Here is a 72089-nt window from a genome sequence, read left to right on the forward strand (position 1 = left end):
ATGTTTATAACTTTGAAACAAAGAGCAAGACAACAAAAATTACTATAATTCAAACATTTAGGGATGTTTGGATTGATCAAAGATTTTTTTAAAAAAAAGTTAGACCACATTTATTTAAATTCTTTTGATAAAAGCGATTTAAAATAAATTTTGAAAGTGTTTCAAAAACTATTTTGAGGGGTTACTAAACATTTTTATTTTTTTTTCTAAAAGGACTTATTTTCAAAATTAAACACTTGAAAAGTTAAATTAAATACATCCATAATATCAATATCATATTATCTACGTTATCAATATAATAAGCAAAATATATAATAATCTCTCTTAATTAAAGTAATTAAGCTCTAACAACAAATAAACATAAAATTATTAAACACCAAGTGAAGTTTTTGGATTCGTGAAAGTGAGGAATGAAGAACCCTGTAAAGGGACCATAAAACAGAAGTGGATCATCCCAATTTTTCCAAATTTTACCGAATGTAAAATTTTACAGAGACAAAAAGAAAATATGCATTTAACCCAGAAATTACAGCATGCATTAAACAAATTACAGAATAATAAAATGGGTTCGAAACACTTATCTTTGAAGAACGATTCTTCACTGAAAAAATCCCTCGAACAATTGGACAGCACCACAATGGCTTCCATGGTATTTTCTAGGTGAGAATCCAAGAGGGTGTGGGGGCTCTAGCTATTTTGGATTTGTAAGAGGGAAAGGAGATTGAGAGAGGAGGGGAAGATGGATAAAAATTATAGAGAGACCTTCGACCTTCTATTTGATTTTCTCAAGAAAAAGAATAACTCCCTCCCTAAACTGTTAATTAATTTTTTTTATTAAAATAAAATTACTAAAATTAATTTTAATAAAAAAAAACTTTAATATATATATATATATATTAAACTAAATGTTATAGACCTAAAGTTTGATATTGTATGTCATATAATATAATCTATAGTTTAATTCTCTCAACAACGATATTTAATATAAATCCCATTTATATTAAATTTAACTATATGAATTCAATTCACATAAATTAACATATGAATCATATTCAAATATGTAATTTCTCTCAAATAAATACTTAATATTATATGTATCAAATACATTATAGTAATTATATCATATATAATTAAAAATTAATTATTTATATCATATATATAATTATTTTGAACAATTCAAATTAATCCAAAAACTGTTTCTCATTAAATCATGTTAAGCTACCAAGGGACCTCATGGGCCTATAGCTTGAAACTCCAACTGTACGTGAATAATTAACTAAACTCTTTAATTAAATTATTCACCATCTGTTAACTGTCAGACACTCCATTAAAGACCGATAGTTGCACTCTTCGAACTACAAATATATTTTTGTGTCCATTGAATATAACCAATCAACAATACAACAACCCTTCACAAATCGCTCGTCAGTACAGTTGGGCCAAAATGATCGTTTTGCCCTTGTAGTTACATCTAACTCCTTAAGTATCACTAATCTCTCTAATGAACAATAAATCATGGTTTAACTATGACCAAACCCCTCTTGGGTCAGGAGAGGGTGTTGTGCTACATTGTTCAAGTCTCTACATACATGTTTAACCTTCAAGATAACCTCGGATGATAGTTTATCGATTTGTGGTTAATGCAACTAATTTTAAAATAAAACATCAAATATTTTAGTATATAAACAAAATGTTTGTATAATACAATGATAAACTATAGGACCCTACAAGATTTAGAGCATCAACCACAACAATCTACCACTTGACATAAAGCCAATGGGGTGTACAATGTAAAAGTCAAAATGAAATACAAAGTACACAAATCAATAAACTAGGGCATAACACATGCCCAGTACAAATTTCCCACTTGCCCTAGTCTAAATGTGGCCTATCCCGTAGATCCATACTGTGTAGGTGACAGTTAAACACCTTAGTCGTGAGGCTCTTTATAAATGGATTGGCAACGTTGTGCTCCGAATCTATCTGCGTGACGATCACGTCCCCTCGATGCATAATCTCTGGGATGAGATGATACTTCCGCTCTATGTGTTTCCTACACTTGTGACTCCTAGGCTCTCGAGAATTGGCCATAACACTACTATTATCACAATAAAGTGTGATGGGTTTTGACATGTTTGAAATCGCTTCCAGATTATTCAAGAATTTCCTGAGCCAAACAACTTCCTTAGCAACTTCACAAGCTGCTACATACTCAGCCTCCATGGTGAAGTCAACAATGCACCCTTTCTTTGTGCTCCTCCAGACTACTGCTCCTTCATTAAGAGTGAACAATGATCATGATGTGGATTTCCTATAATACTTATCATTCTGAAAATTAAAGTCTGTATATCCTATAAGGATCATATCCTTAGAACAATACACGAGCATGTAGTTCCTCGTTCTTCGTAGATACTTGAGGACATTCCTAACCACGGTCTAGTGATCAATTTCTAGATTAGACTGATATCTACTGACTATCCCCACTGCATAGCAGATGTCAGGTCGAGTACATAACATTGCATACATTAAAATTATAAAAATTAAATAAAAATTTTATATTTAAAAAATTAGTTGTTAATTAAAATTTATTAGTCAAATTATATTTACTAAAATAGAATTAAATATTTCAAAGTGGAAAAATCCAAAACTTGGATTTTCACACTCAAAATACACCTCATGCCACTTCAATTTCAAGCATCAATTATATTAATCCATAATGCATGGTCCTCCTGTATACATTAAAGTTTTGAACTTCAATTATGGGTTCATGCATGCTATTTAATAACAAAAACTCTGCTGAAATTTTAACCCTTCGAACCCTTTTCCCTCTCCTTCAAATTCAGCTTCAATTAAGAGATTCTACCTCTCAATCTGAGTTAAAGAATAGTAGAAAGGTCTTCGTGGTGGTCCTTAGCTGATTTGAAGATCTAATTCATGGAGAAAACTGGTATTGAAGAGATTCATCAAAGGTAGTACTTCTTGAAACCCTTCTCTTTGAAATTTTGTTTCAATGTATGTTTTAAACTCAAATTAAGTGTAACCAGAGTACTTATTGATTCTGATTTTTTTCGTTGCATGTTAGTTTACTCTATCACAAGGGACCCTCACCGTCGACACATTTTTACTGAAGCAGTAGACAATAGAGCCGAAGGGAGCAAGGATTTGCATACCATGGCTTGACTTTCTATCTCTATCTTTTTCCTTCTATAGTAGTTATTTGTATTGTGTAAACATTGAAAGACTGCTTTTTCTCAATATGAATGCATTTTCAGCTTATCTCTTATCCATCTCCTTAACTTTTACCATGAGCAACTAATTTCTTTCAGAGTTGAGAAACATTGCAACTAACAACTAAGTAAGGCTTAATCATGCGTTCAACTTGTTTTATGTATGCCTCATAAACTAATTGAATAAGTCGAGCTAAGTAGATTAAATCTAGGTTTGAAAAGACCAAGGATTTAGACCTCATAAAACAAAAGAAGAGCACCTTTAGAAATAAAGAAATAACTTTTGCATTAAATACTCATCACATGCATCCTAGCGATAGGATATTGTGGCTAAATACACTGAGAAGTGTGCATAACTTTTGAGTGTACATGATCGTTTAATAAAAGGCATACGATCGTGTAGTAAACTGGGGCTGATCGTTTAGGTAATTTGCTACGCGCGCACGATCGTTTATCAAATACTTAGTGATCGTTTAGGTAAAACATGCGTGTACATGATCGTTTAGTAAACTTTGACCTACCGTGTATGCTCTTGGTTTGCTAGGCGATTGGCAGTGTACTAATCGTGAAGCGATTATCTGATTGCTTTGCAAAATGAAAACCATTTTCATTTTATCCTTCAGTTATGAAAACTGATTGCAACCTCCCACTATCTCATTCGGTTATAGAGAAAAAACCACTAACAATTATCTTACAATTATTTAATTAAAAATAAATATAATCATATTATATTTATAATCTATGGTTTAATATCACATCAAATGCAATATATAAACCATGGTCATTTTCTCCTCCACTAGATATAAATCATATTTATATCCTTTTCCTCCAATTAATGTATCTCATACATCATGTCAAATATATCATATATAATTGACCCGTTTAATATTATCATATATAGTCAAACTCCCTCTTGTCAATCTAAACACTTCAAACTGACTCAAAAACTAATTCTCAACTTAAATCCATTGAGCTACCAAGGGGACCTTATGGACCCATAGCTCAAAGCTCCAACGGTACCTGAATAGCTGACTAAACTCTTTAGCCATGAGATCCACAATCTGTTAACTGCCAGGCATTCCACTAAAGACTGACAGTTGCACTCTTTTCACCACTGACATATTTTTGTATCCATCGGATATAACCAATCAACAGTACGATAACCCTTCACAGATGCTCGTCAGTATAGTTGGGCCAATTTACCATTTTGCCCCTATAGGTACATCTAACTACTTAAGTACCAATGATCCCTCTAAGGAACAATACTATATAGTCCTACTATGTGTGGACATCTCTCGAGCCATGAGAAGATGTGTGGCACTACATCGTTCAAGCCCCGAAATCAGGCCTTAAGGGAGCAATCTATCTACTTACCCTTGCTTAGGGAAAGAAGTGAATTCCATCTTGTGTAGCTGAGTTCGTAGCTCCAAAATCAGATGAATCCTCAAAGTGGTAGGTTTGAGTTGGCAATATGGCCACTCACACCGTGCAAATCAAAGAACTTCCCTCAAAGGCAGGAGTTACCAACTCACTCAGGATTAAGGTCATGTTACCTATGGTCATCTTAGTGAAGTGAAGTCTCTGTCATGAACGGCGTTATATAATGAGACTATAACACTTCGTAGTCCAGTCTTATACAAACTCCTTTGTATAGGATGCCCCAGCTCCTATGTCTCCACATGAATGATCAGGATCAAACTATCCGTAGCAAGTCACAACACTTGTAACTATTTTACAAAGTGGGCTGCATCTATAGCGTTACCAAGATAAGGTTTCCCTCCTATATCCATATACTACAGACTATTTTGGTTATCACTTAAGGCATGATCCACCTGTATGTCTCCACATTCATGCTTAAGTTACAATGACAACCAGGGATCTTAGTTTATTAGTTTGTGTTAAAGCAATTAAAACATTAATGTTTCATAGACAATAATGAAGAAAAATATCATATATTATTACATCACAAGCGTTTGTTCAATACAGTGTTTACAAACTACAAGACCCAACGAGAGTTTAGGGCATCAACCCCAATACTTACAACCCTTGTTGTCGAAACCACCCAAATTTTTTGTCGGGGGTAAATCAGCAAGCACAAGCCAACCATCACAGTACCTCTAGTGATGGACCACGTAGATTCCATCAAACATAGAATGGGCATCAACAAGCATCAAGCTCATTGAAACATCTATTTCAAATCTTGAAATTAAAATAGGGCAGATCGTTGGAGAGTTGAAAAACATACCATAAGGCTCATTACCAAGCAACACTAAAGTTCCTCACAATGCGAGATGTTTAAGCAAATAACAATGTCACACAGTGACATTAAGAAGTGGTAGCATCATGAAAGAACATCTGAAGGAAAAATCAAGCAAGCCCACTAATGAGGTACAAAAGTATTCTTTTGATGAAAACACTAACAAACAATCAATACAAGAACCAAAACTACCATCACATGAAAACCAAAAGGAATGCAGAGACTCATCTTCGATAGCCTCTACTTCAAAGGCATCAAATGAGGTGCAACTACCTCTAAACCAGAAAGATTGTAAAAGAAGAATGATGAAGGCCAATTCCAACACTTCCTCGGAGTGTTAAAGAAGTTGCAGATTAAAATTCAACTCATCAAGGCGTTGGAGTAGATGTCGTCTTATGCTAAATTCTTAAAAGATATCATATCAAAGAAAAGAAAGATGGGAAATTTCGTGATTGTCCCATTAACACAATTGTAGCACCATTATTCCACAAAAATGCGAGATCCAGGGAGTTTCACCATTCCCTGTTCCATTTGAGGAGTTTATATAGGGCAAGCCCTATTCCTTGGAGGCATCATTAACCTGTTGGAGTTAATGTCCTAAATCAAGTGGATCTTCTAGTTTATGAAGACAAATTATATATCTAATAAAGTAAAAGGTATTTTATTAATGTTTAGATTGCATTAATTCAATCTAATAAACTAAGATATAAGGTTATTTTAAACTTAAAAATGTATGTAGAGACATACAGGTGGATCATGTTTAAGTAATAACCTAAATGATTTGTAGTAGATGGATAAGATTGGGTACCTTATCCTGGTGAAATTATGGATATGGCTTGCTTTCCAGATGTTACAATTGTTATAAAGTACTACAAATGATCTGATCCTAATCGTTCATGTGGAGACATACGAGTGGGGGTATTCTATATAAAAAGTTTGTATAAGACAAGACCGTGAAATGAATAGTCTCTCTATATAACACCATTGCTAGAAGAGACATACATTCACTAGGATGACCATTGGTGACTAGACCTTAATCCTGAGTGAGTTGTGAACTATTGTCTGTGAGGGCAATCCTTTGATTTGTATGGATGAGAGTGACCTTGTTAGTCGACTTAACAAGCCTACAATTTTGGTGACTTGTCCGAGTTGGGAGCTGGGAACACAATTACACAAGATGGAATTCACTTGTTTCCCAACCTTAGAGAAAGTAGATAAATTACTCCCTTAATAGTTGATTTTAGGTCTTGAACATTGAGGCCTCAACCTCTCACTGGCCAAAGAGGTGTTAGTTTATAGTTGAACTATAAATTATTTTTTTAAATAGAGGAATTAGTGGTATTTAAGGAGTTAGATGTAACTATAAGGGTAAAATGGTATTTTGACCTAGCTATAGTTATGAGCAATTTGTGAATGGTTTCCTCACCATTCCTCATTATAAATAGCTCTTCATGGCCCATCTTTGTAACACTGTTGAATTGGGAATTTTAAATCCTAGTCTCCTACTACTTCTCTCAAAATCTCTCTTCTTTTCTCTACTACTTATTCTTTCTCTTCCAAGTCTTGGAGACCATACTTCCAATTCTTGGGATCCTATAGAATAATAAGGTTCACTTATGGTGGTATCCCTTGATCATTGAAGAGATATTCTGGAGAAGATGTGGAGGGAATCGTGAAGAATTTCATAATCTACAAAGGTAAGGTTTAGCTCTTCCCTCTTTTCTTCTCTTAAATATATACTAATCCTGATTGTTTATCCACTATGTCATTATTTTTATTCCATTTTTTTAATGTAAAATCGAAAATTAAATTGCAAGGTGATAACATGTTTCTACTTGGGATTCGATCCCTTCAATTGGTATCAAAGCCCAATTTGTGCAATTTTGATTTTTGATTTTTTAGAAACAAAATTATGATAGAATGATGGGTTTCTTTTAAAATATATGCATGAGATGTATGTGATTTTAATTTTGGTTTGCAGATTGACTGTTTAGGCTTTGGACATTTAGATTTAAAGTTTTAATTGATGATCAATGTAAAATCCAATGTTTATGGGTATTCTTTTTACTGTAAATCGAGTTTGTATGTTCGTGTCTTTTGTGGCAAAAAGTTTCTATGAAAAGAACCCGGAAAAACAAAGGCAAAACAAGAATTGTGTATAAAGTATGCCATTTAAATTCAAAGTCTCACCTTAAAATAAACATGCTCATGTATCATGTCAAAATGTAAGTGTTATATTTTTGGGATACATGATTAAATTAGCATGCTCGTGCATCTTAGTATAGTACATTAAGCATGTTCATGCATCATACTAGGTTATAATTGTTATAATGTATGATGAGATGATGGATATGTGTACTTAATAATTGTTAGATATAAGTGTTATATTTTTCAATTAAAATAAAATTTGCATTGAGCATGACATTACTTAGATAAATATAAATGTTATATTTAACAAATGTCTTTGAATTAAATTACAGAATTTATTTTTCATTAGTTTATAATGGTTATAAGTATAATGAACTTAGAATTTAAAATTTATAATAAAGAGTTGCATGCAAAAATAAGTCAGATTTAATTTTAATGGTTTGAAATTAATTCACCTAGACTTATGTTAAACACGTTTCTAATGAGATTAGAAATAGGTTAATCTTTTAATTCGTTGTAATTGGATTAAAATGAATTTCAATAAGAGATTAAATTTATAAAACAATTGCCTATAAGGGACCTTTATCTAAGAAAAGTTCTATCTAGGCTGAGGTATTTAAGCTAATGGAAACAGAACACCTTTACTTGGCAATCGACCTCGAAGGTGAATTGGGAATATAGTTTATAAGCATGCAATAAGTGATTGACTTCGTGAAAAATTTTAACAAATGAAGTCACATATTGTTGAAATATTCAATATAAGTGTTATATTAAGCAAATTAATAAAGACTTAGCTAAAATTAATTAGCCGATTTTTACTAAGTTAATAAACCCATTTTTGTAAAATACTCGGTGGGATGAAAAATAATATACGTTATGTCAATTTTTTTTCCACTCATGTTCTCCCTAAAAGTTCATACCGTGAGACTCATATTTGGCCTCGAGGAACCCTGGAAACGTCGTCCTTCAGATGGTGTTTGCATGGGTCAATATCAAGGTGAATGGAGAAAGTGTTTATAGTTAGTGGGAGAAGGATATGTGTCAACATGTCCTACAACCTCCTTCATTGGTTTGCATCGTGAGACCTTCTTGCACGACCTTGAGGCATACTGAGAGCGTCTCCCTTTGGATGGTTTGTGCATTAGGTCAATACTCGGGGAAAACTTCAGAAATAGTTTCTGAATAGGGTCATTCTATTTTTTGTCCCAATCGGTTTTTCCTTTTGGTTGGCTCATTGGGACGGAACTCTAGGTCTAAAATGATTAGTCACACTTACAATAAATTGTTAAGTAAGTTAATGATTTCTTGACCAAATCAATGGTGATTAATCGTTATATGAATAAGAGTTATTCTAGTGTAATAATTGATTGAGAAGTGTCTCAATTCAAGGAAGGGGTGACTGACAGCTTTCAGTGGCTTTTACCCTAAATCATTGAAGCATCATTGAAAATTTGAATAATGTTGGGTTCATTATTAGTTTTGCTAAAGTGATTGGATTAAAATGAATTTTTGCATAAGTGTCTAAAATAAGTAATTTGTTTTGTATCAGCAAAAATGACTAGCAGTTCAATAAACCTTTTTAATACTGAAATATTAACCGAATTCAATTACACAACTTGGAAAGAATCGAGTAAAACTATGTTCGTGGTTAACGACCTTAACTTCGTCTTCACTAAGGAATGATCTCTAGTTTCAAGCCTTGATGCAACATGAAATGTTTGTGATGCATACAAAAGGTGGACGAAGGTCAATCTTGAGACTTGAGTACACATTTTGGCGAGCATATCTGATGCCTTAGCCAAAGGATTCGAGAGCATGGTCACTGCACTTTAGATAATGCAATCAATGCAAGAGTTATTTGAGCGAGTGTCCTCACAATTCAAGCAAGATGGGGTTGATATAGACGAAACAAGTAATGTCAGCTCCCTATTTGAACTTTGGTCCATATTGAATGTAAAGGGACAAATAGAGGAGGCAAAAGTTACTAACTCTAGCGAAGTTTATCAAAGAGGTTTGACCTCAGAGGAAAAACTTGGAGTTCATAATAAGGGTTTCGAAGCTGATCCCACTATTGTCCAGAATAGGAAGAGATCCAATGATAGTAAATATGATTTACTTGTCCTAGAGTCGTGCTTAGTAGAGAATAATAATTCTGATTAGATAGTTGTTTCAGGGGTTACTAATCACATATGTTCTTCCTATCAGGGATTTAATTCCTGGAGAGAATTGGAAGTTAGGGAGATGACTCTTCAAGTTAGTACCGATGAGGCCGTTTCAGTTGTTGCCATAGGCAGGCTTAAGTTACTTTTGGACAAGAAACTATATATATTATTAGGTGAGTATATGTAGTTCCTAATATGAAAAGGAATTTAATTTATGTTTCTTGTTTGATTGAGCAAAAATTATTCTATTTCTGTTTCTTGTTTGATTGAGCAAAAATTATTCTATCTCCTTCTCTGGAAGTAAAGCGTTTATTTTAAAAAACTGAATGAAGAAATGATTTGGTTAAAAAGAAAGTAACTTATATGTATTAAGATCAAAAGCAAAAATTTTGCGAGCTCAATCGGTCCATCCATAGATTGAAACAAACATCTAGATCTTGGAACATGATATTTGACGCTGTGGTCAAAACCTATGGCTTTAATCAAAATGTTGATGAACCTTGTGTCTATAGGAGGATCATTAATGGTTTAGTAGCTTTCTTGGTGTTGTATGTGGATGATATCCTACTCATTAGAAATGATGTAGGTTTTCTGACCAAAATTAAGGAATCGTTAGCTATTCATTTCCAAATGAAAGATTTGGGTGAAGCTTAGTAATGATAAAGTCTGTAGGGAAGACATATTTATCTACTTTTACAAATGCATCCTCCTTTTTTTTCTGTTGGCTTTTGTCAGTGGTAGAGTTACTATAGTGAGACCTACTTTACTTATCCCTAGCTTGTTAAAGACTAAAAATGGTATTAGGTCAATGGTTGGACTTAAATCACATAAGGCGCATCCAATATTTGTTCTTCCAATCATGTAAGAAATTGTGAAACTTCTAGGATTTTGCAACTTTTGTGTTATCTTGCTTGTTAACTATGCACTTCACTCCTCTATCAGGGTCATTATTTTAAATTCTCCCAACCTACTTTTCTTGGTTAAGATGCTACAGTGCTTTAAAAAAATTGCATCATTTTTGCAATGTATTGCTTGATGAAATTCTTTATTGAGGAACTTGAGCTGCATTTTGTGTTTGTGTTTTTGGAGTATTCCTTTGTGTATAAGGCTACTGTGGTTGGGAATACAATCATCATGGGAATAGTTTTTCTTTGCTTGTTGATTTGTGTAGCAAAAGCCAACAATAGTTTTAAAAGGTTGCCAATAATGATGTAAATTTAGAAGGCTATAACTAATTAGAAAGAATGGACAAGTAACCAAAGATATGATTGAAAGGGAAGCCCTGATATGAACTATCCAGACAACAAGTTACTTATTATATTTTATTTAATAATTTTTATGTAATTTTTAAAATTTTCAATTTGATCCTTTCTAAAACATAATAAATAAGAGTATTTTAGCCATTTACTAAGATTTATGATAATATACATTAAAATTTTGGGAGGCCATATAAAGTCTAGTCATAAGATTATACAACACAACTTTTAGCCTTTGAATTTTGGATTGATAATATTTCCTCTGTGTTGATGACGAAGATTCATCACCATCCTTTTTGCAATTCTTGATCCAAGATTGCATGTTTGAACATTTAGCTTCCTTCAATTTCGATTTCAAGGATATATAATCGTCCAAACAAAAATTGATTGATTATTTTTTAATATATATTTACATAGAAAGTAGTTATTTTTGTTCATGATCATATATATATATAAGTTGGGACTAAAATTTAGATTCTCTCTCTTAAAAGTTTCATCTTCTTAAAAAAAATCGTGGGGTTTGAAAGAAATTTCAAGGAATAGACATATTAGAAAACAAAGAAAATTAACGATGTTTCAATGAAATTTTAGGTCAATATTTAAATATAGTAAATAGAAATCAAGATTTTATTTTTTCATGTGGAGAAAAAAATTACATAAGTTGTTAACATATCCTACATAACGCCATCAAATTTCCACCTAAATAAGGGAACATCACTACCATATTCTTACATTACTGAATTCATGTAAACCCTCCACATTTTTCAGGTAAGTTAGCTAATGTTTGTGATTGAGATGATTTTTTAGGTAGGTAAAGCTAAGACTACGAAAATTTCAAGTTTTTCAATAAGGGACTTCTACACAAGTGTTAAGTTCATAATATTGAAAATTTAATGTTTTTTCTTTTAGATTGTTGAAATAAGTTTGAAAGACCCAAATTTTATCTTTTATATTTTTCTAAAGATTTATTTAATCTAAATCTATATTGTTTTTGAATTAAAGATTTAGTTGCGATATTTTTGAATTGGAGAAAAATAAAGATTTAAAAGAACCGGTTTATAAGGTTATAAAGGAAAAAACAAAATAAATGAAAAGGAAAGAAGAAACCCTAAGGCTTCATCTTTTTCTATTTTTCCCCTACAACCACAAGTTACCCCATTTCCATCATGTTCCTCGTTTTTTCTCTCCTCCCTCTCATTCTACTATATAATGTATTCCTCTAAATTCATGGGGAAGGGAGAGAGAAAATTTTAGATTACAGATCAAGAGGGGTCTCAAAGGTTAAAGAGTTCATATAACATACTCCTCTAAACTCAAGAGCCAAAAGCGAGATTCCTATACTTGGTCATTTGGAGTGCTAGATATATGATTCAAGGCATTCGAACAGTATTGATTTTCCCTTCCTATATTTTCATACAATCTTACACATATTTAGTTCAATTCGTTTACCCAACATCGTATATCTAATGTTATTATTTGAACAAAGAAAAAGAAAAAGAATTGACTGAATCGTATTTCAATAATTATAGGTTGCTTGTTTATTGTATGCCTCTGGAAGAACATTAAATTTTAAAAGAGGTAAGACATTCCTCAATTTTTTTTTTTAGGTACAATTTCTTTCATTTTTTTAAAATTCAACTCATACTGGTAGAGATGGGATTGAGTCCTTCTTTCCTATTATATTAATTATTTTTATTATTAAAATCATTTTTATTGAAGAGCAATGCATGACACTGCATACATCAAAATAGAGGTTAAAAAGAAATAATGACATGAAATCAGCAATAGCAATGACAAACATGGCCACTCCCAACTTGTTTGCAAAAGCCTCCTTTTTCACAACAAGAAATGCAATAAATCCAACACTTTCCATCTCCTTAATCATCTACTCCAGGCTTGCAGGGCCCTAGTTTAGCATGGTTGTTGCAGCACAATTGAGCACTTATATTCAAACTCCCTATAATTTGACCCATTAAATTTCAATAAGAAATGAAACTCTTCAAGCAACTTTAAAACTACTATTAACATGAGTTTAAAACGAGTGTAATATTTAAAGTTTAATAAATTTTTATGGGGTTTGATTAGTTAGATAGGAATGTTGTTTTAGACTCGTGAAATGCATTTCTAGAGTAATGTGGAAAGAAATTATCATAATGCTCATGTTCTTTTTCTCATATATTACCTGCTTTCAATTTATAGTTACATACTTTTACATTACTTCTAAACATAATGATTTTGAATTGAATCATGACAAATATAACTCCCAAAACATGCATGGACTATTTTTATAATTTTTCAGGAAAAAAATATATTGCTTCATCTAAGGTAACTATTTTAAAATAATTATAAACTAAATCTATAAAAGAAGATATACCTGAATATAAGATGAAGAAGGTTATTAGGATCCAAGTAGAAGCTATTCCTAACTTTGCCATTGTTTTTGACTTTGTTGTACAAAATGGTTGGAATGTATAATGTAGTTGCAAAGGAAGATGTTTTTATAGGAAAAATTCGTACAATGAAGTGCATATTTTGTAATAAATGAGAACAGTTTCCTTTAAAGGTTTTCATGCATTAAAATTTAATGTTAAGAATTTCACCTAAATTTCATTTCAAAATTCAATGAAATAGTTAATATTTTGTTAGCGGTTATACCTTCATTTCAAATTAGTGTCATTTTTATTGCAAGTTTATATTTATGGATATCACAGCAATTATTTAAAATTTAAAATTAGATTTGACCTATATTAGATGTATTATTCTTAATTAGTTAATGTTGTGAATAGGTTATAATTTCATTTGCATTCCTATTTTGGCTAAATTCTTATTGCAAGTTATAAATGGTCATATTCATGAATCTTAAGAAAACTAAAAATTTTATAAACCTGAATATAATCTCGACTAAAAGATCGGCGATTGTAATCCTTCAACACACACATTTTATTGGATTACTGGGTAAAACCTTATTTAAATTTTAAATTTAACTTGTGGATTCTTAAATTTCACAATGATGTCTAATTTTCAAACAATTGCACCAATGGTAGAGTCAACTACAATAGCATCTGGAAAGTATGTAAAATATAAAGTAACAATACTAGTAATAACAATAATAATAATAATAGAAATTTAAATATGAGTAATCCTACAAATTAATTAAAATTGTGAATAATCTAAAACTAAAATTGAAAATTTGAATTTTATACTAAATATTAAATTATCATTAATAAATTGGGTTTGATAAAGATGGTAAGAAATTTATAATTTAATAATTTTTGTTCTTAGGGTAGAAAATTGAAAATTTATCAATTTATCAATTTACTTTTAGATAATTTATTTGCTTCTTATTTGATTCGTTTTTAAAATGTTCATTGTTTACATTGGTTACAAAGTTTGGAACTTCTATTCAAAGTGAGAAGATTTTTTTTTCTTGAAAAAAATCAGTATATTTTTTCTTATATCTTACCTCAACTGACCCTTTTATGTAACCATATTTCCTAATTTTTTCCCAATTTAGCATCAAAGTATCCAATTGGCCTACACAGTTTGAGATCTCCCATTACTCTCTTGCATGTTACAAATCATTTTATATTCAAAATTTAAGTGACTCGTATGACTTTTAACAATTATGTTGCATTCTTATGATTTTTATATGTGTGTAACACAGGCCAAGGTATGTGTGTAACACAAGCTAAGGTATGTCGTGTAACCATTACAAAAGCTTTATTTCTGATTTTGATATATGTTTCCTAGAGGAAGACTATGTGAGAATGAGTTCTTGTGTAAATGAGTGGTAATGGAACTTAATTTGATGTTACAAAATACACATTTGATACCGAAGGACGTTTGAAAAGGTATCTAACCAATTTGGTACTGGAGGACATTTGAGAAGGTACCTGGCCAATTTGATACCGAAGGACATTTGAGGAGATATCTGGCCAATTTGATACCGAAGGACATATGAGAATGTATCATAGTAGCTCGATACTGAAGGACAAATTTGAGAAGATATCTGAGCAGAAGTACCTAAAATATGATGGTACTTAGTATGGCCACGTGCACGTAGGCAGTTATGAATGAGAGACTGAAGTATGGGTCTCTTGGCCGGTAATAAACGTTTGAAAGCTAGAGCGTTTAGGCTCGTTCTCAACCAGGGAATAATAATGTTTAATGATGTCTGAGAATGGTTTAAAGCTACATCTAGAGACAATTGCTTGAGTTTACTCATTGGTAATTTACATGTTTATAGTGACGCTATGCTTGTTGCTTTACGATTCTATAGTCACTTACTGGGCTTTTAGCTCACAAAATTTTTGTGCTTTCCCTTTCCAGGTAGCAGTTAGTTTTCTCAAGGTTGATCCTGCTGCTGCTTGCCACCGAAAGACTCGGCTTATTAAAAAACTTAGGTTGATGATCTGTTTACGTACACATGTTTTGAAAGGGACTAGGGCTTCTGTAGGAATGTTGGGCCACCTGTGAATATGTTTCTATAAATGTAATGTCTTGGCTATATGCATGTATTTATGGAATCTTTGTAGAACCTTAAGGGAGGTTTGTTGTTTACGTATATTACTATTGTTTCAAATAGGTTGGTATTTAGATTAGAAGGCTTGGGTGGTGAGTGTTGGCAGTAGGGTTAATAACTACCATGGTCATATCCTCTTCTAGAATAAAAGGGTAATCTGGGAGGGGGTGTGACAAGTTGGTATCAGAGCATAAGGTTTTGGGAATGAGGGGGAAGTTCATGCATAAATCTAAGTCTTTAAATGTGAGTCCCTAACATGTGTACATTGTATTATGTGAAATGTTGAGGCAACGTGGCAGACCGAGTAAGCAGACGGGTCAATATTTTCATCATACCAATAGGGGCCTGAAGGTTGGAGAGAACCCACCGGGTGGCAAAAAGAAGGTGAGTGATCCAGTGGGTCAGGAAATGATGTCTGAGGGAGAGTTTAATACCTCTCAGGCAAGGGCAGATTCCCAGCTAGAAGATGTATTTTTTGACAGGATAGTACAGAGGTTAGCAGCCAGTGTGGGCTCTGTACGAGCCGACCCAGAGAAGAAATATGGTATTGAGAGGTTTAAAGCGTTAGAGGTTGACATTTGAAGGTACAATAGATCCGATTGAAGCTGAGTTATAGCTGGATGTAGTTGAAAATGTTTTAATGTTATGAGTTGTCCAGAGGACAGGAAAGTAGGGCTAGCCACCTTTCTACTACAGAAAGGAGCAAAGAAATGGTGGAAAGTGATATCCGCCAGACGAGCCAGTACAGATGTGATGTTATGGCTTGAGTTCAGGAAGGCCTTTGAGGACAAGTATTACCTCAGCTCATTTCGGGATGCAGAAAGGGATGAGTTCCTCAGATTAACACAGGGAACGATCTCAGTGGCGGAATATGAGCAGAAATTTACAGAGTTACCACAGTATGCTCTGCCAATTATTGCTAAGGAAAGAGATAGATGCAGGAAATTTGAACAAGGTTTGCGAAAGGAAATTAGAACTCCGATGACGTCTACGGCTAATTGGCTAGATTTTAACCAGTTAGTAGAAATAGCAACACGAGTCGAGCAAAGTTTGGCAGATGATGCGCAGTTGCCAAGAGGCAGTGAGGTCGTAGTAGGGCCTAACGACAGAGGATTCCGATCTCCAGTTGCAACCCAGACTAGTGGAAGCCATTTCAGGGGAACCAGTTGGCAGGGATCCAAGAAAAGAAAAACGAGACCCTCGACCAGTGCAGTTAGCCGACCAGAGATGCCTTGAGCTGGTGAATTAGTAGCCAGCACAGACAAGAGACCGACGTGCCCTAGTTGTGGCAAGAGGCATTTTGGGGTATGCTATAGTGGCAGAGGTACATGTTTCCAATGTGAACAAACAGGGCATTTCAAGAGGGACTGTCCCAAGATGAACAGGGACGTCCCAACAGCATAACAGCCGACATCTCAGATGGTTAACCAACCAAAGAGTGCTGGAAATCGGGACGAAGGGTCAAGTTGTGCCAAGCAGAAGAATGTCGTAGGTCGACCCCAGCAGCAGGGGTGAGTGTATGTCGTGACACACCAGGAGGCAGCAGAGTCTCCAGATGTTGTGACCGGTAATGTTATGTTGTGTGGGCAGTCTGCTTATGTTTTATTTGATCCTGGTGCCACACATTCACTTATATCTAGCATGTATACACCCAGTATAAATAGGTTGGTTGAACCTATGCCTGAAGAGTTACTTATCTCTACCCCTTTGGGGGATGTGATAATAGTAGATAAATGCTATAATCATTGTGAGGTACTGATCAATGGTCAGAACTTCTATGCTGATTTACTTCCTTTAGAACTGTTGGAGTTTGATGCTATCCTGGGGATGGATTTCTAAGTAAGTATCATGCTTCAGTAGACTGTTACAAGAAGGAGGTAGTGCTTTCAGAAAATCAAATGGCCAGAATGCAATGCTTATAGGAAGCAAACGATTAGTCGCGATGAATTTGATATCGGCAGTGAAAGCTCGAAAGTTGTTGAGCAAGGGATGTAAAGCCTATCTAGCTTATGTAGTGCTTTCTCAAGGAAAAGAGTTGAACCCAGAAGATGTCCCAGTGGTAATGAGTTTCAGGATGTATTTTCTAAAAAACTATCGGGATTACCACCCGACAGGGAGGTAAAGTTTACTATTGACTTAATTCCAGGAAAACCTTCTATATCACAGGCACCGTATAGAATGGCGCCAGCTGAGTTGAAAGAATTAAAGGTTTAGCTCAAGAGTTAATTGATAAGGGATACATTCGACCTAGTGTATCGCCTTGGGGAGCTCTGATATTGTTTGTGAGGAAGAAGGATGGTACACATAGATTATGTATCAACTATAGGCAGTTGAATAAGGTAACGATTAAGAACAAATATCCGTTACCATGCATTGATGATTTATTTGATCAGCTAAGAAGAGCCACGATGTTTTCAAACATAGACCTGAGATTGGATTATCATCAACTGAAAGTGAGGGAAGCCAATATTCCTAAAACCGCATTTAGAATGAGATATGGACATTATGAATTCTTAGTAATGCCATTCGGATTGAAAAATGCCCCTGCGATATTCATGGATCTAATGAGCAGGATATTTCATCCCTACTTAGACCAGTTCGTGATAGTATTCATTGATGATATACTAGTGTATTCTGGTAGTAGGGAGGATCATATTACCCACCTGAGAATAGAATTGCAGACATTGCGAGATGGGAAGTTGTATGCTAAATTCAATAAATGCGATTTTTGGTTAGATCGGGTAGTATTTCTTGGGCATGTTGTTTCAGCAGAGGGCATTAGTGTAGATACTCAGAAGACGGAAGCAATAGTTAATTGGGAACGACCCACGACCGTTTCAAAAATACGCAATTTCCTAGGGTTGGCAGGTTATTATCGGAGGTTTGTGAAGGGTTTCTCTAAGATAGCTCTTCCGTTGACGAACCTAACCAAGAAAGGTGTGAGGTTTGAATGGTCGTTGAAGTGTGAACATAGTTTCCAGAAGTTGAAATGGAAACTAGTATCAGCACCAGTGCTTACCTTGCCCATTCCAGGTAAGGAATTTGAGATTTATTGCAACGCTTCCCGACAAGGATTGGGATGTGTGTTGATGCAGGATGGGAAGGTGATTGCATATGCCTCTCGTCAACTTAAGAAACACGAGGGAATTTATCCCACGCATGATCTAGAGTTAGCAGCAGTTGTTTTGGCTCTGAAGTTGTGGAGAGATTACCTATTTGGAGAGCGCTGCAGAATATATACAGATCACAAAAGCTTAAAATATATCTTTGATCAAAAGGAGTTGAATCTAAGACAACAAAGGTGGATTAAATTGAATAAAGATTACGACTGTTCCATCGAGTACCACCCTGGTCAGGCTAATGTTGTAGCAGATGCACTAAGTAGGAAATCCTCAGGACCCAAGGCCATTATTGGTTCAATAAGAAGTATGTTATTGCAGGAGTTCAGGAAATCTAGAACCGCCTTATCAGTGGAATCGTCAGGAGAAATGATAGATACTTTCCAGATAAGGCCTACCTTAGTAGAAAACCTTAAGCAAGATCAGTTGGAAGACCCTGATCTTCAGAAGATTGATGATGATGTAAGTAAGGGCAGCAGGGTTGACTTTCAACTAGGAGTAGACAATGTGCTAGAAAAGGAAGGGAGAATGTGTGTGCCTAACAAGCTACAGCTTAAACAAGCCATTCTAGAGGAAACACATAGTTCCGTTTATGCTATGCATCCAGGTAGCACCAAGATGTATAGAACTTTAAAGAAATCTTACTGGTGGCCTGGGATGAAGAGAGACATAGCAGAATATCTGGACCGATGTACAATCTGTCAACAAGTAAAACCTGAGAGACAAAGACCAGCAGGATTACTCAATCCACTTCCAGTGCCTAAGTGGAAGTGGGAGCATGTGACAATGGACTTTCTATTTGGATTTCCTAAGACACCCTCAAGATTTGATGGCATTTGGGTAATAGTTGGTAGACTAGCTAAGACGACCAAGTTCATACCAGTAAAAGTTACTTTTACACTTGACCATTTAGCTAAGATTTATGTGGCTAGGATAATCAGTCAATATAAGGCCCCAGTGTCGATAGTGTCGGATCGGGACTCGAGGTTCACTTCAAAATTTTGGCCTAGTTCACAGAAGGCTATGGGCAATAAATTGCATTTCAATACGACTTTTCATCCGCAAACAGATGGACAATCAGAAAGAACTATACAGACACTGGAAGATATGTGTACTATAATTCAAAGGAAGTTGGGATACACACTTATCATTGATTGAATTTTCCTACAACAATAGCTACCATTGTAGTATCGAAATGGCTCCCTATGAAGCATTGTACGGCCAACCTTACAAGACCCCAGTATGCTGAAATGAAGTCGGAGAACGACAATTATTGGGTTCAAAATTAGTTCAACAAATTTTCTTTCTTATTTTTATTATATAAGCCAAAGGAATGTTATATCATAAATTTTCTTTCTTATTTTTATTAAAGTAGTAATTCATGGTTATTTATAGGAAATATGATGGAAGGGAAGGAAAAACATATTAGGTGGGGTAACGTGGCGGTTAATCCTTGAACTTAGGAGGCGGTGGGAAGTATTTTTGGAAGAAGAACTTCAAAAGCTTGGTTTCGGCAGTTGACATGAAAAATTTTAGTGAATTTGGTGCCATTCGAAAACTGAGAGAATCCAGGTTGCGTGATTGTCTTGTCGGAGGAAGATTAGGAGGAGAAGAACAAGGAGTGAAGAAAATAAAGAGAAGGCAGAATCTCGGATTTAAGCAGGGCTGCGGTGAAGATTGGAAGTTCTAACCCAAAATATAAGGAATTATGGGCTGAAATTTTAAGGTAAGGAAGTTAACTCAATTCTAAACAAGTTTGTAGAAGGAACTTTCTTGAAAAGAACTCTGAATTTTGAGTTATGAATTTTTGAAGTTATAATAGGGAATTGGTGCATAAGCAGACAGCTGCTTGTGAAAACAAGCAACAATTCATCGTGGAGAATTATAGCGAGATGTGGGCATGAAGATCTCGCTTATAAAGGAAATCTCCCTGATTTTGTAAGGAGGATCTCGCTCTAGGGGGAAATCTCGCTAGGAATAGGGCTGAGTATCGCTGGTAAGGTGAGTATCGCTAAGATGAAAATTTGACAGGAAAAGCTTGATCTCGCTCTAGAGGATCTTGTTGATCTCGCTCTAGGGGATCTCATTGATCTCACCCATGAGGATCTCGCTCATGAGGAGGATCTCACTCATGAGGATCTCGTTCATAGGGATCTCACTAGTAAGGTTGTCTGTGTTAATGGAAGTTCCTTTAATAAATGAATTATTTAAGGTATTTTACTAGGAATTGTAAGTATTTTAATCGGGAATTATATATTTTTAGGCCAAGAAGAGCTAGGGGAAGCGTATAAATCATTAAGAGCCTGACGAACAATGAGTGACTAAGTAAACTTAAGGTTTCCAATACTCACGCATATATGATCAAGTAAAGCACAGTGACATTAATGACGAATTTATACTTCCCCAAGCAACAAATGGTTGGAGAATAACTTAATGCATGTTTCCCGGCTTGTATGTATGTAACACAGGCCAAGGTATGTCGTGTGACCATTACACAAGCTATGTTTCTGATTTTGATATATGCTTCCTAGGGGGAAGGCTATGAGAGAATGAGTTCGTGTGTAAATACTAGGCAATGGAACTTAATTTGATGTTACAAAATACACATTTGATACCGAAGGACGTTTGAGAAGGTATCTAATCAATTTGGCACCGAAGGACATTTGAGAAGGTACCTGACCAATTTGATACTAAAGGACATTTAAGAAGGTATCTGAGCAGAAGTACCTAAAATATGATGGTACTTAATATGGCCACGTGCATGTAGACAGTTATGAATGAGAGACCGAAGTATGGGTCTCTTGGCCGGTAATAAATGTTTGGGAGCTAAAGCGCTTAGGCTCGTTCTCAACTAAGGAATAATAATGTTTAATGATGTCTGAGAATGGTTTAAAACTACATCTAGAGACAATTGCTTAAGTTTACTCATTGGTATATTTACATGTTTATAGTGACGCTATGCTTGTTGCTTTACGATTCTATAGTCACTCACTGGGCTTTTAGCTCACAGAATTTTTGTGTTTTCCTTTTTCAGGTAGCAGTCAATTTCCTCAAGGTTGATCCTACTGCTGCTTGCCACCAAAAGACTCGGCTTATTAAAAGACTTGGGTTGATGATCTGTTTATGTACACATGTTTTGAGAGGGACTAAGGCTTCTGTAGGAATGTTTGGGCCACCTGTGAATATGTTTTTATAAATGTAATGTCTTGGCTATATGCATGTATTTATGGAATCTTTGTAGAACCTTAAGGGAGGTTTGCTGTTTGAGTATATTACTATTTTTTCAAACAGGTTGGCATTTAAATTAGAAGGCTTCGATGGTGAATGCTGGCAGTAGGGCTAGTAACTACCACGGTCATATCCTCTTCTAGAATAAAAGGGTAATCTGGGAGGGGGTGTGAAAAAATAACTCTTATTCCTGTAGTCATTTAGTTACCGTTTTTTGTCAAGAACTTACTAACACTTAATAACTCTTGTAAGTGTGACCCTTCATTTTTAGATTTCATATAACGGTATGAATATTCCACCAAATTGGAAGAAAATGTTCATGCCTGAACTATGAAACCCTATTCATTTATAAAGTCTGGGTTGTTCTGAATCCTATGTTACAACCCTCTGAGGGGATCATCTTAAAAACGACTAGCTAGTGCCGCCTAAAAATAACAGAATGTGCAACATAAGAATCTCATGGCTCAAACTAATCGAAGAGACTGTAGGATATGTTCACACATTTCTTGTACCCAATTACCATAAACTACATCCCCTATTAACCTTGTTATTGACCCATGCAAACACTTTCCGAATGGAGCAGTCACGGTAAAAGCGACACGAAGCCGAACATGGATCTCACGGTGTGAACTCTTAGGGACGTGAGAGCTAAAAATAATATATCATATATATCATTAATCTCCTAGTGAAGTGTTTTAATTGCTTGGGTATCTCTTGTACTTAGGTATATTTCAGCTAATAAACATCCTAAGTCTATGTGGTTTATCCAAGTAAACTTTTATATTTGGATTTAACCTACGATGTCTAAGTGATAAAACCATTTTATTACCTCACACTACTCACGCATGCTCATAAAACAGGTTAACAATGCTCAGCATAATTCTCAGGTAGCAGGTGTTACGTAAAGCGCCAACTTAAGTACCTCTAGCCTTAGACAGTATTATAGACCAGTTGAGTTTGTAACCGTGTTTTATAAGATAACAACCTATTTTAACTATTAAAATAAGTTATTCTTATATCTTTGTGAGTATATATCTTATCTTTATTATAGATCTTAAACATCTAATTCATTTTATAACTCTTATAAAATTATAGACATGATATAACGTGTACTTAAACATTCCATACATCAATATAACAATTTTATGAAACTTATGAAACCCTAATCATGCATACCCTATATATTATAACCAATTTATAAGATATATTAATGCATGAAACATGCTTTCCTATGGTGGGATGTTAAATTTACATGGCATACAATATGCACATACATGTTTAATTTAAATATAACATACATCACATGCATAAAATATTTAAACAACACTGATATGGACCAACTTTGGCATCCTAAGCAAGTAATAAACTAATTTATTGCAAACTAACCACAAAAATAGCTTCAACGAACCTTTAGACCGCTTGAATCGACCCAAACAAGACCTGAACTACCCGAAATGATCATCTAAAGCTCCAAAAGAGCTTAATAGGACCGAAAATGGTTGAACTGGACCCCCAGGCAGCTGAACCAATTAAACAAGCCTACTCCAGCGAACCGGTCTATGAGCGCACATGTTTTTGGGTTAGGATGAGCAACGTGCAACGGTCCATCCCAACGTCACAATGCCTATGGCTTCAGGAAGAACAACGTTGCAATGCTATATGGGCTGTGGCTATTTCTCCAGATTTTCCACCTGACCTTGCTTGCTTCAATATTTAATTACAACCTAGTTTTAACTCTATTGACTCCAATAAAATTATAGACATTTAATCACACATTAAGATCATCAATAAGCCAATAACAAATATAACCATATAATTCAAGAGAAATCTAATGCCAAAGTTGGAAGAACAAAATATCAGTCGACCAAACATCCATCTCTAGAAGTTCACCCACCAAACTCAAATTAAGGTTACTTGAGTGCTTAAATCATGCTCTGATACTAATTGATAAAGTAAACAAGTATAAATGGAAACTAACATAATCATTACGTACTCTAATTATACTTAATTTGAGTAACAATCATTATACAAAAAAAAAAAAAAAAGGTTTTTGAAGAAAGGGTTTCATAAGTACAACCTCTGTGGAATCCTTCAAATTCTTACTTATCTCCACAAATTTAACCTTTAAATTTTCAGTAGACCACCAAGAGAATCTTCTCTACTATTTTCAGCCTTGGATTTGAGTGATGGAACTCCAAATTGAGAGGGATTGGGATGAGTTTGAGAGAGTTTGAGAGGTAAGCCAATTTTTCCAGAATTTCTGTCGAATTCAGATTGCATGAAGCTTCAAATCTCAGTTATTGAAGCTTTTATTAAGCTCAAACATGCGAGAACTAACTAACTCAGTTGATTGACACTTCAATTAGAACTTAGTAAGTGGGATAGGTGTCAAACTGTGGATTAATCCACTAACAAAGAGTGAATTTAGGGTAAACCCACTTTCACATTTAAAAATCCTTTTTAATTTGATTTTTAATCTAATTTAATTTTACTTTAAAACCAAATTAGAAAAAAACAAAAATTCAATTATGAAATTGAATTTTATAAATTAAAAAATGATTTATTGATTAATTAGTTAATTAAATACATTTAATTAATCAAATAATAATTTAATATAAAATATTAAATTAATAAAACACCTAATTTTAAACATGAATCCTATTCATGTAATCAATGTTTAAATATTTTAAACTCTTCAATTACGTTTAATGATAACAAAATTAAACGTTAATTATATCGAATATAAATATGGAAACCCTAAATTGAAATTAAACATTTCAAATTCAAACCCTAAAATGAAATTTGAACACTTCAAATTCACTCAATCTTCTAATCCAAGATTTAATCTTTTACGAGCTAGTAGAGGGACTAGGACCTACAGATCATGAGCTTCAACAATTTGAGATTAATTGGTTAAACTTTTTAAATCGAATTAATCAATATTCGCTAACTACCGAGATATATCGTTATAGCTCAGTAGTTGCACTCTCCTCACTATAGATATATTTCTGTCTACTTGATTTAACCATAATCAGTAAGTCGACCCTTCATAGGTCATTCCTATTTACAGCTAGGTCAAAATTACCATTTTACTCCTGTAAATACATCTTGCTCCTTAAGTCACCATTGATACTCTATTGAATATTTGGTTTATAGTCCAACTAATAAACTATGTCCCTCTCTATCATGAGAGGGTAGGGCCCCTTTGTTCAAGACCAAGAATCAGTACTTAAGAGAACTACCTATCTGCTAATCCTAAATTAGGTAGGAGTGAATTTCTTCTTGCAGGGCTATGTTTCCAACTATCTTTCCTGTTTTATCCTCAAAATGGGAGTCTTATTGAGCAATGCTATTGAACTACTCTCACCTATGCAGATCAAAGGATAATCCTAAATAAACAGGAGTTCATAGTTAACTTAGGATTAAGATCAGTTACCCTAGGTCATCAAATTAAAATTGTCAGTTTTAACATTAAACGTTTGTTATAAAGAAAAGTGACTATTTCGTGATCCAGTCATATGCAAACGTCTTTTACATAGGATGCCCCCATTCCCATATCTCCATATGAATGATTTCGGGATCACATTGTTTGTATCAGTATATAAAGTGGGCCACATCCATAGTGTCCCCAAGATGAGGTACCCAATCTCATCCATATACTTATAGACCTTTTATGCTATATACTATAACTTGATCCTCTTTTATGACTCTACATAAATTTAAAGTATTCATACTATAGTCATGGGTTCATTTATTGGATTTCATAATAGAGTGCAATTTCAATAATACTTTTATTGAAAAATAGAATATGTTTCATATATTACAAATTGCGAGTTTTAGGACATTCTCAACAGTATGGAAATTCTCAATACAGATGTATGAGTCATAAGGGTTTTTATCTTAAAAACTGTCTTCAAGTAATGGTTACAGTTTTTATGAGGTTATGGTGATGCGTTTTGGTTTGCCAAATGCTCTACAGTATTTAGGGACTTCAAGAACCTCATTGTGAAAAAGATTTCTAGACTCGTTGTAATAGGATCTAAATGGTCATATGCGATTATTTTAAAACTAAAGAATAACATGAAGATTTGTTTGAGTAAGTTTATAGTATTAATGGTATAAATTCTTATGCCTAGTTTCTAATGGGTATGAGACATAATTGGTTAGTTGTTTCTCAAACATGTAGCTACTAAGAAAGGCATCACAAGTTGACGCTCCTAGCGTAGAAGCAATTTTTAGACCAGATTTTCTTTCCTACACATCTTAGGATTGTGTCATATCTAGTATAGCCAGTAGCTCGGCCACACGTATGGAGATTTCTCTACGCTAGTTCAATAAATTCAGATACATGATTTTAATGAATACAAATTTTTAAGCTCATGGAAATTCTCTGAGTGAATATGTTAAAGTACTGTTGATTTTAAACATCTTAAGTTTCCTAATTATATATGGAAGAGGTTGTCACACTTTATGCAGTACCTGTGCCAATTACGTCAAATAGTGACCTCCGTTTCACAACCATATTTTGGAAGTGTTCCTAGAAAGTGTTAGGTATTCAATTGGATTTCAATACAACTTTCCACCCATAGATGGATGGTTAAACAAGGCATTTGAACCAATCACTAAAGAACATGTTATGTACTTGCACGTTAGATTTTGTAAGAAGTGGGGACTTTGATAGGCTTGAAACTTACGTCTTTAATAAGCTTCAAACTTGATAAAAACAATTGTATATACCAAACTACTCTTATTACTTTACATAGCAACAGTGGTAAGTCTGAGTCGATCTGCAGGGAAGTGCAATTTGTTTTATTAAGTTAATTTCCTAACTAGAGCAGTGAATGGGGGGTTTTGGTGTGAAAAAAATAAATGCGTGAAATTAAAATAAAAGGGATAAATGTAATCTAGAATAGAAGTCTATCTAATTTCTAGAGCAAAAGAGATTTTCCTATGCAATTTCTTTCATTAGGCATCAATTAATTACACTGAATCTGTCAACCCCTCAACCTATTAGAAAATCTAATAGCCCAATTAGCCAAATTTGATATTAAACTAAACTAGCCTTAATTCAATTTATAACTCTTCCTTCCTAACGACATACAAGTTAAAATTGAATTACATTACGAAAGGGTTCAATTATTGAGACATACTACAAACCGAAAAAGCCAGATCATTATTTATTTGGAAAAGATTATATTAGGGCATAAATGCATTTGGTCAGAAAAAGTTTAGACTTTGTACATGTGATCCTAATATGCACAACTAAATCAATCAATGTATGCATAGGCTATGACGATTTTGCAAACAATAATTTCAATAAACTAATTTTTCAGATCAATTTATAAAAATTTCAATAATATTCAATCAAATCATCCCAAGGAGTTCCCAACAATTTAGTTGAATTAATTAGAAAACCTTCAAGAAAATAGACATAGGGTTCTTGCTCAAAAGAAATTAGATAGAAGTTACCTCTTAATTCATAGACAAATTCGAGATACATATCCAATCATCGATTACAACCCAAAATAAAAGGAAAAACTAACCTTAAGGTACTAAAATCTGAAGGGAAAAGAAGAAGCTTGAAGTTTAACTAAGACCCCCATTAGTTCAGTCCCCAAAATTCAACATATTTTCACCTGAAGACGAACGGGGGTATTTATAGACATCTTCGCAGAGTTGTAACGCTCGACAAAAAAGGCCATGAGCTTTAGGGAAACGTTGCAATGTTGGCATTGTTGCCAACTCGAAGCATTGCAACGCTCCCTTGCACATTAGGCTACTGACTTGTAGCGTCAAATGAGCACCAGGGCTTTGTATAAGGTGGGTGTTGCGGCTAAAGCAGGGGCATATTGGTCTTTTTTACTCATTTGAAGCTCGGATGCTCAAATCAACTCTAATTTGCTTCAAATTGACAACGACTAGCTCCAAATCGCCAATTCTATCTCTTGGTTGATCAGTACCTATAACAAGCTCAATGGGGCCCAAATAGGGCCCCAGGCTGTGACCTCGGAAGGTGGAGTTCTATTGCGAGTTTGGATGAACAGCTCTAGAGTTGGATTCATATTGATAAGATATGTAAGCACATCAAATTTGATGTCAATCAGAGTTCAGACAAGCGCTCTACATTGGTCAGTGACAGTTTGCTGCATTTCATATGTATGGCTGGAAAAGAGGAAAATATTCAAAATGCACTATAGAGGGAGGCATGGTGTCCGCTCTCCACCACCCCTAGGCCCTGTGGCCTAAGTGAGCTACCCCATGGCACATGGCATCGACGAGCGTTATAAGACAACTGTCGTGGGCATCTTCCATTAGGAATGGATCTCATGGACAGTGTTGGACGGCATGGGTGTGCCGACATTACGCCCTTTCCCATGGGCCAAAGGTTCGATGTAGCATCTGATATGTTGTTTTGATTCGTCAAAGACTTGGAAGTGTCTAAATCTCGATTATGTTCTAATGGATGGATGTCCAGGAAGTCCTGAGTTGGATTGTTGCCCATGGGTTAGTTAACAATGGTTCTCAGTGTCAGAGCAGAAGAGAGAAAGTTGATGATATCCCGACACTGTGGATTTCATCCTGAAGCATCGCTGGGACTCGATAGTTCCTAGTGTTGGGATTGATGCCCTAAATCTTGTAGGTTCTGTAGTTTGTAAACACTTGTATGAACAAACACTTTGTGATTTAAAATATATGATATTTTATTCACTTCAGTCTATGAAATATGAGATATTTTAGTTGCATTAACCACAAACCAATAAAATAAGATCTATGGTTATCGTTGTAACTTAAGCAAGTATGTGGAGACATACAAGTGTGTCGTGCTTTAAGTGATAACCTAAATGGTCTGTAGTATATGGATAAGGAAGGATACCTTATCCTAATGACACCACGAGTTTGGCCTACTTTATAGGTGTTACAAATGTTGTAAAATGCTACAAATGATCTAATTCTGATCATTCATGTATTAGACATGCGAGCAGGGATATTCTATACAAAGGAGATTGTATAAGACAGGACCACGAAATGTTTAGTCTTGTTATATAACACCGTTCATAATTGAGACTTTCATTTCACTAGGATGACCATCGGTAACATGACCTAACTTCTGAGTGAGTTATGAACTCCTACCTGTAAGGGCGGTCCTTTGATTTGCATGGGTGAGAGTGGCTGATCGCCAAGGAAAGGGCAAGGGTAGACGTTGGCAGCATGAGGGAAGGGCACTTCGACATGAAAACAGGGTGAAGGTGTCAAACTGAGGGGAGTTTTTGACATCTATAAATAGGGAATTTTGGGGGCTTGGTTCTCACAATTCACTCGTGCCTGCTGCCTGTGCCTACGCACGCTCCCAGTAGCCCCATCGCCCAACCCTGCTCGTGCTTCATTATCAGTGCACAGACATCTCAATGCTAAGTACGTGCGGACAACTAACGCAAGGTGCGCGGATGCCCAAGCATGCTCGACCGCGCGGTTGAGTGCCCTAGAGCACGCTTGCACGCATCTCACCGCCAGCCCTGCACGCATGCTCGCCCAGTCCAGTGCAATGACCAACGTTGCGTCCTGCCCACCTAGTGCGACATCTGACGCCTAACAGTGTCCATCTGCGTGCGTCAACACCCTCTGGTTGCCCTAACGCCCATCAGGCCACCAAATAACCTCCAAAGGCTATTTTTTTGGAAAGTTAGACCTATGTTGGTATTTTTAAAGTGGGTAAGCTAGTTATTTTACCTTTAAGTTATTTTTGGTTTAAAATAGAATTATTGGAGGAATTGTTTTGACTAATTTGGGATTTCTTGAAAAGAAGTGAAATTCAAGGAAACCCAGGCCAGAAGCTATGTTAGGAAAATTCTTGAAGGATAAACAAGAGGACTGTGAGTGGTTTTATTGTTTTGTTAAGTTGAATTCATATATGTATATGTTAATATATATACGTGTACAGTTTGGAATGGCATGATCGGGAAGTGTGTTTTCTAGATTTTATTGGTTGAGTTAATTCATGATATTTTTCTTGTTGTGACTTGAATTGGAATCTAGGGTTGTACCCTGGGAAATTCTTAGTGTGCCTACAACACGTCTAACAGGATAATGTCGATATGTGCACATTCGGCAGACTATAAGGGTACTGAAATTGTTTCCACATCATGCCAGGGTATCCGGTTACAGGGCTAAAAGGGTTGCATATTTTTTGTGATGATTATCTTCGTATGAAAATTGTTTTCCCACAAATCTATTCCTTAAATCAAACTTATTGTCATTTTTGAAGAATACCACTCACTTGATTTTCCAGCTCACGTTCTCCTCCCCCCCCCCCCCCCCCCCCTTCTAGAATGGTTCCGCTTTAAGAAAAGCCACCCAAGGTCTAGAACTGCTACTTTCTCATAGTGCGGGACTCAGATTACTATGATTAATATTGTATAATAGTACAAACACTGTAACTGTTCATAAAAATTAATTAAGTTCTCATTTATTAGCTATTTATGGAATGGTATGAAGTTAGGCAGTTGGTATCACAAAGGTGATATCAACTATCTTCATGTTTCTTTTCAGGTCTGGGAGACAAGGCTCAAGAGGGGGTGTGACAAGTTAGTATCAGAGCTTAAGGTTCTGGAAAGACTCTGAAAATAAAACTTTGTATAGGTTTTGGCTAGCTTGTAGTAGGCTTGGGAAAAGGGTTACAGGAAACCCTGAAGGGAATAAAAAGAGTTAGCTAAAGTTTATCAAATAACCTAAAATGACTTTCAATGTAAAAAATGTATTCGAGCAGTAGACCCTAGTGGTGGCAGGAATCTAGAACAAGTGATGCCTACCTACAATACTGACTCTAAAGGAAGTAGAGGAAACATCGAGATAAATAGTCTTTACTTAGATATTGATTTGGGACACTAGATCATCAGCCCATGAATAAATTTATCGAAATCCAATAAAGAACCTGGATCTCCGAAGTGTGGGAAAAATCATAAAGGTCCATGCTTAATGAGGACCGGAATTTGTTTTGGTCGTGGTAAACATGACAATATTAAGAAAAATTGTGTGTACTTTCAGAGGAAAAATAAAGAAGGATAGGAAGTGGTGTTGAAGGAAAACCAAATACAACTAACTACACCTGTAGGCAGCAGAACTAAGAGGTTTATGCTAGAGATGACATATGACAGAGAAACAAAGAGGATCCATACATCCAGAAGTTCGAGTCAGTTAGTTGGCTTTATTTGGAGTACTAGAACTGACATCCTGCGCAGAATAATAATAGAATTTGACGATAATAATAATAGAATTAATTAATTATTTAATTGTAAATCATGACAGAATAATAACAGAATAATAATAGAATCAATTAATTATTTAATTGTAAATTATATCTTATATAAAATACAATTTTCCCTAATGACTGAATTTGAACATTTCAAATTCTCACTTCACTTAGTTCTTCAATTTTGTCCATGGTGAGCTAGCAAGAAGACTCGATAGACCTACAGATTATGGGCTCCAACGGTCTGAGACTAATCGATCAAAATCTTAACCCTAGTTAATCAACATTCGTTAACTAACAAGACTGTCTACTATAGTCTGTAGTTGCATGCCCCTCATGTAGATATATTTTGTGTCCATTTGATATAATTATCATCGATAAATTGATCCTTCAAAGGTTGTTTGTAAACTCAGCTAGGTCAATTACCATTTTACCTCAGAGTTACATCTTTTCTCCTAAAGTACAACTGTCCCTTTAATGAACAATTGATTTAGAATATTAATTACTAAATCCATTCCCTCTCAGGCCAACGAGAGAATGGGGACCCTTGTTCAAGACCCGAGATCAGCCCTTAAGGGAACAACCTTTCTCTTATCCCTAAAAATTTGTAGAAGTGAATTCCATCTTGCAAATTTTGTCTCCAACTATCTACCCGGTCTTATCCCTGAAATGGGAGGCATATTGAGTAGCGTTGCTAAGCTTACCCTCACCTATGCAGATCAAAGGACAATCTCGAATAAATAGAAGTTCATAGACAACTCAAGATTCGGATCAAGTTATCTAGATTATTGAGAAGTGAAATTGATCAGTGTTAACAGTAAATGGTGTTAATATATAATAGTGATTATTTCTTCGTCAAACTTACACAATCTCATCGTGTAGAACACCCCTGCTCACATATCTCTAAATGAACGAACTAATCACATTGTTTATGACACTGTACAACATTTGTAACAATCATAAAGTGGGTCGTATACAATAGTATCTCTAGAAATAGGTACCCAACCTAATCTAAGTACTATAGACTATTTAGGCTATTTTACTCGAACTTGATCCAGTTTATTTCTCCACATAAAGTCCAAGTATTTATTACAATAGCCAAGGGTTCATAGTTTATTGGATTTAGAGTTATCAATTCATTTTCATTCAATAACATTCGTCTGAATAAACTTCATATATGTTTACTATTTACAAACTACGAGTTTTAGGACATACAACCCAACAATGTGTTCTTCATTCTTTGATATCTATGTATACTTTTACAAACCATTGTACCATGTACCCTAATTTGAAGGTATTTGGGAAGTCCATTAAATAAATATCATAGGTCTTTGGGACCCACCTTGGCATGACTTTGGACTGTGTGAGGGGGTGCTTAGCCTTTTGGGGGCATATCTACGCACGTATTAGAGTTATCGATGTTGATTATATTGAGTTAACTCTATATCAGCTAAGGTTATCGACATTGAATGTATTGAGCTTGCTCTAGCTCAACTAAGGTTATGGGTACTAGTTTTATGTAAGGTTTACAGACATTGAGATTTTAAGCATGATATACCATGTTTTAGGGCTTCCTAATATCACTGGCTTGATGTTATGGGAATGATTTCTTAAGTTGTCAGTTTTTCCAAGTTTGTTGATTCCCAAGCATATTTTATAAACTGGGTTATGAGAACATATTCTTGGTTTTAAATTGATTATTATTGCTTTCAAGAATGTTTGTACATAACTAGTCACTCATTGTGCTTCATAGCTCACACTTTTTAAATGTTTTCTCTCCCCGAGTAGCGATCGAGTTCCCGGTACCTAGCCCACTGCAATCAATTTGCCACATCCTTAGATTTTCTAATAGTTAAGAGTTCTTTTGAGGTGTTTATATTTACTTTGTTTTGTCTTGGTGTTGTGTAACTTATTAGTTGGGGATGAGAGGAACTTTCTGGATATATGTAAGCCCTAAAACTTTTCTCTTTAATTTTTCAAAGTTAAATTGTTATATTGTCTTTAAGATTTGAATGGCTTAGTGTTCGGACTCAGGGATTGAAGTCGTTAATTTGACTCTGAACCGAAACAAAATAAAATTTATAATTACCTGAACTACTCCTATTACTACAAAGACGTAGTAACAGTGGTAAGTGTGGGGTCAAACCACAGAGAAAAAAAGAATTAATTTCTTTTGGGTTAGATTTGACCGTGGAAAAATAGTCAAAACTGGGTTTTGGTTTGTGGTTTTGAAATTGAAAACATGAAAGTAAAAAATAAAATGCGATGGATATATAAAACGGTAATGGATTTGTTTAGTTCTCGGATCAAGTAGCCATTCAATGTAAATCAAATCATTGTTTTCAGCCAAAATATCATATATTCGAATTATGCGTACATAGCTACTCAAATCGGTGCGAATTAACTAATCTCTATAAGCCCGAAAATCAATTTAACTGAATCAATCAAGCGTCCTAATTCGTAGTTGAGGCTGGAAAGTCGTGCCCTAACTAACCTACATGCTCCTAGATGCAATTGGGTCCTCAGCGGCCATAAAGAACTAGAAACACATGCATTAACATTCAGGATTCAACTATGTTGATTAACTGTCGGAAAGTCGTGTTCAAATAATCAAATTGTTCCTTAAATCTAGATTAAACGTGCGATGCAAAGATTCATGGATAGCCTAAAAACCTAAGCATGCTTATCTAATATGTGCTACGAGGGTAAATTCAAAGCATGGGCAATAAAAGGATGCGTACGAGCTTAAATTTAACTAGCGAAGGCATGCTTTCATGATAGGGGCGTCAATCCATACATAAAAGAAAATCTAAATTAAACAAGATTTAAGAAAAACATAATTCTAGATTAAAGCATAATAATTGAATTGGAAACTCATCAAAATACAAAGAATGCTTAATCCAAAAGATAATTGAAAGATTACCTCATTGATTCATGGAGAAACCAATGAGATAAAATCCAATACATATTCATAATCCGAAAATAAAATAAATCTAACCTAAGGACTCTAAAAATTAAAGGGAATACAAGAAGAAATAATGCCTAACTTCGGCCTCTATGCTTCAGCTCCAAGAGTTGGCCTAAACCCCCAAAATTTAGTCTTTTTTTTACCTAAGGCCGAGGAGAGGTATTTATTGGAATCCATTGCAGCATTGTAACCCTTGGAATGGCGTTGCAATGCTGATGCAGCGAGAAGGAAGCGTCAGACAAACAGTCCAACGCTTAGCCCAATGCTCGGTTGCATGCGCGCTCAGCTCCATGTCCGTCATTTTTCCCAACATTGCAATGCTCTAAGGTAGCGTTGCAACGTTGATGTCTCTGCCTTCAAGCATTGGAGTTTTGCGTTGAGATGCGTTGGGACGTTGGCATTGATTCAACTCGGAGTGTCGCAACGCTTGGAATAACATTGTAATGCTGCGTCCACTGCCACAAATCACTACTCGATGCTCGACAGCTCGATACTCAATCCTCGATCCCTCAATAGCATTTTCTTGATTACTTGACAACCTCTTACTCAATGCTACTCGATGGTGCTTGATGGCTGCCTCAAACTCGGTGGAACTTGATGGCATTTTGGTCTATTCAACTTCTTTGAAGCCTGGATGTTCAAATTAACTCCAAACTGCCTCAAATTAACCCTGTTTTTCATTAAATGATTAATTTTACCTCTTGATTGCTCGATACCTACAATATAGGAAAATAAACACATAAAATCCACTAAGTAGCCCGAATTAAGCTCTTTTTGAGAACTAACAAACATCCCCAACTTAATTCTTGCTCGCCTCGAGCAAGGTAGAAACACCCAATCAAGTAGAAAAATAATTACAAACATGCTAGCTTAATTTGCTAAGTTGTTACTCCAGTCTCAACAGTCAACTAGAATGAAATTTGTAATCAAGAACGAAAATCATTTATGATCAATGAATGAAGCACAAGTTTAAAAATGATTTTAGTTCTATCCATGCATGAGTGAGCCTAGAGTTTTGTTAGTTAAGCTTCCATAACCCCAAAAAATAGTATAAAATCCTCATCCTATTTTCCCCTACTCTGGTTCAGTTATTGACCTTGGACATATCACACTTACAAAAAATAAGGCAACACTAAGACAAAGGTGCCTAAATACACACAAAAAATAAACATCATTTATTTTACCAAGAGGGCTAGCTTTCACACCCCACCGCTGGGAATCTATCACTCTTTTCTCGCGGGCCCTAACAAGACACGGTGGAGGTAGCTCTTTTCACCTCTATCCATGCATACACACACAATTTTTTTGCACGCACACCGGTTATGCCTCATTTTTTTATTTTTCTATTTTTTTTCAGAATTGCAACTAATTTGTTTTTCTTTATTTTTTCTCTCTTTTTTTTTTTTTTTTACTCACAGTAGGCCCCATTTTATCCACTTTGTCTGGTTTTGCTCTAAAACAAGAAAAGTTACTCCTAAGTCAAAAGTGGACCTTTCGGGGTGACAACAGAAGTATAAATCAGATAACCCAATTTTAAGTATACAAGACTTCAATTTCGCAAAATAATGACTTAAAGATTCATGAGAGATAAGATTTTTTTTTTAAATGAGATAAAATCATGATCATGCTTTTCTAACGTTCTTTCATGCAAATATCATTACAAGAAGAGTGCGTCATAAACTATCATGATAACAACAGAGCAAATAAGCTAACAAGAAAATCAAAGCACATAAGCATATTATCCAATGGGGTACCCCACCCTCAACTTTAAAATATACATTTTCCCCAATGTATCTCAAGTAAAGCTCAAAAAGAATAAAAAACAAGGGAATAAAAAACCTATCATGATAGCAATTTCGCACACAGGATGGTGGTGGCCAGGCTCGCCTTTTAGAAATATGCTCTCCTCTCCTAGGTCATCCCTATAAAACAAAAACAAAAAAGAAACCTAATCTAGAAAACAAATAAAGAAAGTAATAAATCTTTTCACCTAGCTCCCTCCAGGAAGGGCAAATTTTTAACGTCAGTTCTCGACGTGACCGAATCAAGGTACAAAAAATTCTCGTATTTCCCTGGTCCTTTCTTGGATGAGTCGATATGGCCAGATAAAGCCATAAGAGTTCCCATCTTTTGAAAAGAACCAAACAGGTCGAATTTTGTATTTTTCATTTTTGTAAAAGAAAATAAAATAAAAGACTCTAGAACTAACTCGATATAAAATAAAGACTCTGACTCAACTGACTCGTGAGGTGAAGGTGAACAAAATTAAAAAATAAGAGAAATATCAGGACAATGAACAGGGCGAGGCTTGGGAGCCTCTGACTCTTTTACCTGAGATTCTTCTAAATTAAGCCCGTACTCATACTTAACCTCACAAACTCGTTCTTGTTGTTGTAGAAGATAAACATCGTCGTCTAAATCGGTCCATGCATATTCCATGATAAGGTCGGCCACAGTGCCACAGACGCGGGATGGCTCTAAATGATTTCCTACACACTCAGAAAAATCATTAGTACGTTCACACTTTAAATAATCCAATGCCTTACCCTGATCAGAAATATGAGGAACCAGCTACTCAAAGGAATTAATGATGCTCGTATCTCCGCTGCTCACCTCGGCATCCTAAAAAGATTATTCCTAAGCCTCTTCTAGTCTCCTAACTGATTTAGCGAACTGAGCGATTTGGTCGCTCAAACTTGAAGCTCAGCTCTAACCTCACATTCGAAAATGAGGTCATCCTGCTAGAAACCGATGGGTTCTTGATAATAGAAGGGACATTCCTACACAATCTCACCAGAGCGATTAGAAAGTTCCCTAACTATATCCTCTAAAGAAATACCTAGATTGGTAGATTGATATGGCATCGACAACGGCATTTGACTAGGCCACTCCCAAGGAGGATAATAACTACACTCGGGACCATACAAATTCTGAATCTCTGGTGTTTCCCATTGTTCCGCAAATTGAAACGCATACATGTTTATATTTTCTGCCAATGAAAACCAAGTAGACACAAAAGAATGAAAACATTATTTTTCTTTGGTTTTTAAAGTTTAACAGTCAATTCTAACTAAAAGATATTAATTTGCTTGCTTCCCTGGCAACGGCGCCATTTTTCGTTAAACTCGGGCATTGATGTCGTTAATTCGATTCCGAACCAAAACAAAAGAAAATTTATAATTACCCAAACTACTTCTATTACTACAAAGACATAATAACAGTGATAAGTGCGGGGTCGAACCACAGAGAAGCGAATAATTAATTTCTTTTGGGTTAGATTTGACCGTGGAAAAACAGTAAAACCTGGGTTTTAGTTTGTGGTTTTGAAATTGAAAACATGCAAGTAAAAAGTAAAATGTGATGGATATATGAAACGGTAATGGATTCGTTTAGTTCTTAGATCAAGTAGCCATTCAATATAAATCAAATCATTCTTTTCAGCCAAAATATCATTATAATGTTGTCATTGAGAGTTGAATGCCTTAGACACCTAGTGAATTTAAGTTGAGGTGAAGAATGAAGCATGCGTTTGTGAGGATGAGGTGACCAAGGGGTGAAGAAAGTTGAGGTGGATGTCCTTTTGTTTAATTAATTAGATAAGCTTTCGTAATTATCTCTTAAATAAATAATTTTAATTATTAAATTAGGTGGCTTAAGTTGAAGATTAGACAAGAATAAGTGACCTGAGTTGTCAACATGTTAAGAAAGCTTGAGGAGGCAAACGGTCATATAAATAGAGGAAAGAAGATGAAGTCAGTTTGCTCAATTTACTCGAGTAAAGAGAGAATTTATACAACCAAACTAGAGATTTGATCAGTGAAGAATGAGATCGAGGGCTGTCATGGTGAAATTCAACCAAAAAGATGATGAAATTTGAAGAAAATTCGAGGTTAGTCTGGGTTTTGAGCAAACTCGAGCAAGTTGAAGGTTATGTTAGATTTTGAGCAATTGAAGAGGAGTTAGAAGCTCAAATTTGGAGGTAGGCTAGTTTAGAGGGTGATTAAGAGGTTTATAAAAGAAATGAGAATTTATTTTGGGTGGAAATGGTGATTTGAGTACTGGAAATGAAAGTGGAATTTAGGTGCTCGAGAGTTAGGCTGCTAGCTGGAGGTTCAAGAAGCTAGGCGTGGAGGTTAGCTTGTCAAGTGAGCACTGTGCGCAGCGCTGTACACTCGCCCACCGTGCGTCCTAGCAGCTTCAGCCCTCACCTGCGAAACGCCCAATAGTAGGACACTTCGCCTATGCTTTCGCCCACCGTGCGCAACATTCGACACCGTCGTCCATGCTTACTCCTCAACAGAATTGTGTTATCGAAGGAAAAACTGCACACTTCAAAAATGGTTCGTGCAATGCTCCATGCTTATGATCTTCCTTACCAGTTTTAGGCTGAAGCCCTGAGTACTGCGTGCCATATTCATAATAAAATTTCTCTGTCTTGGTAGTGACTGCATAAACTAGGAAATTTGGAGGGGGAGAAAGCCCAAGGTCAAAAACTTTCATGCTTTTGGCAGTCCATGCTACTTATTGGCATATCGAAATCCTAAGAAAAATGGGATCTAAAGAGTGACAAAGGCATCTTTTGGGGTATTCTGCGAGTTTAAACGCGCACAAAATGTGGCATGGAGTCGATCAATGTTGTCAAAGAAAACACTTACGGTGGGAAGTCTGTTACTAGATCAGATGAAGATGAGCCTCAGCTGGGCTCTACAGATGGTTGCAAGGTAAAACTGGGAGTTGCTCAGAAAGTCAATCACAAGTCTCATGACATGGCTGCTAATTTTGAGCACAGTATCCTCTCTGACAGTGAAGATGATCCAAAGAGCAATATTTAACCATCTTCAGATGATTGAAAATATTTGTTATACCTTTCCAGTTGAACCAAATAATGCAATGAAGCTTTGAAAGATAAATGTTGGGTAAATGCAATTCAAGAAGAATTAAATTAGTTTGAAAAAAATAAAGTTTGGACCCTCGTTCCTCGTTTTGATTCTGCAAATGTTATTTGAACAAATGAATTTTCAAAAACAAATCGGACATGGATGATGTGGTTGCAAGAAATAAAGCTAGATTGGTTTCTAAGAAAATTCTGTATTAACTTTGCTGAAACGTTTTCTTCAATTGTATGTCTAGAAGCTATAAGACTGCTTCTAAGTATTGCATGTCTTCTAAAATTCAAGCTCTATCAGATGGATGTCAAAAGTGTGTTTCTCAATGAGTACTTAAATGAAGAGGTTTATGTTGAACAACTCAAGGGGTTTGTCGATCCTATATGTCCAGACCATGTATATAAACTTCAAAAGGCCCTGATTGGGTTGAAACAAGCTTCTCGTACACTTAACTAAGTTTCTTCTCAAGCATGGATATGTGAGAGGTGGAGATGACAAAATTCTGTTTGTAAAGAAGGAGGAAGGAAGTCTTGTTATTACTCAAGTTTATGTGGATGATATTGTGTTTAGAGGAATGTCACAAAAATTGGTTGATCTTTTTAGTCAAACAGATGCAGACCATATTTGTAATGAGTATGGTGGGTGAACTAACCTACTTCTTGAATTTTAAGATTAAACAACTAAAGGATGGTATATTTATCTCACAATGTAAATATGCAAAGTCCCTTGTCAAGAAATTTGGTCTTGGGCAAAAAGCACTCTCACTCCCACACATGCTAAGCTATCCAAAGACTCTAAGGGTACTTTTGTGGATGGAAGTCTATACCAAAGGATCATTGGGAGTCTGTTATATCTCATAGCTAGTGGACTTAATATATTCTTTGCAGTAGAAGTATGCACAAGATATTAAATAAAGCGAAAAGAAAGTCATTTATTGAGTGTCAAGCGAATCATCAAATATATAAGTGGTACCTATAAATATGGTCTCTTATATTCCTTTGATACTAACAGTTCTCTTATAGGATATTGTGATCCATATTAGGTTGGAAGCTTAGAAGATCGAAAAAGCATTTCAGGGGATGCTTTTTTTCTAGGAAACAATTTAGTGTCCTAATTCAGTAAGAAGCATAATTGTGCCTCCTTTTCCACGACTGAAGCTGAATATGTTGCTGCTAGAAGCAGTTGTATCCAATTATGATGGATGAAGCAAATGCTCAAGGAATAAGATGTCCTGCAGAATGCTATGATATTATATTGTGACAACTTGAGTGCTATAAACATCATGGTTTAGCACAACAAAACAAAACATATTGATGTCGGACAACACTTCATCCATGAACTAGAGAGAATAAATAGATTGTCTTAGAGCATGTTCGAACTGACAATCTGATTGTTGATATCTTCATGAAGGCTTTTAATGTGAAACAGTTTGAAACTCTTCGAGCTGCCTTGGGACTCTACACTATTGATTTATAGCAACTAAACTATGTTTAGTGTATGGGCTTTGAAGGGATTACGACCCAAAATAAAGAAGCAGGACATGTGGCATAAGATTATCACAAGATGCAGCACTACTCACATGTTTCTTAGAAAAGTTCAAAAGAGGTTACCTAACATAGAATTGCTCCAAGTAAGCATACTTAACTTTAGAGTTCTTATGGTTGAGCATCGAAAATGAAGGTGCATCAGTAGTAACTGTTTCAATTCTTTTAAGTATTTCTTAATCATACTTTTATATTTTTAGGATACCTCTCATTAAGATTTGATCTTGGTTCATTCATATCTCCCTCCTAAATTCAAGGTTTTACATATCTCCTTTCTGACTAAAAGATTAGAAGGTCAAATCCTTCATCCACATATTTCTTTTAATTATTAGGAAAAAATTAACTTAAATTTGAAATTTGACTTATGGTTTCTTAGCAACATTCTCTAATTTTGAAACAATTGCACTAATTGTAGACTACAATAGCATCTTATGTCAAATCGAAAAAACCAATAAAAATAGAAATTTAAATATGAATAATCACACGAATTAAAATCTTATGGTTTTCTCATTCAACCAAGTGATAAGTTCATTCATTTGCTCTAAGAAAGACTAATTAGGATCAAACTCTGTCTAAAAGATATGTTTATAACTTTGAAACAAAGAGCAAGACCACAAAAATTACTATAATTAAAAAATATAGGGATGTTTGGATTGATCAAAGATTTTTTTCTAAAATAAATCACTTTTATTTAAATTCTTTTGATAAAAGCGATTTAAAATCAACTTTGAAAGTGTTTCAAAAACTATTTTGAGTGGTTACTAAACATTTTATTTATTTTTTTTCCTAAAATGACTTATTTTCAAAATTAAACACTTGAAAAGTTAAATTAAACACATCCATAATATCAATGTCAAATTATCTATGTCATCAATATAATAAGCAAGATATATAATAATCTCTCTTAATTAAAGTAATTAGGCTCTAACAACAAATAAACATAAAATTATTAAACATCGAGTGAAGTTTTTGGATTCATGAGAGTGAGAGATGCTCCATTGTCCTTCATTGTAAGATTCAAAATTGTTTTTGCTGCTTCGGGAGCCCTATAATAATCATCAGGTGAAAACATTCAAAATTCATTGGATGTCTTTATTTGTATAACATAATGAGTTTTATTCAATCCGGTATCTTTAAAGCAAGGATTAAGTGCAACTTATGCTCTCCATTTGTAAAATTCGAATTCTACATTTTTTATATAAGTATGTTTAGCCATGAGAATATTATGTTAATTAAATGATAAGTGGAAATCTATGGTTTAATCACAGGGAATTACGAATGAAGGAAAGAAAAAAAAGAGAGAGAGATTAAAGAGATTTATTAATTGAATTTGGTCGAAAAGCACTAAGTTACTGCTGGGTGAGGTGGCGGTTTGATATTCATTCATAGGTGGCGGCCGGAAGTATAAAGAGGAAGATGAACTTCAGAAGCTCAATTTTGGGAAATGACTCAAACGAATTAAGTGAGATCGGCAACATTTGAAAGCTGGGAGAATCTAGTTTTTTAGGTTGGTTTACCGGATAAAGATTTCACAGGAAGAAGGATGAAAATTAAAGAAATCAAGGCCAGGGGTGAAAATTTAAGGCTCCAGGCCAAATCACAAGAAGTTTAGGGTTGAAATTTTAAGTTAAGAAAGTTAACTTAATTCTAAACAGGTTTGTAGAAGAAAGTTTCTTGAAAAGGGTTCTGGATTTTAAATTATGAATTTTTGAAGTTGAAATAGGAATTTGGTGTGTAAACAGGCAGTTGTTTGGGAAGATCAAGCAAGCAGCTCACCATAGAGAGCAAGAGCGAGATAAGGAAGATGTGAATCTCGCTCAGGAGGATAATCTCCCTAGTTTTTGTACTGAATCTCGCTCAAGAAGAGAATCTTGCCGAATTTTTGGACTGAATCTCACTAGTGTTTATATAAATCTCACTAGTATTGGTAAGTCTCGTTATGATCAATTCTTGCTAGTGAGATGCTTGAGGATCTCGCTCATGAGAATCTCACTCGTGAGGATCTCGCTCATGAGGAAGATCTCGCTCATGGAGAAGGTCTTGCTCATGTTGACAATCTCGCTAGTAATGATAATCTTGTTGATGAAGGTTTCACTAGTAAACAAACTACTTGAAGCATCTTGATGGGAATTCTAAGGAATCTAATCAGGAATTATGTCGTTTCAGGCCAAGAGGAGCTAGAAGAAGCTTATAAACCATTAAGAGCCCCGATGAGTTGTGACTGACTAAAATAAACTTCATGTTTTCAATGTTTGTGTATAAAATATCATACAATTTTTAGTAATGTTGATGATGAGTTTATACGTTCTCAAGCAACAAATGTTTTAGGAATTGCATAGCATTTCTTCTCCAGTTTGTATATGTTTTATCGCATGCCAAAGTATCATATAAATTCATTACAAAAGTTAAGTTTCTATGATGAAGCATGCGTTTCTAAAGAAAGGCTATGATAGAATGATTCTTAATGTAAATGTTTTACTATTAAAGCTTAATTTGATGCTAGAGAAGAACCCGTACTGAAGGACACAGAGAAGGTATCAAGGTAATAGTACCTAAGGTGTTGACAGTACTTAGAAAACTCCACGTGCATGTAGGTAGTTCTGAATGAGAGGTCAAAGTATGAGTCTCCTAAGCCGTATACCAGCAAAGAGAGACCGAAGTATGGGTCTCTTGGCCGTACAAATATTGGGAGCTAGAGCGATGTATGCTCGTTCTCAAATAAGGTTTAATGATGTTTAAGGATGTATATTGATATTTAACGAGTTTTCTTCTCAAAAGCTTGATGTTATGACCATGTTTATGTTTTTAAAGGAAGTTGCTTGAAATGTCACTCAATATATTTACATGTTTATAATAATATAAAGCATGGCATAATATGATTTTTATAGTCACTCATTGGGCAACTAACTCACAGTTTTCCTATGTTTTCCTTTCCTATAGGAGTCAGATTCTTCAAGGTTGATCCTGCTGCTACTTGCCACTAAAAGGCCTGACTAGTTAAAAAGAACTTAGGTTGATGGTCTATACCTATGTACACATGTTTTGAGGGGGATCAGGGCTTTGTTAGTAAAGTTTGGGTCCACTGTAAATATTTTACCTATAGATATTATGTCATGACTGTTTGCATGTGATCATATAAAGTATGTGGAGCCTTCTAGAGGCGAGCTATTTGTAGACATCAATAATATTTATCAAGTTGGCACTCAGGTTAGAGGGTTAAGGTGGTAAATGCTGGCAACAGGGCTAGTAACTGATACCGTCACATCTTCTCCCAAATTAAGAGGGTAATCTGGAAAAGGTATCACACCATTTTTTTACAGGAAAAAAGTTTCCACATGATAATTTTTTATTGGATAGTTGTCTGGGTTGCACGAAGATATGTGCAACCCAAGCCACACCTAGTAGGTTATTTTTATAAAATCCTATGAATTGATAAAATAAAATTATCGCCAAAATATTTAAAAATATATTTGAAATATCATTGATATGCTAGTTAAAATATTATTTTGATTTCTGTACTTTGAGATTTGTTTAATTTTAGTCTCTGTACTTTCAAATATCTAATTTTAGTTCAAGTATTTTAAGTGAATCTTAAATTTAGTCCCCTAAAATTAATTTTTTAATCAAAATTGATTAAATAATTATTATTATTTTCATTCAAGGAAAAAAAATATGTGAATATGTTTTCAAAATTTATAGTGAAAATTGTTAAAAAAAATAAAAAATAATGAAAAATCTACAACAAACTAGTAGTAGGGACTAAATCTAAGATTTATTAAAAGTACAGGGACTAAAATTGGACATTTAGAAGTATAGAGACTAAAATTAAACAAACTCTAATGTGTAAGGACCAAAATGATAGTTTAAACTTGAAACGTTTATTTCGTTATACAAAAATAGTATATTATATATATACACCTTAGATTGAGCTAATATGTAATGACTACTTTACGAATAGAGGGATCTTTAAAAATAGAAAAATAAGGAAAACTTTTTTACATAAAATAGTAAAATTTAATCTTCTTCGATGGAGGCTGATAGAAGTCTATTAATATTTATCAATGATATAAACTGATAGAATTCTATTACAATACTATCAGTGATAGAAACTGATAGAAGTCTATCATTGATACTATAGTGATAAAAACTTATACAAATCTATCATCGATAGATGCTGAGAGAAGACTATCAGTATTTGTCAATTTTTTTTTTTTAACTATTTCCGTAAATAGTTTGATATTCTTTTTATCTATAAAAATTTTTCTTATGAATATGTGTATTTTATACTCATCAACATTCTTTAATTAAGTGTGCTAGTGATATATGATACAAATATTTTATATCTGTGTTTTTTCCTTTTTAAAGCAATTCCATGTCTATGTTATACCACAGAAAAATGGTAACTAGTAATTTTTTTTCATCCATTATAATCATCCTACTAAAAGAACATGGAAATTAGGTAATGAGCATTTTTTTTTCTTTTTTATTATTATTATTGAGAACTTGTTTGATAGCGTATATATTCATTCCCATTTCATATTTGATAATCTCATTTTTAGTTATTAAGATTCCTTTGGATAATTATTTCATTTTTTGTCTTTTAATTTTAAAAATGAAGTCAATTTTCTCACATTTTCTTATCATGATTTGCATCTTTCTAAAGTATAAGAGTTGAATTCTTAGTCAAATTATATAAATAGTTTTAAAAACTTTTCTTTCAAGTTTTTAAAATTTGACTTGGTATTTTAAAACATGATTAAAAAGTAGATAATACAGGTATTTAAAGATGTTTATAAGCTTAATTTTTAAAAATAAAAAATAATAAATACCAAATGAATACCAATGTGACCTAGAAATAACTAACTTGATCATCTATCCCATTTTATACTTTTAAGATTTGAAAAAAATAAATTCTAAAATTAGAGGTGAATTTTAGTTTCTCCTGTTATCATTTCTTTTTTTCTTCCCTCATAAATTGTGTGGTCCAGGATTTGGACCAAGATTAGAAATTCAGATTCAGTCGTTGATGGCTTTGATATTCCCTTATGGCCTGGTTACATAATTTGGGGCGCTAAATTGCCCATCAACTTTTGTTTGGTTCATTACCGAATCACATCTTACTATCAGAGGTTATGCTCGATACCATCCTTAATGCCATAGACTCAAGATTTAGATCAGGATTTGAAACCTGAGTTCGACATTTGATGGCTCCGACATTCTCTTACGACTTGATTATGTTATCTTTACTTATCTTCAATGTTTCCAAGAGTGAAGAATATGCCCACAAACCAACATAGGTTCTTTATCCTCACTCACATGCTTCCTATGAAAATTCTCAAGCAATCACCCAACCTAGAATTTTTCCAAACTTAGCACCTTTTACTATAAAGTTTCCATGATTGAACCACCGAGAAAGAAAGTGCACTTTGTTAGTATAAATAGTGACTTTTAATTCTTTTTTAAGTCTTTCTTAACTATATTGTCATATCCTTTGGATCCCTCTCATCAAATATGATCCCGATTCATTCATGTCTCTCTCCTAAACTTAAGGTATTATATTGCAATATATATATTTAAATATCATTTTTATTTTTAATGTTTATTTTTAATTTTGTAAGGTTTATATTTATACTATTTGAATTTTGTACTTGAATTTTTCTCCCTAAAACAAGCTTTAAATCTCAAATTAATATTTCACAGTTATAACATACATAGTAATATAATTGGACTGGATTATTTGAGCGACTTTATTTAAGGTGAATGAATGATGGGACGGATAAAAACAATTTCATTTTTATGCATTTACTTTCCATCAAAACATATTTGTATGAAATTATGTAAACTTTTTATTTCAATTAATGATGGTTATATATTTTCATAATATGCAACTAAATTATACCTAACCTCAACAGGAAGAAAAAAAAAATTTGCATACCATTGTTGTGGTGATTGATATTGTGAAGCCAAATCACCCTCGCATGATTCCAGCATATCTGTGTGTATGACACCTGGATCTAAGGTATAATTGTCATTCCATCAGGTAATTCTTTTGCTATGGATTTGCTTAATCCTTCAATGGCCCACTTTGATGCACAATATGGTGTAATCTACATAATATACATACTCAAATTTAGAACTATTTTGGTCTTAAATTCTTCATAATTTTAATGTTAAGGATTTATTATGATTAATAATGGATGATTTATTCGATTCCCCAACCCAAACTTGAATTACAATATCTTTAAAAAAAAGATTTATAATAAATATTATAGATATTTGATATTATCTATTCGAAAGAAAAATAATGGATTATTTATTCTCAGTTATATGTACAAATAAAAGAATAATGTGGTTATACTATCCCACAATTACATACTAGTTCCACATATATATATATATATATATATATTTTAGAAAAAATTAAATGATAAATTTAGTTCCTATAATTTAGAAAATGTCAGAATTTAACCTCTATGATTTAAAAAGTTAAAATTTAATCCTTATAATTTGATAAATTTCTCATAAATAGAACTACAAATCGTAAAGACTAAATTTATAATTTTATCTTAGAAACTATCTGATAATTTATATATATTTAAATAATAATAATAATAAATTTTACAGAGTACTCCAATTATCAAAATATTGATAGAAAAAAATAAATATTATTTTAATTTGAGAAAATAAATGTCTTTATCTAATTTTCTTTTGATTTCTAAGTTGAAAATGTTACACATTTAGTTAAAAAATTTTGAGTTTATCCTCCAGAGAATTTAATTCGGTCCTTTTTATAATTATTTGGTTTTTTTTTTCTGTTTTTAGTTTTTTTAGAAATTAAGTTTATTACTATATATTCACAAGGTCTCTTTCTTGTTATCACTCTCTATCCAATGCTTGTAACCATAATATTTAAGCCCTATAAGTTAATCATTTAATTTTTTATTTTTACTTTTTAAAAATTTAGTATGTAAATACTTATTTCACATCTAAATTTATTATTTTGTTACATACTTTCCAGTAATTTAAAAAACCAATCCAATTTTTTAGAACTAAAAAAAAAATTAGTTTTATTTGTCAGGCTAAAATTTGAACTCTTTTATTGAAGAAAGACGAAAAACCATAGTAAGAAATTAAAAAAAAAAAAAAAAAAAGACTTAATTTTTAAAAACAAAAAATAAAAAATCTAACGGTTATCCTAGTCCTAAAAATTTGTTTTCATTTTTAAAATTTGACAAAGAATTTAAATTATGATTTTATGTAAGAAACAGTAAAAGTCAAAGTAACAATTCATAAATAGAAAACAATAAAAGAAATCGTTATTCAATGGAGCCTTAACTATTAATAAACGACGTACCAGTGTATATGGATTTCTTCCAGCATCAGAAGACATATTGACAATAATTCCTTGGTTGTAAGGAATCATAAGAGGAAGGAAGTGACGTAGAATATTTGCTATGCCTTTGATGTTAGTATCAATCACATTATCAAAATCTTCTACATCAATCTCCCACATATTACCCTTTTTATTAACCACACCTGCATTATTCACTGTGAACAACAAACCACCCACACACAGACATTAATTTTTTCATTTTTTTTCTTTTAATAACAAGCTATATAACAAAACAAATAGGAAAAAATATTTTTATGATTATTTTAGATTTTGTATTAGTTTACTCTTCTTTACAATTTTCTCTTTGAAATTTACGTTATATATATTTTAATTTGATTTTTCAATTTCAAAATTGACACTTTCAACCTTGATATATGACAATTTTATTGATGTTACAATTCTATTCTTTCCAAATTTCTTTGTTTGTTATCTACTTTTTATCGATGGTTTAAAAAACCAAGCTAAATTTTGAAAACTAAAAAATGTCATAGCTTTTAAAATTCTGTTTTTGTAATTTGGTTAGAATTCATCTATTGTACTAACAAAATATGTAAATCGTTATAAGAAATGGGAGGAAATAGGCTTAACTTTCAAAAACCAAAAATAAAAAACGAAATAGTTACCAAACGGGACCATAACATTTTGAAATGAAACATATTTTGATGCATTTCAAGCTACACTCATCTTTGTGTAAAGTGCAACGCACCCAAGTGTCCAATTGACAAAGATATTTTTCCTTTTGTGTGATGGAAGAAATGCAAGAAAATAATTGGAGTCTAAATTAACTAGATCAAAAACCTAAAAATCGAAAAAAGTATCTTTCCAGCGAATAAAAGAAAACAAAAATTACCAATGATATCAGGAACAAGATTGTTTTCCAAGACAGTTCTTGCAAATTCTTCAACACTACTGTTGGATCTCTGCAAAAAAAAAATGAAAAACCAAAATATAAAATGATAAAGTATTTATATAATTGAAAGTAGAAATTAAAGCACCAAAAATTAAGTTGAAAAGAGAGAGTTTATTGACCACATCGATGTTGAGGAGCAAATGATTGGTAGCAGGAGAAACACTAGAGAGCTGAATTTGAAGAGAATGAAGTTTAGTTTGGTTGAGTGAGCAGCCGATAATAGTGTGGCCATAACTAGCCAATTCCAAAGCTAGAGCTCTTCCTAATCCTCTACCCACGCCTGTTATCAATAACTTCTTTGAATCAACCGACATTGTTTTCTCAGTTGAAGCTCCCTGAGATGCACCTCTACTCGAAGATGAGACCAAAGTTTGCGATAGGTTTTGGTTGGTCTACAATGAGAGTTATCCCATTTATTCATTGGATTGGGTAGCTGGATGAACCAAATCCAATCTCATACAGTTTAGATTCGATTATCAATTTATTTGAGTTGGATTGAATTTAAATAAATGTTATTGGTTGGATTAGTTCACCCTTAAAATAATCCAAACCAACCCGAACTAACCTAAATTTATTATTAATTTTAAAAGGTATTACAATACTATTGATAACTTGTAAAAATACAAATTATTATATCTTTTTTATTTAAAATAATAAGGCAAAGGTATGCAACTTGTATAAATTTTGCCAATAAATTTATACAGAAAGCAAAGCATGCGATCACTTACTTCTAACACATAACATATTTAAATTTCAGACTAATTTTGCTACTTTTGGACAGTATACCCTTCAGCAGTCTAATGATCGTGTGATTGCATGCCCATTAACGCGTTCAAAGCAAGAAGCGGCCTGAAAAGAAAATGAAGACGATCGCATAAGCTAAGCGATGAGGCATGACATGACATGGGCGGTGGGTGTCACATCACAAGTTGCATTGGTGGCTGACAGGAAAGTTGTCTTGAAGATTCAATAAACCACTGACACGTTGCAGTCGGCGCAGCAGGATATAGAATTTAATGCACCCCATCAACGCAATCATGAGCTTAAGAAAAGCAGTGATCGTAAACGCCTATAAATACCCATGCAAATGTCATGCAGGAGTAGTTAGTTGTTAGTTAGAGTCCCGAGTTCGAAGTCCTTAGTGCTTAGTTCTTAGTTCTAAGTTTTTCAATAGACATTGTGACATATACTAGGGGATATATTGTGGGAGACAAGAAGAACACCCTGGGATTCTGCTTGAAACTACTACCATTCTTTCATAGAAACTCTTTTGTGAGAGCCTAGGACTCTAGGGATAATTTTTTGGATAATTTATTCTTCAATAATAACTTAAAATAATTTTTTAGCACTTTGATTTTCATAATACAAATTTAAATTGAGTTGTTAATCTTAATTCAATGTATAAAATTTTTATTAATATTTTATTTATTTTTTTAACAAAAATGTAAACAAAGGACCCGAGCAACCCGAACTAACCCAACCCAAAATATTTGGGTTGGGTTGATCATTATTTAACAAAGGTCATTTGGGATGAAGAAAATCATAACCTGAACAATTGGATTGGGTCCAAAAAGTTCTTCAACTCAACCCACGAATACCTCTAGATATAAAGATGTCAATTGTTCTTATTATATATATATATTTACATATATAAAGATATCAATTGTTCTTATTATATATATATAATAAGAACAATTGACATCTTTATATCTAGAGGTATTCGTGGGTTGAGTTTCTTTTTTGTCTTCTATCATATATACTATATACAAATTTTTAGTAAATTCTTATTTTGCTCTTTCTTGATGAGATGTGACTGTTTGAATGCATGTATCTCTTAAGTTATTTACTCATCACTCATAGAATATGATGGTTTGAATGTGAGTATCTTTATTTAAGTTTAGCTAATGTATGAAAAATTGACAAAAATGACCTATTGGAAGTTTTTCTTTGGAAAAAATGATGCCTTTTAAAAATAATGTATTTTTGATCCCTCAAAGGTAGGAAAAGACAATTATACTTTTTTTTTTTTTAAGAAAGAGATTCAAAACTCCAATCCCTCCCTCCATGATCGTTTTCTTATTCAACCCTTCAAATTCCTTTCAAAACTCCTCACATTCTTTCAATTTTTCTTCAACATTTTAGTTCATCATCTCCAAGTTCATCTTCAAGTTTATCTTCATCAAGTAAGTATTTATGTACATTTCAGGAGGGTTTTGAATTTTGGATTTTTTGGCATTGTTCTTGATTTTATAGGTTTTCATGGGGTTTAGAATGATTTTAAGGCCTATAGATAGTATATGAGTTAATTTGTACATAAGAAACCTTTTTTTTTTTTTGCTTTAAACTCTGAATTTTGAATTTTGAGACGTCTCCAATTCGATGAAGCCCAGTCGGGCTTCTTTAAATCTTCATCGGGCGAGACTTGTTGTGGGAAATTGGGATCAGGAAAGGGGGGTTGGGAAGGGGGGTAGGTGAGATGGGGCGAGAAGGGGAGGGAACCAGGCAAGTGTGGGTGAGAAGGGGAGGGGACTGAGCAAGAAGGGGAATGAAAATTTTTTGACCTGGTCCGGGGTACGACCGAGCAAGAAGGGGAGGGGACATTCCTTTTTTTGGCTCGGTTCCAAGCCTAACCAGGTATGGGGTCGGGAAAAAAAAATATGAATGGCGACCGAGTGACTTGGGACTGGGAAGAGGCAGGCGGGACCGAGTCATCTTCGAAGCCAACTACTGGTTTTCAACCCAGTCCCAGGCCCAGTAGGGTATGGGCTTGGGCCAAAAACCAGTACCTATAAGGTTCAGACCATGCGACATGGGACTGGGAATGGGCCAAACCGGGCAATCTTTGAAGCTAGCTACTGGTTTTTAGCCCAGTCCTAGGCCCGACCGGGTATGGGCTGGGCCAAAAACCATTAGCTTACTTTTTTTTTTTTTTGTATTTTTAAATATTTTGACCCATTGTTGTGTTGTGTTGACTTTTAATTTATCTATTTGATGAAAAATGTAGGTTATAATGGAGCTAGAAATGAAGATTCATCCTAATGATCATTTTCCTACAGCCATTTCATGTTGTTCCCATATAGGAAAGGTTATCCCTAAAATTAAGCAAAAACTAACTTCAACACAATTGACCATGTTTAGACAAACATGTTTCGGTCCTCTCCTTGACACAAACATCATATTCAATGGACCACTAATTCATTATATTTTTCTTTGAGAGGTAGAGGAACCTAGGAGAGATGTTATTAGTTTTAATCTTATGGGGAATAAGGTATCATTCAACCAAATAGAGTTTACCTTATTATAGGACTAAAACATCAAACTAGAACTATGATGGGAGAACATTCTTTTGTTAGACTCAGAGTTAAGTATCTAAAAGACAATGAGGATATGAAGGCATATGAGTTGGACTCTATTTTTCCAAAACTTAAGTTCGAAAATGATGTTCATGCAGTGAAAATTGCATTTTTTTTTTTTTAATTTTATTCAGTTTGCTATGATGGGTAGAGAAAGGAAAAGAACAAATCGATTTTGAAAATTTAGTGATCATAGATGGCTAGAATAGATTTTGTAATGAGGACTGGAGCAAGAAAATTTTTCCAAATAGAATTAAACGATTCAAATAAAGATTGAAAGATAAAGCACAGGCGTATAAGGGCAATGTAAATGGAAAACAACAAACGTACAGTCTTTACGGGTTTTCTCATGTTTTTCACGTAATTTAGTTAATTCGATTTAATGAATATTCATTGAATTACACCACTAATACACACTTACAACTCATATAGGTATGGGCATATGAAACAATTTCATCATTATCAAGTCGCATTACAAACAGATTGAATGATAATGCGAGACCACGCATTTTCAGATGGTCGTGCTCACATTCTTTTACATATAGAGTGATTAGAAACGAAGTCTTCAGGTCAGATGCAGTATGTTCCTTTTAAAGTTTTTTTAGTTAGAATTTTTTCCATGATTATAGCTTCTTAGTTTATTTATTCGTGATTACAATATTTTGTAGGTAAGGATCACATTACAACTCATTCCATCTGAAGAAGAGATTTAGTTTATGAATCGTGTTATGGAGCCACCCATCCTTCCAGTTGTACCACCTACATCACCTGCACCATTGGAACTACCTCTACCCATAAATGATGGCAATGTTGTTGGACTTTATAACACTAAAGAGGTTGATCACAATGACAGTGAACGAAGGCATCACGGGAAGACCAAGAAGAAGCAGAAGAAGTATCGCAAATTGATTAAGTTAATCCAAGGTCTTGATCGTCGCGTGGAAAGTTTGGAACGTGATTTAAAGAGCATTAAAAAGTACTTGTGACGATTATCGAAGGTAAGGATATACCATTATGATACTTGTTGCTATTATCTTCATACATAATTTATCCTATCTAATACCTATGCATGATATCTATGCATGCAGGGAAAAGACATTGATTGCATTAGAGGTGGAGACCATGGAGGTACGAGTGATCATGCTGTGACAAACGATGGTAATAGCGATGGTCATTCTCATTGAAGTAGACAAAGAAAATTCCCAGTCGGGCTCATGCAACTAGGCGCCAATTCTCAATCAGGCTCATGCAAAAGATCATAAAATAATACTAAGTCCCGGTCGGGGTCATGCAACTAGGTGCCAATTCTCGGTTGGGCTCATGCAAAAAATCATAAAATAATACTGATTCCCGATCGGACGCATGCAACTAGGCGCCAACCCGGTCGGGCTCATGCAAAATATCATAAAATAATACTAATTCTTGGTCGGGCACATGCAACTAGGCGTCAATTCCTAATCGGGCTCATGCAAAAGATCATAAAATAATACTACCTCCCAGCCGAACCCATGCAACTAGGCGCCAATTCCTGGCCGGACTCATGTAAAAAATCATAAAATAATACTAATTCCTTGCTGGGCCCATGCAATTAGGTGCCAATTCCCAACCGGACTCATGCAACAAATCATAAAATAATACAAATTACTGGTCGAGCTCATGCAAAAAATCATCCAAATGCACAAAAATCCATAAAGATATGCAACATAATTAGTAATAAAAAATCCATATATCACTTAACAGTATTGAAAGGTTGATTGCATGTCATTTTTTTTGACCCTATTGCCCACATCTAGAACACTTGTGGACTTAATGAAATTCACCTGCAGAAGGAAATCTTGTTGTTCGTAGGCAACCTACTATTGAACTCTTTTTGGAGGCAATATTTCCACATCAACGAAGGCTGATGATTACTTCCACTCTGAAAAGTGTCCAAATGGTCATGTAGGTTCAATATACGCAGCTAACACTGATTCAACAGAGTGTACTCGTGAATAAAGAGAGATAGGAATAATATTTCGAACCCTGCATGCAGCAATCGTGTGTGAACAAGCAATTTCATAATAATCAAACTTGCAATAAATGCATGTTCTTGTGTGAATATTTACACGGCCTCCTGACCCTCCATCTATCACATCAAACTCATGTTGCTCAATTGGCCTAACTTCATGTCTACTTGCTTTGTCTGCCGCGTCACATGGATTATTGTCATCGCATAGTTCGACAGTCTTGACGCACTGTTTGATGCATCCATTTGATGTCTACAATACAAGTCCTATAACCAACCTTTATGGTCTAGATATAACGTGATTGGTAACTGTGGTGCATCTTTTAACACTCCGTTTATGCACTCTGCGAGGTTTGTCGTAATTTGATTGTACCTTCTATTACATTGGTACACCTTAGCCCACCGCTCAAGATCAATATCTTCTAGATATTTGTGTAGACTTGGATACCCTGCAAATTGACTCCAATGTTAGTTGAACACAGATTCATTACTTGCCTTGGCTGCTTTGTCAAAAATATCCAAAATATATTTATTCTAAAATATAGCTAATAAATTAGCTTTTAAGTGATAGACGTAGATACCATGAAATGAATTTAGGAAGACTGTGATAATTTCCTTTTTTATGCTTGGGTGTCTATCTGATACGATAACCAAATCATGAACTTGCCCAATTGAACGTCTTAATTGCTGTAAAAACCACACCCAAGATTGATCAGTTTCTCCACCAGATATACTAAACGAGATTAGGTATATTTGATTATATTCATCGACCCCAATCACAAGCAAGAGTTTACCATTGTAGTTACCCCTTAAATGTGTTCCATCTACAATTAAAACAAGTGAATGTAGTTCAGAAACCCCCTAATGGAAGCACCAAGAGCAATGAAGACATGCTTGAAATATTTATCTTCCTGCAGCTCGCATTTAAATGTTGAACCAGGATTTTCAATTTGTAAGGCTTCACCAAATTTAGGTAACTTCTTGTAGGATTCTTTTGGTGACCCCCAAACAAGCACAACACGTCTTTCCTTGCCCTCCATGCCTTATCGTAACTTAAACTTATACCATACTCTTGTTTTATATCCTTCACAATGTCCTTCGGTCTATATGTATGACTAACGTCTTCAAATTTCAACTTTATTAAATGTCCAAGAACCCAACTAGAAGCTTGTCTATGATCGTTAGTTAAAATTTTATTTTTACATGTGTGGACATTAGCATACTTAGAGATCTTATATTTTTCAATTTTTTAATTTAACGACTCGAAGTCTCCATTTGCATTCTTCAACTAAGTATATAACCTTGTATAATGTTGTGATCGACTTCTTCATCCTAAACTGAAAGTTACCTCTCAAAGAATAAGACCAACTACCATATAATCTTCGTAGATATAAATATGTCACCAACTTGCACATCTTCAGAAGAATAAGATTGATTTGGCATGACAACTGTGCTACTAGATGGATGTGACAAGTCACGACCCGTTGCATGTGATGAGCCTCCATAGTCTTCCATTGTTCGTTCTTCTACATGAGGTGTATGGTGGGTATTAATCTTGGGTTCCTCTCTATATCCTTCTTCCTCCAAGACCAATCAATGAAATATTGACCCATGTCTACATCATCTCTTAAGTTATAAGTCGCCAAATTACTAGGCGACAAAGTAAGTGTTAAAATATGTGAGGGAAAATGGACTATCTGACTCCATCTTGCAATGTACTGGCCTAGATGTTGAAGGAATTTCTTCCGTTCGTCAGATATATGTATTTTTTTTATGAAATCGTTGATTACTTGAACACTTTGGATGTGTGGATACGTAAAGGTGTATTACTGAGAATTCTTCCCATGTGAGGAATGTGTGTAGATCTTCATTATTTTGAATTATAAATATAGAGGCTTTGGATCTCAATTGAAGTATACATCTTATAACAAGATTATACTCATCTGACATTATACCACTTATCCTATAAACTTCGATCAGAAATTTATTATAGGTCGTGTCGACCTCAATGTCAAACTCCTACAACTCTCCTCCATCGTAATCCTTTTCCCTTTCATTCCAAACGCCACCGAAACAAATCCAAACACGAGACATTTTCCTACAATTTATAATAAAAATTTATTAATGTAATGTAGTTAAAGAAAAACAAAATAAAAATCAAGGAACTAAAAAGAAAAAAATTGGTCCGGTTGTCCACCAAGCCGGGTACAACACCGGGCCAAAAAAGAGTATTCCTACTTTTTGTGCTCCCGGTCAGGCTAGGGTTAACTCTACTGGGCCCCGAACCAATCCTGGCTCGATTCCTATTCCGTACCTAGGAAGATCGGGTCAATCAATTTATTTTATACCCGATGAAGCCCGGCCAGATATCAAACTTATTTCAACAATTATTTTGTACCCGGTGAAGTCCGACCGGGTAATTTTAATTCATTTGCTTTCTATCAATGAATACCTAGTGAAGCCCGACCGGGTATCCAACTTATTTCATCAACTACTTTGTACTCGGTGAAGCCCAACCGGGTAATTTTAACTCATTTCCTTTCTAATCGGTGAAGCCTGGCTAGGTATCTTCAAAAAAAATTTACTATCTTTTTTCCATTTTTTTTATAAATTAATAAATATCAAATGCAGAGCATTATAAAAAAAATAAAAAATAAAAAACAATCAACAAAGCAAGCATAAATCAAACTCCAAAAAGGTAATTTATTTTTGTTAATTTTCTCAAAAATTATCGAACTATTGAATACATACAAAATAAAATACATACCTTCTTATGGAATGTACAAAATTACAACTTCATGAAATACGAGTTTTGGACTTGATGAAAGACTTCTAGTTCTGGAAATAATTTGGTGAAGAGAATTTTTTGTGGGGTTGTAAATAAATCAAATTTGGTGGAGAATTTTTTAGGTGAATAATTTTTTTGTTAATGTTTTTAGATAAATTAATTTTATGTGAATAAATTTAGGTGGACAATTTTTGGTAAACTAATTTGGTAGGTTGTTGAAATTGAATGTGAGAATTTAATAAAGAACATAAGAGTAATTGAAATTTTTTGTGTGAATAATTTTTTTAATGATTTTTGGATATATTAATTTTTTGTGAATAAATTTAAGTGGAGAATTTTTTGTGAATTAATTTGGTAGGTTGGTTGTTGAAATTGAAAGTGTGAATGTAATAAGGGGCATAAGAGTAATTATACAAGCTTACATCATTTCCATCATCAAATGAATAAAAAAAACTTGTTTTTAAAAAATAGATCAAAATGACAAAATCAAATTCCAAACGGATCATTTTTGTCAAATTTCCCCTAGTGTACTACCATGTGCAATGCACATGTGTTTTTCATTTAAAATATTTTAATTTTAATGTTTTTACTGAAATATGTGAAGAATTATTTAATTTGAAAACAACTGAGATTCGATTTTCTCTTTTCTTATCATGTTATATTATTTATTTGTTTAAATATTTTAGTTTAACATGTTATATTTCTCATAAATTTATTTTGATGTAATATTACCTTTTGTCTTATTTTCAGTTATTTTAGAATATTTAATATTTAATTGTGAGAATGAGGATTCTAATTTTATTTTTCTTTTATTTTCTTCGTTGATTTTGATTTTATTAATGTTCAATATACATACATAAATTCAAGTCATGATTGGCTTGAGTTTTGAGGTATAAATCTTCACCTCACCAAATAAAAAAAAATAAAAAAATAAAAGATTATTCTTGGCTAAATATTAATATATATTATAGGTTATGGATTACAATATCGAATTTCTTTGGATATAGTCTTTTTAATAAGAATTAAGAAAGAGAAAAATATGGTATATGTATTATATACCTTTTTTTAGAAAAGGAAAGTTACCTCCCACTAGTTTGAAGACCGTTCAAGAACACTTGTTCAAAAATTGAAAAGGCTAGTGATTTACTAAAATAATTAAGAAATTATCCTCATAAATAAAGTAAAATAATATATACATAGGAAAGAAAAGTATAAAAATGAAGAAGATGAAGAAGAAAACCTTCAAATTGTTGTTAAAAATAAGTAGGAAAGTGTCATCTTGGTCATTCACCAACTTGAAGACGGTAAGAGAACACTGTTTAAAAAAAACGAAAAGGCTAATGGTTTGCTACAATAATTAAGAAATTAACCTCATAATAAAATATTTTATATAAACCATAAAAAATAGAAAAATATAAAAATGAAGAAAAACGTCACTTGCAATAAGAAATGAGTAAGAAATAGTCATTTTATATGTGTATGAAATGGAGATGTTACATAACATTTGAGACTATCACTTTTGATATTAAATAATAATTAAACGATAATTAATTTTCTTTTTATAACATTTTTAATCTGAGTAAGAGAGATTTTTTTTTATATCTATAAATCTATTAATAACATTTGTATGCCATTTGTAGGTGAGACAAAAATTTGGATGGATGGAAGATATGGGAGAGGAAAGCTAAAATTGAGAGTCACGTGAAGATGAGTGTGGGGAAAAAGATAGGTAGAGTCAACTATTTAAAAGTCATTAAATGAATTTAATTTAAGCCCTGTTTAAAAAATATTTGAATCTATTTAATAATCATTTGATTTTTTTTTTAAAAAAAAAACCTATTTTTTATTTTTAATTTAAAAAAAAAAAATCATACATATTTGGTTACCATTTTTTGTTATTTGTTTTTTAAGAACAAAAAACATGTTCGGCAATTATTTTTCTTTTCTATTCTTTAAAATTTGAAATAAACAAATATATATGCTCGATAATCGTTCTATTTTTCTTTAAAAAAATAAAAACAAGTTTGATGACTTTTTTAGTTTTAATACTTTTTTTTAATAAAATAAGACAATACTTTTAACTTTCTGGTTTTTTTAAAAAAATCCATTTTTGATAAATTTTATCAATATTTTATATGCCTTGATTAATCACAAATCAAATGAAAAAAAATAATAAAAATATACATATCCGTAAAATACAATAAAATAGTAGAAAATTATTTCAAATGATAAAACTTTTGAAAATATTTACAAGATATAGCAAAATTACAATAAAATAGTAGAAAATTATTTCAAATGATAAAACTTTTGAAAATATTTACAAGATATAGCAAAATTTTAGAACGATCAATGATAAACACGGATAGACTTCTATCAGTGTCTATCAATATCAATGATAAATACTGATAGACTTCTATCAGTGTCTATCAATATCACTGATAGACACTGATAGAAATTAATAGTTCTAAAATTTTATTATATTTTGTAAATATTTTGTTTTATTTTTCTATATTAAAAACAACCCTAAAATAGTTTCATTTGGAATGCAAGAATGAAAAACATTATTGTGAAAAGAATTGTGACTAAATAGAGTAAGATTGTAGCCAACATAGATTGAGAATAATAATGAAGAATAAGGAGGAAGAGAATATAACACAGTGATTTTATGTGTAAAAACTCTAAATAAATTAGGATAAAAATCACAAACAATAATAGAAGAACTGTACAATATAAAATAAGAGTTACAAATTTTCTTTCTCATAAAAGAATAACAAACTTTTTTATAAGAAAAATTATCTATTTCATCTCACACTTTGCTTGGTTGGTTTGAGATTTTGGGATGGCTTGACAACTATGGGTCCCACCTGTTTATAGTCTAAAGAAATTCGGTCAAAATTCCAATGGCTCTTGTCCTTGATTAATGTGAAGGATCTAATAACTCCAAATTGTCCTTGATCATTATGAAAGATCTAATGACCAAAAATTGGTCTTCGACTAAGCATAAGATCTAATGGCCACTAATGGACTCCAAGGAAACTTCTTGAACAATAAGGAAACTTTATGAAAAATGAAGCTTATCAGTCAAATAATCAATCTAAATCTAATGAATTTAGATTGTCTCCTTAAGACAATTTTGTTTCATCTATGCTATTCAATGTGCCATTAATAATCGTCTCCCAAGATAAGAAGAATTACTAGCATGTGAATGAATACTTTAATCACATGACCCAATAGCCACGATAGTCTATAAATAATAGCAGTAATTATATATAAAAGGAATTAAAATTGAGGTAACAATTCTTTAGGTTTACATGTGTTTTTAAACTATAGAAAATTACATATTAAAATCTATAAGGAACAATTGAAATAATCACATTTTTTAGAAAAATACATATTCTTCTGTTAAGATTGTGATCTTTCAAAAAAAAAAAAAAAAAAAAAAAAAAAAAAAAAAAAAAAAAAAAAAAAAAAAATCTCATGGAGAGTTATGGTTATCTACCTTTTAAAATAATAATAATGATAATTTTATTCATATTTTCTAACCATTTTAACTTTAAAATTTTGAAAAAAGTATTTAAAATACTTACCAAAATAAAAAAAATGAGAATTGATGTAAAAATAGAGTGTATAACAAGAAAATATTTTGACTATTATTTTCATATTCAATTTCATATTAAAAAGTACAAAAAAAGAATATGCCTAGAATTTGAACCCAAGCTCTAATAGATATAGACAATAATTAAAAAGTAATTGAACTAACCACTATACCACAATGCACATATTTAATAAAGAAAAGTATTATTACAAAAATTTTGCGCAACTTAGGAATCGAATCCGAGCTCTAGAAAGGGAGAAGGGCCATCATCATTGGTGCATGGTTTCACAGTCATGCTTGTCCATGGCGTGTTACCCATGACCGCATGGCCGCCTCCACCTCTTTTTACTATACTTTCATCTTATGTACTTCCTTTTACTAGGTAGTTTGCTTTCTATATATTTTTCTTAGTGTGTGACCACTTGCCCATTTCCATATGCAAGGATGATGGATGTGTTTTTGTTCAAAATGCACTATATGGGGGTAAGACTAATCATCATATCCTCATACTAGTGAGTTGTATGCTATAAAGTCGTGTTGTTGTTTATTGCTTTCTAACTGTATGACTAATGTTTATTGTTTACACATGCTTTCAAACGTTTGCGACAACCTTTTTCTCTAAACCCGCTCTTTAAAACCTTTTCTCATGAACGAGGATGGAGGTTTTTTGAAACGTCCATTGTGCCATCGGCTATTCGGATTTGGATTGGTTGACTTGTTCGAACGCGAGAACTAGTACAGCACAATCGCCTTGAAACCCTTACAAAGGTACGATTGTGACAATTGGTATCAGAGCCAAGTTGGCTCACGGAATTGAGAAGCTGTGTTCATGTTTGCTACAAAACAGTTGCACAAGTCCCATGTTGACCGATTGATCGAGATAGAAGAGCAAATGCTTTATCTAATAGAAGTCCCTGACCAGGCTCGGTTCCTAGAAACTCGGTTATAAGAAGTCGCTGACAAGGCCCATGAAATAAATGCAGAGGCTGGTTCTTTAGATGGGATGCTCATCAGGGAATTGTTGATTGATGGAACATAAAGAACGCATGCACAACGAATGCGATGAAATCGACAACATTCTAATTGCAATAAAAACAAGAATAAGCATGCAAAATGGATAGAAAATACAACCTTTGAAGACTCCACCGAAAACTTCCTCACTCATGCACGAATGACACCACCAACGGTAAATCTCCGCTATTTTCCGGTTGAAGAACACAGTTGTAGGATCATTTTGTTAGTGAAAATAAGGGAATTTCACTATAGAAAGAAGGAGTGTAAAGGAGAGTTGAGGTGGAAGAGTTTAGGTCAAAAGTTGTGGAAACATTAATTTTGCAAATTTAAAAAACAAAGTCATTTATAGAGAAAACACATGCAAAATCTCATTTTGCATGTCTTCCACCTCAAACTCCACTAGCATGTAATCTCTAGGTGTCAAGCTTGGAAAGTGCCACTTCAAAGTCCACTTAGTTAGTGGAAAAATCTAACAATTGGATTTTCCACTAACTAATTTAATAACTAAAAAAAATAATAAACAATTTTCAAATTTTAGAAAAATGTTTAATTAAAACAATTTCAATAAGAAAAACAAATTTAATATCGCATATTAATTTGTTTTTGACACTTAGCTTTGATTAATCACATAATCAAGTTTTTAGCGAATACTTTCATGCTAATGATCAAGTATACTATAAAAAATAATTAATTAATAAATTAATTATTTAATTGTAAATTATATCTCAAATAAAATACAATTTTTCCTAAAACCCGAATTTGAACATTTAAAATTCTTACTTCACCTAGTTCTTCAATTTTGTCTGTATTGAGCTAACAAGGAGACCCGATGGACTTATAGATCATGGGCTTCAACAATCTGAGACTAACTGGTCAAACTCTTTGACCTAGTTAATCAACATTCATTAACTTATAGGACTGCCACTATAGCATGTAGTTACACTCCCCTCACTGTAGATATATTATGTGTCCATTTGATATAACCATCATCAATAAGTTGATCCTTTACAGGTTGTTTGTAACCTCAGCTAGGTTAAGGACCATTGTCCCTCTAATAAACAATTGATTTAGGATTATAATCATTAAATCCATTCCCTCTCAGGTCAACGAGAGGATGAGGCCCCTTGTTCAAGACCTAGGATCAGCCCTTAAAGGAACAACCTTTCTACTATCCCTAAAATGTGTAGAAGTAAATTCCATCTTACAAATTCTATGTTCCCAGCCATCTACGCGGTCTTATCCCTGAGGGAGGTATATTGAGCAGCGACGCTAGGCTTACCCTCACCTATGCAGATCAAGGGACAATCGCGAATAAACATGAGTTCATAGATAGCTTAGGATTCAGATTAAGTTATCTAGGTCATCAAGAAGTGAAATTAATTAGTGTTAACAGTAAACAATGTTAATACGTAACAATGATTATTTCATGGTCTGTCTTACACAATCTCATCATGTAGAATACCCCCGCTCATATTCTCTACATGAATGAATTGGTCACATCGTTTATGACACTTTACAACATTTGTAACACGGGTTGTAAACCCCGGACTTAGGTTCCCTAGATAAGCATGTTTAGCCAAAGGGATGTTATATTACATATTTAATAAATAGAAATTTATAATGTTTCTAAAGATTATGAGGGAAGGGAAGGAAATTTATTAAATGAAGAAACTCAATCATTAGTCTGGCTGGAGGCACTAAGTGTGGGGTGACGTGGCAATCTACACTTTGAACTCAGGAAGCGGCGAAAAGATTAAAAGGCATGGTTTCGACAATTGACAAGAGTAAATTTAGCGAATTTAGTGCTATTTGAAAGCTAGGAGAATCTAGTTTTCAAGTTTGTCCTATAGAGAAAGATTGCAAGAGGACAAGAACAAAAGTGGAGAATTTGCAGAAGAGGCAGAACCATGGATTAATCAGCACCTGAGGTGAATTTTGGAAGTTACAAGCCAAACTATAAGGAACTCGAGGCTGAAATTTTAAGGTAAGGAAGTTAATCAAATCTAAACATGTTTGTAGAAGGAAGTTTCTTGAAAAGAGCTCTGGATTTTGAGTTATGAATTTTTGAAGTTATAACAGGGAATTGGTGCATAAGCAGACAGCTGCTTGTGAAGAATAAGCAAGCAGTTCCTCGTGGAGAATTATAGCGAGATTTGGGCATGAGGATCTCGCTTATAAAGAAAATCTTGTTGATTTTGTAAGGAGGATCTCGCTCTAAGGGGAAATCTCGCTAGGAATTGAGGTGAGTATTGCTAAGAATTTCACAGGAAAAGCTTGATCTCGCTCTAGAGGATCTCGCTGGTATCGCTCTAGAGGATCTCGCTAGCATCGCTCAGGGGAATCTCACCAGTAAAGCTGTCTGTATTGATGGAAGTTCCTTTAATAAATGAATTATATGAGGTATTTTACTAGGAATTCTAAGTAGTTTAATCGGGAATTATATCTTTTCAGGCCAAGAAGAGCTAGGGGAAGCGTATAAACCAATAAGAGCCTGACAAACGGTGAGTGATTAAATAAACTTAAGCTTTCCAATACTCATGCATATATGATCAAGTAAAGCACAGTGATATTAGTGATGTATTTATACTTCCTCAAGCAACAAATGGTTGGAAAATAACTTAATGCATATTTCCCGGCTTATATGTGTGTAACACAGGCCAAGATATGTCGTGTAACCATTACAAAAGCTATGTTTTTTATTTTGATATATGCTTCCTAGAGGAAGGCTATGAGAGAATGAGTTCTTGTGTAAATGACTGGCAATGGAATAGATTTTGTGTAAATACTAGGCAATGGAACTTAATTTGATGTTACAAAATGCACATCTGATACCAAAGGACGTTGAGAAGGTATCTAACCAATTAGATACCGAAGGACGTTTGAGAAGGTACCTGGCCAATTTGATACCGAAGGACATTTGAGAAGGTATCTGGCCAATTTGATACCGAAGGACATATGAGAAGGTATCATAGTAGCTCGATACTGAAGGAAAAATTTGAGAAGGACAAATTTGAAGTACCTAAAATATGATGGTACTTAGTGTGGCCACATGTACGTAGGCAGTTATGAATGAGAGACTAAAGTATGGGTCTCTTGGTTGATAATAAACGTTTGGGAGCTAGAGCGTTTAGGCTCGTTCTCAACTAGGGAATAATAATATTTAATGATGTCTGAGAATGGATTACAACTACATATAGAGACAATTGCTTGAGTTTACTCATTGGTATATTTACATGTTTATAGTGATGCTACGCTTGTTGCTTTATGATTCTATAGTCACTCACTGAGCTTTTAGCTCACAGAATTTTTGTGTTTTCCCTTTTCAGGTAGTGGGTAGTTTCTTCAAAGTTGATCCTGCTACTGCTTGCCACCGAAAGACTCGGCTTATTAAAAGACTTAGGTTGATGATCTGTTTGTGTACACATGTTTTGTGAGGGACTAGGGCTTCTGTAGGAATGTTTGGGCCACCTGTGAATATTTTTTTTTCTATAAAAGTAATGTCTTGGCTGTATGCATATATTTATGTAATCTTTGTAGAACCTTAAGGAAGGTTAGCTGTTTGCATATATTACTAATGAGATGAATAGATTGGTATTTAGATTAGAAGGCTTGAGTGGTGAGTGCTAGCAATAGGGCTAGTAACTACCACGGTCATATCCTCTTCCAAAATAAAAGGGTAATCTGGGTGGGGGAGTGACACGGGTCATATTCAATAGTATCTACAAAAATAGGTACCCAACCTAATCCAAGTACTATAGACGGTTTAGGCTATTTTACTCGAACTTGATCAAGTTTATGTCTCCACATAAAGTCCAAGTATTCATAAGTATAGCCAAGAGTTCGTAGTTTATTGGATTTAGAGTTATTAAACAATCAACAACACTTGTTTGAATAAACTTCATATATGTTTACTATTTATCAAACTACGAGTTTTAGGATATACAACCCAACATTAACAAGGGTTGAGACCCTAGAGGCAAAAGCTATGAGAAGTAGGCCTCTCGAGCATGAGCTGGTTCATCGAGCTTTGTTGCTTCTATGGAAAAGTGTGTCAAATAACTAGACAGCTCGCAGAAAGCGCTAATTCAGATGGTAACTGAATTCTCCAAGGACTTTCGAGCCACCATCGATGCCATCAGGGCAGAGATGGCGGACATTAATGTAAGAGTTAACCTCACAATAAGAGCGGTGTGAAATTAGACCCCAGTCGAAGGTGTAGTCCAATTCAACAAGGTAACAGTACCCAAGCCTGTGCCCTTTTATGGGGCTCACGATGTGAAAGCGCTAGAAAATTTTATCTTTGACATGGAGCAATATTTTAGAGCTACAAACATAGCGAATAAAGAGTCAAAGATCACCCTAACGATGATGCATCTAGTAGAGGATGCCAAGTTATGGTGGAGGTCCCGCTTCATGAACGTCCAAGAGTGTCAATGTATCATCGACACGTCGAAGAAACTGAAACAAGAGTTGCATTCTCAGTTCTTCACCGAGAATGTTGAGATTTTGGCAAGTTGTAAGTTACGGGAATTGAAACATACTGACACCATCATGGACTATGTGAAACAATTTATCGGGTTGATGTTGGACATAAGAGATATGTCTGAAAAAGACAAAGTTTTCTGTTTTCTTGAAGGTCTGAGAACATGGGCAAAGACAAAACTGTGTGAACAAAGAATACAGGATCTCCCAGCCGCGTACGCGGCTGCTAAACGGTTGTTCGACTTAATTGATGAATCTTAAGAGATGAGGCAATACTCAAAGTTCCCTAATAAAGGGAGAAAGAGAAATGGTTCGAGCCCATCGAGGAATAGTGGAAGAGATGGAGATACTAGTGAGGATGGAAAACCACTTCAGCAGACGACTGGAAATACATGGCGAGAGCAAAATCAGCAGAATTTCTATCGATCCCAATCTTGTTATATGTGCAAGGGGCAGCACAAGGTGAGTGAATGTCCGAAACGAGCAATCTTTGACGGTTTTCAAGACTCATTAGCCTCGGACTGGAAAGGAAAAACTATTCAGGTAGAGGACGAGAATGTGTAAGCAGAGGAAGATGGAACCCTACGAGTTGGGGTCTTAATATTTTTAGCTACCCTCCAAAAGAATGTAGGAGAAACAAAAGAATCCCAAAAAAGTAGATTGATGTATGTTGATGCTTTATGTCCGAAATAGAAGCCAAACGGTTGAATCTCCATTGGGAAGGAGGCGCGGGTAAAATGAAAGCTGTGAACTCTGCGGCCTTGCTTATTACAAGAATGGTAAAGAAAGCAGTCATAAAGTTGGGGGATTGGAGTGACTCTGCCGATTTCGTGATCATCAAAATGGATGACTTTGACGTGGTGTTGGGGATGGAATTCTTGCTTGAGCACCAGGTAATACGGATACCCCTCGCCAAGTGTCTAGTGATCACAGGGTCTACGCCTACTGTTGTGCATACCAAGATCAGACAGCCGAATGGGATAAGGATGATCTCGGCCCTCCAGTTGGAGAAGGACTTTACCCACAAGTCAGTTGAAACCACGAAAGAAAAGGCCCTTCAAATCATTTTGTGTGTCTTGGAAAAGTGTTGTGTTGTCGAGTCGGACAGTTTACACAAGTACCTATCTCTAAAGAGGAGGAAAAGAAGAAGAAGGAAGCCCAGACATCGAGAATTCCTACCAGGGGACAGGGTTCAGGTAAACTTGTGCCTAGGACAATTTCGAAGTCGAGGACAAAGAGAATGTCGCCTCGTGAGCAACTTTAGAGGACCGATGGAAATCATCGAAAGGGTTGGGAAAGCCTCTTATTGGGTGCAGTTACCATCGTGGATGGAGATTCATCCCGTCATCCACGTAAGTAGATTGAAACCCTATCATCCCCACCATGTCGAGGAGCGATGTAGGGTGGTGACCCATTCAACTGCCACGACAAAGAGAATGACAGAGGAATAAGTCAATAAGGGACTTAATGGGAGAAGCAACAGAGTTGGAAGACTAGGACCAAGCTGGGAAGAGTTCCTAGAGAGGTGGAAAAGCCATCAAGATAGAGAAGTTCGTTGGGAGCGCGTAGAAGACCTCAAGGAAATCTGCTCAACAATTTGCTGAGTTCGAACAGAGTCAGTTGACAAGGAGGTCAACCAATTGAATGAGGGAGAATGTCATAGTTATGCTTGTCTAGGGCGTGTTGCCTATGGCCGCATGTTCGCCTGCACCTTTTTTTACTATGCTTTCATCTTATGTGTTTCCTTTCGCTAGGTAGTTTGCTTTCTATGTACTTTTCTTGGTCTGTGACCGCTCGTCCATTTCCATATACAAGGGTGACAAATGTGTTTTTGTTCATAATGCACTATATGGGGGTAAGACTAATCATCATATCCTTATATTAGTGAGTTGTATGCTATAAACTCGTGTTATTGCTTATTGCTTTCTAGTTGTACGACTCATGTTTATTGTTTACACATGCTTTCAAACGTTTGCGAAAACCTTTTCCTCTAAACCTGTTTTCTAAAACCTTTTCTCAAGAACGAGGATGGAAGTTATTTGAAACGCTCATTGTGCTATCGGCTATTCGGATTTGGATTGACTGACTTGTTCGAGGGCGAGAACAAGTGTCGCACAATCACCTCAAAATCCTTACAAAGGTGCGATTGTGACACATGGCCCACATTTGTTCTGAAAAATAAAAATGGGTTTTAAAAAATAGTTTTTCTGTTTTCGAAATCCCTTCACAATTTCAAAAATGTTTTTAAAATTGAAAAAACAAAAAAGTTTAATTGGACCAAACAGAGTCGTTTTACAAACACTAAAAAACAAAAAACAAATAATCAAATAATTATCAAATACCCCATTTATTTTTTGTTACCAAAAACCAAATCTATTCATGGCATTTCTCAATTTGAGAGTTGGGCCTTCAGGCCAACCCATCCATTAGCTTCTGGGGCAAGACAAATGAATTGAGCTAAGGAAAGGGAGTTGGGCCATTAGGTCAACCGACCCCTTGACCTCTAAAGCCAACCACCTCCTCGACTTAGGGCTCCGAGGACGAGGAGCCCAATTTGCCCACATGGATTTTCCAACATACCTCCTAGTTCAATAAACCCATTGAATATCTAATTTAATTATCTGATAATAGGATTTCTTAGAGGAGATAGGAAAAGACTTAGGTCAAATCCTATTATAAATACATCACTATAACTCCCAAAAAGATAACTTTAATCCTACTCTCAAACTCGTTAGCATTAAAACTCTCTTTCGCTATCTCACTGAAGTATCAAATTGTTCATGGTAAGTAGAACAAAGATGTACACATTTTTTCTTTTGAAGGTCATATTTTCTTTTCTCCTTCTCAAATTCACTAATGGTGTCATGTAAAGTTCAGGTATGTTTTCTCCTAATTCGCATTTTGGCATCAACAATCATGATTCTAAGTTTTATGAAGTTTTCAACAATGACCATGTCACTATCACTAGCAAACCACTTCTTACCTTATATTTTTTTCAAACCAACAAGAAGTTGGTCAAAATGTGTTAAGTATACCACATAATAAAAAATGTAACATAAACTTCTATCAAAATTTATTAGTTGATGCCACGGTAATAACAATCTAATTCTAATGGTTGTTTCATAATGTTTTTATTTCATGTTTCTAATTTTTCATTTTCTGTTTTTTCGTTTTTGTTTTCTTATTTTTACTAAAGAACATATTTTAATATTCTATTTGATAATTATTATTTAGGTCCTATTTGATAACTATTTAGTTCTTTTTAATTATGTTTATAAGTACTACCTCCACCCTAAAGTTCTATACTTTGTTATTCCCTTTCTACTAATGTTTATAAAAAAAAAAAAGAAAAGAAAAAAAAAGAAAAGAAAAGAAAAAAACTTGAGTCAAGTTTTGGAAACTAAAAAGGTATTAAAAAAATCTAAATTGCTTTTAAATTTTGATTAGAAATTCAAATGTTTCTTTAAGAATGATAGAAAACATAATTAGAACTTTGGAAGGAACAAACATAAATTTCAAAAATAAAAAATAAAAAATGAAATAGTTATCAAAAGGAGCCTTAGTTTTTTGTTTTTTTTTTGTTTTTTTTTTGTTTAAGCATATAAATACTATTTCACTTATTAGTTTCTTTGTTTATTATTATTATTTTGAGTACAATAGCGGGTAGGAGGATTCGAACCACAAACATCTTATCGTTGACACATCTGCATGCCAATTGAGTTATGCTTGATTTAATTGCAATAGGGGGTAGTGGGTGAAGGGATTGGAATTCTCCGGAGTGGAAGCAATTGGATGCATCAATCTCTAAATTTTGTTTTACAGAATGCACATAATTCAGAGTGGCGGAAACCATGAAAAAACATAAACCTAAGCAGGCTTTCTATAGTGTTAAAATAGAGAGGAAGAGATTAAGAAATCACTCACCTTTGAAGACCAATTATTCACGTTCCTCTCCAAATCAAGTCGTCTTCTCCCAATCTCACGACCTCGGTATCCACGAAGTCAACGAACAAGGGTGAGAATCGTGTAGTGGTGTGGGCTTGTACTCAATCTTGGCATGAAGGAAAGAGAAGAAAATTAGGAGTTTTTTTTTCTGTGAAATTCACAGAGAAAAGGATAACCAAAGAGAGACGCATAGAGAGAACTTTCTCTCTCTTCTAATTTGTTACGAGAGAGAGATTAAGGAGTGAGAGAGTTATAACTCTCTCCCCTTTATTTTTAATAAATTCAAATTCAAAAATTTGAATTTAATATATATATATATTAACCATTTAATATATATTTAAACTATATGTTATATCACATATAATATAAACTATAGTTTATTATTCTCTCAAATAACCTAAGGTATTAATATGAATCAAATTCATATTAATTTTAACCTATAGTTTTTATATGAATCACATTCATATAAATAATAATTATATCATATTCAAATTATAACACCTCTCAATAAAATATATAAATTTAATATGAATCATATTCATATTAATTTTAACATATAGTTCCTATATTAATCATATTCAAACATTTATTTCTCTCATAAAACTATATAAATTTAATATGAATCATATTCACATTAAATTTTAACATATAGTTTTTATATGAATCATATTCATATAATTAATATTTGAATCATATTCAAATATTTATTTCTCTCATAAAAATTATATTTAAATTGAGCTAACGATGGGACCTTATAAACCTATAAATTGAAGCTCCAATGATACGAGATTTAATTGATTAAACTCTTTTAATCAAATGAATCAACATTCATTAATTGTCAGTCACTCCATTAAAGACCGACAACTGAATTTTTCACACTATAGATATATTTTTGTGTCCATTGGATATAACCAATCAACAATTCGTTGACCCTTCACAAATCGCTCATAAGTATAGCTGGGTCAGATCATCATTCTACCTCTATAGTTACATCTAACTTCTTAAGTACCATCGATCCCTCTAATAAACAATTAGTCATAGTCCAACTATGACCGAACCCATTTTAGGTCAGGAGAGGGTGAGGTGCCTCATTGTTTAAGCCCCAGAATCAATCCTTAAATGAGCAACTTATCTTAAGAGAGAATTCTTTCTTGTGTAGTTGTATTCCCAGCTCACTACAAGAAAATTGACCTTTTCGAAGGTCAAAACCTTCGAAAAAAAATTTAATAGACCTTCGATACATCTTTTTTCAAAGGTTATCGGTTGATTAACTTTAAAAAATTATTATTATTTAAAGGTTATATATCTTCGATTGTCAAATTATTTATCAATAATTATCTATTATCAAGTAGTCTATTTCGAAGGTTTTCATTATTTTTAAAGGCTTATCATGTTATTTTTAAAATTTTTAAAACCTTCATAAAAACTTATTTATCAACAATTGTATATCCTTCGAAAATTCTCTTACAAAACCTTTTAGCACATTTATTGACAAATCTCGGAAGGTTGTTTTTACTAATTCATCTACATGTAGTACTCTGAATTACAAAGTATAAGAATAGAATAGAAAAATAGACAATGACATAGATGGAAGTAAATTTATATATCATAAAAGTACACCAAAAAGTTATCGAAATTCTATAACATCAAACTACAATTGATCAACTAGAAACAAATTTTTTATGCATCTCTGCCATCATTTTTTGAAATCTATTCTCAAAACGATTTTCTAATTCGCTTATTTGACACCTAAGTGCTTCAACCTCAACCTCTCTTTGTTGTTCAGATTCTTTTCTTTGTCATTCAAATTCTTGAAGTCGTTGTTCGGACTCATTAAGACAACGCTCAAGGAAAGAGCAAGGTGATGAAATGGGCATTGCCAGGATTACCTCCTCCAAAGGTTAGTGAATCGTCTTTTTCGTTTGGCCTGTCGAAGCTATTTCTGACATTGGAAAAATCTCGGTTTGAAAAATCAACTACAATCATCTTTCTAACAGATACTATAGTGCCATAAACTAGTTATCGCGGAACATCTGATTG

The 72089-nt window shown here is 33.9% G+C and overlaps 2 long non-coding RNA genes and 2 pseudogenes across 3 annotated transcripts; 1 reads left to right on the forward strand and 3 right to left on the reverse strand.

The window, feature by feature from the left end:
- Window positions 1-34016: 34016 nt before the first annotated feature.
- Window positions 34017-36757, reverse strand: LOC150038066 (uncharacterized). Its single transcript, XR_016527449.1, has 2 exons — window positions 35974-36757; window positions 34017-34850 (listed from the first exon to the last, which is right to left on the reverse strand). It is a non-coding gene; the product is annotated as an uncharacterized LOC150038066 (long non-coding RNA).
- A 1576-nt stretch (window positions 36758-38333) lies between these two features.
- On the forward strand, window positions 38334-38666 carry LOC150038067 (uncharacterized). Its single transcript, XR_016527450.1, has 2 exons — window positions 38334-38474; window positions 38577-38666. It is a non-coding gene; the product is annotated as an uncharacterized LOC150038067 (long non-coding RNA).
- A 2722-nt stretch (window positions 38667-41388) lies between these two features.
- LOC120070903 (NADPH-dependent pterin aldehyde reductase-like) lies at window positions 41389-49298 on the reverse strand (annotated as a pseudogene). The gene is made up of 5 exons (XR_016527448.1): window positions 48987-49298; window positions 48808-48877; window positions 47919-48112; window positions 46500-46671; window positions 41389-41610 (listed from the first exon to the last, which is right to left on the reverse strand). The product of XR_016527448.1 is annotated as an NADPH-dependent pterin aldehyde reductase-like (transcript).
- Window positions 49299-72068: 22770 nt separating this feature from the next.
- The window catches only part of LOC120072163 (COP9 signalosome complex subunit 1-like), a 2118-nt pseudogene continuing 2097 nt past the window's right edge, over window positions 72069-72089 (reverse strand).

The sequence above is a fragment of the Benincasa hispida genome, chromosome 2 (genome assembly GCF_027475165.1).
Source record: "Benincasa hispida cultivar pf3 chromosome 2, pf3_genome.v1.1, whole genome shotgun sequence".
Taxonomy (NCBI): domain Eukaryota; kingdom Viridiplantae; phylum Streptophyta; class Magnoliopsida; order Cucurbitales; family Cucurbitaceae; genus Benincasa; species Benincasa hispida.